The 72,089-nt window shown below is 38.0% G+C and overlaps 1 protein-coding gene across 1 annotated transcript; it reads right to left on the bottom strand.

Annotated features, from left to right (window-relative positions):
* Nucleotides 1–31,299: 31,299 nt before the first annotated feature.
* On the bottom strand, nt 31,300–64,797 carry LOC128858196 (dynein axonemal heavy chain 2). Its single transcript, XM_054094253.1, has 16 exons — nt 64,709–64,797; nt 63,924–64,634; nt 63,099–63,858; nt 59,581–60,670; nt 55,283–55,453; nt 54,655–55,165; nt 51,043–51,427; nt 50,461–50,904; nt 44,360–47,539; nt 39,141–39,339; nt 36,538–39,059; nt 33,759–35,119; nt 33,585–33,689; nt 32,590–33,532; nt 32,039–32,529; nt 31,300–31,972 (listed from the first exon to the last, which is right to left on the bottom strand). The coding sequence occupies exons 1-16, from the start codon at nt 64,770–64,772 to the stop codon at nt 31,425–31,427; spliced, it is 13,485 nt and encodes a 4,494-aa protein (XP_053950228.1). The 5' UTR covers nt 64,773–64,797; the 3' UTR covers nt 31,300–31,424.
* Between the last annotated feature and the right edge of the window lie 7,292 nt (nt 64,798–72,089).

The following is a 72,089-nucleotide window of genomic DNA, read 5'->3' as shown; positions in this document are numbered from 1 at the left end:
CTGCTACGCATTGAACTAATGTTTTGTTTAGGCGAAATTAATTTTTCTCTTAACTGTTTTGTATCATAGGAAAATAATTGATTTTTAGGTCAATAAAAATTACCCAAACGAAATCGATTACAAATTAGTAAAGAGAACCAAAGTCCAATGCAGTGGCGCCACTCGAGCATTTCGCATAATTAACCAATGCGGAGAAAATAAAAGCCAATCATCGACGAATTTAAACTCAATAGTGATGCAACAACAGCTACAACAAAAAAGGAGAAATGTAGCAACAACATCATTTCAAATCAAAAATGCGGCAAAGAACAAAGCCGAAAGCGGACAACCGTGGCGACCACGACGACGCCACTAGACAGCCAAGAGTAGAGCACAAGTCCAATTCGTACGCTTGTAGGGAAACTGTAACGAAAGCGAGGCGACGGGCATCATAACAACGGTTCCACCTACATACTCGTACACGTATGAGAATTTTAGCCGAGGTACTCTTATACAAGTATTTCCCTAGCTGAGCCGGAGGTGAGGGCTCAAGTGCGGAAGGTTATGCTGATGCGATGGTTTCCTTGCTGTTGGCTTGTATGCTGCTGTCGGGCAAAAGATGAAGGTGATGGCTGATGGTTTGATGGTTGTTGGTTTTTGGTTGCTGGTTGCTGGTGGAAGGCGAGGGCGTAAAAAGAGCAAATTTTGATCTTGAAAATACAAACGCCAACATTCACACAACAAAAGCACCTACATGCATATGTACGAGTAGTTGTTATTGTTGCGTCGTCATGTAGCAAATGCGCATCGTTAAGGATGATTAAAAAGGCGAGAGAAAGGATAAAAAGTTATATGCTGCATGTACGTGCATACGTACATACATATGCAGATATACGAGTATGTGTATGTATACACGTGAAGATGTTAAAAATGTGGCAGTGAATTAATTTCTATTTTTCGGTTTTACTTTTTAGATTTTAGGTTGTTGGTTCAAGTCGGCCGTTTCACCTTTTTGGTTAGTTTCGAAAAAGAAAAATGATTTTAGGCTTCACCATAGTGTGGGAATTTGTAAATTTTTCTCTTTCAAATTCAAATTTAACTGGCCGCTTAAAAGTGGGAGTGATTGGACCGAGTGTGCGTACAATATTGTAGATGTTGAAGTGTTTTTGAGTGGGCGTTATTTATGCGATAGCATTAAGCATAAAATACATATGTACCTATGTATGTACGGATATATATATATAACCATGCACAGTAGTATGTATACGAGGCAGCGCCGGCATGGGAAGTTACTGGTGCTTTATGTCGGAACAAATTAATTGTCAAAATATTTTTTTTTAATTAAAAAATTTATTTTAAAAGTTAGAAATGCTAAATTTTTTATTTCTTTGCTATGTAAGTATGATTTGGGGTAGGGGTATTTTTTTGGGGTTGTTTTCATACCCAAGGTAGGGAGGAGGGGCCACGTTTCGGCCAAGGACTTTAGGCCTATAAGTCTTACCTCATTTATCCTAAAGGTGTTTGAAAGATTGATTGATTATCATATCCGAGAGCACATCGATTCCAAATTATCTCCAGCGCAACATACTTACCTGAAAGGGAAATCCACGGAAATCCACAGAGGTCGTTCGGACTGTGGAAAAATCTCTAGAAGGCAAACAAATCACTTGGCGGCCTTCATAGATATAAAGGGTGCTTTGAATAACATCAAGGCGAAGTCAATTGTCACTGCGTTAGATAGACAGGGGCTAAAGTCACTAGATTCGTTCAGCCGCAGGGTGCTGTCCTTTCGCCCCTACTTTGGCTAGTTGTTTTTCACGAAGTTCCGATAATGTTAAATAAAGGTGGGGTTAAGGTATTAGCAAACGCCGATGACTTGGTCCTAATGAGATCGGGACCGTTTCCCTCAGTTATGGCTGAGATATTGGAAAGGTCACTGGCTGTACTCAGTTGCTGGGCTACCATTTGTGGTCTCCGAGTCAACTCTGAAGTTAGGTATCTTGGAGTGATACTTGACTCCAAACTCCATTGGAAGCTACACATTGAAAATCGGATAAAGAAGGCCAGTATACCCTTCTACTTCTGCAAATCTATGTTCGGTAAAAAATGGGGACTCAAGCCACCAGTCGTGCTGTGGATGTACAACGCAGTGGCTTTGCCAATTTTAGCGTATGCATGCCTGGTTTGATGGGAAGCTGTTTGAAAGGGCTATAATATCACAAAACTGGGGAGGGTGCAAAAGACTGCATGCATTAGCATCACCAGAGCATGTAAAACTTGCCCCAGTGCTGAATGTCCTTTTGCACTTATTTCCCATCGACTTTTCCGTTATTGTCATCGCAGCTCAAAGTGCAATCAGGTTAAAGGAGGTTGGCCTTTGGAGGCAATCTCTCAAGGGACATGGTAGCATTTTCGGGCAGTTAACATCGTATTTCTCTAAACTTCGAACAGATCTCCCTATCCGGAAACTAGAGTTTGAGGGTTGTGCTAGGGCAATCTTTCCAAAAAGGCAGGATTGGATCGATTGGAAAATCTACACCGAAGCTTGCACCTCTGTCTTCACTGACGGTTCCAAGATGGAATCGGGAGTCGGAGCAGGGGCTTATCTATCTCCTTTAAACTGCCGAATACTGCTAGTGCTTTAAGCAGAAGTCTTTGCGATCTTGCAGGCAAGCAAAATGCTTAGGGAACGCGGGAGCGAAGGAAATATTAACATTTTCTTCGATAGTCAGGCCGCGATCAAGACTCTGACGACGCCATGGTGCAGAACGAAATTAGTAAACTCCTCTAAAGAGGAGATCAAATCTCTTGTGTGCGCATGTAACATTCCTCTGATCTGGGTTCCAGGACATAGGAACATAGAGGGCAATGAAATTGCTGATGAGCTTGGCAGGAAGGGGACTGAATTGGCATCACAGACCTCTTACCCGGTCATCGGCATAACCCTGACAGTTGTTAAAGGGGAACTGTACAAAAGTAGTATGACAAAAGTCTACATACTTCTATCTGACTTGGAAAAAGTAGCTGTAAAGTACCGTCATTCGAAAATTTCAGTTGATAAATCGTCATTACTGTTACATAAATGCATGTGATTGTTTATTTCGTGATTTTTCGCTGGTCTTTTCATGTGGATAAAATAATGAGCCCGTGAAAAGAAATATTTTCTGAATTGAGAAAATTGTTGGCTAAGCACAGAAAAGTAAAGAAAGGCACGGCGAAATTGAAAAAATATCAAATTCTAGTCGAGCAACGATACAAACGATGGTTGAAAACTACGAAGAGACTAATTCGTATGAAAATAAAAAGCAAACCGGCCGCCCAAAGAAGCTGTCCATAAGAGATGTAAGCTCCATTTTAACAGAAGTCGACAAGTCGAGAACTAGTGCACCGAAATTGGTCCAACAAATCGCCGAGACATCCGGAAAGAGTATTCATCCAAAATATATTAAAAGATATCTTCATAATAGCGGATATTTCAGCAGGGCACCATGTAAAAAGCCTCTGATTTTAGAAAAAAACGTCGCCTTCGGCATGTGTTTACACTCTCACATATTGTCAAGGGATGGATTTCTGGTTTAAAGTTTTATTTACTGACGAATCGAAGCTCAATATATTCGGAAGTGATAGCCGGGCTAAAATATGGAGGAGAAGAAATGCGGATATGGGAATGAGATATGTGATACCTACTATCAAGCGCGGTGGTGGTAGCGGAGAACCAATTCTAGATAAAATTGTTGCACTCGTTCAAAGCAGTTTGTTTGAATTTTTTTATTAGGCCTCGAAATAAATGCTTCATACTTCTTACTTCGGTGTTGACCTAACCAATTGACAATGCGGAGATTTATGTACATATGAAGGGCCTATAAACGCCTGACAGTTTCTGTAGATAAAAGCTAACATCAAATGTGAGCGCGAAGGAATATAATCGACATGACTATTATACAAGTATGTCAGTTTGGAATCAAATACAATATATTACACTGCGTTACAAAAACGAACTTTGTTTCTGTCCTATGAACCAAATATACTTTTTCGGAAAGGGAAGAAAAAATAAAAATACACGTGTATCGGCGATTTTCATGTACACGTCAGAATTTTTTTTTTATGTATAAAGTATAGAGCTCGTAGTCCGCCTGTGTGAAAAACATTGGAACAATTTTTCACCCTTTTTCCGTGATCCAATCGCGCTGAATTTCTGCAGGCAGACTCGTGGAAATGTTTTTATTATGTAAAATTAAAAAAAAAAAAAAAAGATTATCAATTCTCAGATTTTCTTTTTCTAAAAAAAAAATTTTTCTAAATTTTCGGTATAACTTGAAGGGACTCCAAATTTTTAAACAACTTATTAACCTTTAATTTATTGTTTCATACAACACACTCTGTGCCGTTTGTGTGTTTGTTACAGTTATCGGTAACAAACATCCAGCTGTCCCGATCGCATATGCCACCAACCTCAAAGAAACATACGAAGGCATGGAATTAATATTACAGCTGATAAACCACCAAGAGCATAATTGGAAAATATGCTGCGATCTAAAAGTGGTCGGATTACTCATAGGTGTTAAGCGTGGATTTCCAAACCACCAGGGTTTTTTGTGTACATGGGAAGGTCGCAAAAGAGATCAGCATTACACTGAATTTAAGTGGAAGCCGCGAACATGCTACAAAGTAGGCGTAGAAAGTATAGAAAATCTACCATTAGTGCAGCCACCTCAAATCATTTTGCCATCACTACACATTAAGCTCGGTGTCGTACCAAATTTTGTTGAAAAACTGGATCGTGAGGGCGAGGCGATTGCAAGTTTGCGCAATATTTTTCCGAAACTGAGCGGCGCAAAGATTCATGCAGGTATTTTCTTTTTTTTGCGAAGGCTTTTAGTAACTTTATTTTTTTAATGATGTGTATAATTTAAGGTGTTCTCAGTGGTCCGCAGATAAAGAAATAGTTGCAAGTTATGAATTTTCATCAAAATTGAATGCTATCGAACAACGTGCATGGAAAGGCACAGTTGCCGTTATTGAGCAGTTTCTTGGCAACAAACGAGCTGACAATTATAAAAATATTGTTGCAGAAATGATTTCGGCAAATGACGAAATGGTCATATTAATATCGGTAAAGATCCATTTCCTTCACAATCATTTAGATTGTTTCCCTGGTGATTTAGGAGCTTGTAGCGATGAACATGACGAAAGGTTCCATCAGGACATTGCGGCTATTGAAAAGCGCTTTAAAGGACAAGACATTACGCATATGCTTGGCGAATACTGTTGGTCTATTTGTCGCGATACTGACACAAATGCTTACAAACGCAAAAATAAAAGGCCTAAGTTTCTTTAAAAGTATTAAAATTTGTAATGTAACAATTTTTAATTTTAATATAATAAAATTAATAAACAAATTCGGGGTTTTATATCTCTATTGTAATGCGGAGTGAAATACTTTTCTTTTGATACACATCGGCATATCTCATGCAATTTTTTTTTTAATTTCGAACAGGTGGCAACCCTGTGAAACATTGTCAGTGGCAACACCTAGGTGAAAAGTCTAGAAATGTGATACACTATCTGTGTGCCCAATTTCATTCAAATCCGTTAAGCTAATCCTGAGATCGTGTGGCTATACAGATATGCATACAAGAATTGCTCGTTTAAAGTTATGTAATACAAAAAAAAATTGTGACTTGTACATGAAAATCGCCGATATACGTGTATTTTTATTTTTTATCCCCTTTCCGAAAAAGTATATTTGGTTCATAGGACAGAATGTGTGTAACGCGGTGTTATATACCGTATCTGACTTAACTTTATTAGATTTCTGGTTGGAGCTTAGTTCACCTATTGAATTTTGTGCAGTTTCCGTCTTAGTTGGTCGTTAGTTGTGCGAAGTATAGTCCCTTTTGAATGCAATGTAGAGTTCATGCGCAACGTACTCGTACTAACCACACCTGAAGGTATGAATAAGCGATATTCATTTATATGAATTAAAGTGGACTGACATAAATAAATGAATAGGGATCTTTTAAAAATGTTTTATATTTTTTTGTAGGTCAAAACTTAAAGATGCGTAATTATAGGTTTGCGATGTAAACAAAAATAAAAAAATATTAGAAAGTGAAGCAATGGTCAGAGAACAGTGAATTGAAGTAAAGATTGGGCAAAGTAGAGCAGTGCAAAGCAAAAATGCCGACATCTAATAATGAACCCAAAAAAAAAAAGTAAAACAAAAAATTTAAAGCAAAGTTTTCGTTCAATAGTTTGTGCTCGCAGTTCTCATTCTTGCAATTTGACGTTACGAGTAGGTACGTGTAGCAATTGCTGCTGCTGCTGCTGCTGCCACTGCCATCTTGATAGATGGTGAATGATGGATGAATTGTAGACAGAGGCATTTCAGACATGAGGCGGGCGTAAAAATGCAACGGATCAAAGCAAACAGGTGTCAAAAAAGGCAACACTTACGGGTGCCTTGGGTCAGATCCTGCCCACAGCATGCAATGAATGCAACACGCAATATGTGTGCACAAACTATTATACATACGCATAGATATGTGTGAGCATAGACAAGAAAATATGTAGGTTTATTTGCTTGCTTTTTGTTTAGAATTTCATTTTTCTTTCAATACACAATTCTATTTCGCTTGTGTGTGCTCGCTCGTTCGCCCATTTGCGAGCAGCGCATACTCTGACCATTTAATTGGATATAAAAGATTTTTAGATGCCCATAGAATTCACTGCGCATGGAGCGAGGAATAGGAGGCAACTACACGTGTAGCAAACTAGAGCACTGAAACATACGCACACATAAACACATTATCATCTACATATCTGTACACATGCGTGTGTCGATCCTTGCGAAGTTCCGAGTTAGTGACGCCTTTTGTTTGCTACTGCAATTAATTTCATTAGAAAAGGAAGCAGGAATTGACCGATGATATCGCCTGCAGGTAAGCTGAAAGTGGCTGATTTTGTTACGAATAATTGTGAATTCCAGTAGTGTAAGCTGCATTGTTGCATCTTATGCGTGCGCACCAGTTGCGACAAGCAAATTACTGTTCGACAAAATGTACAATTTGTCAAATTGTACACTTTTAAGAGTACAGCCATACACGAAATATGTATTGTATGTACTTATGTACAGGGCACAAAAATTTCGGCAAATTACCAAAGGATGCAAAAAAGTATGGCAAAAGTGATAAATGATTGTTTATAGGCCTTGCCAGCAAGTGCATAGGATGTGAGGCATTGTAAAACACGGATGTTGCACCTAACTGCAGTGATGAATAAACAGAGTAATTGATGGAATTTCGAATTGCAAATGATAAGAGACCCAAAGAAGGGGTCGGAAATGTGAATGCTAATTTTGAAACTTCAAAGCGAACAGGAAAATGTTAATGACAAGAGGAGGGCGACTTCTGTTTTTAGCTGGATTTAATGAGGGGCTCCTGCTGATTCCTTATGAATAGACAGACTGGTTTTTAATGTTAAAATTTCAATCATTAGTCAACTTAACTCATATATATCTTATAAAGGATGTAGCGCTCTATATAGTAGTTTTTTATTAAAAAAAAAAAAATTAGAAAATCGTTACATTATTGGTTTATTCGAAAGAGCAAACAATTCCACAATTTCTAGAACACGATTCCATTCATGTGGCTGTCTTCGCAATCCCGCTTTCTGGCCCGTTTTCCAACTAGAAATTTTGGTAAAGCGGTGATTAGGTGCAAATAAGGCAGACCGCATTCCAAATTTGCGCCTCATAAGGCAGCCAAACTAGGCCCAAGTCCAGAAAAGTATCGCCACACATCTGCCTCATTAGGCGCATGTTCGAAAAACCGAACTTCGGCAATACTCCGGATGCCCTTCTACGAATCAGTTAGGGATTCCAATTTATGCTTAAGTGAGACACTGTCACAGATTTTCGAGACCACAACCAAATTTGGTATTGTTCTGGCATGCCAATCTTTGCCTTGCCTAACGTGGGCCTGGTAAGGTAATAGTGAGGCGTGCTTCAGTAAGGCCTGCCTAATTCGGGCCTAACTGATTTTTCGGCATGTCTCACTGTAATTCTAGTCGGGTTGGTGACGGTTTCTGGCTCTATCTCTCGAATTGCCAGTCCGATATTCGCTTTAAGAACCTGAATCGTCAATGAATTGTTCGCATAGCGTCGACGCTTCACGGTATCCAATCAAAAAATTGACATTGACAAAAAACAGTTACCAAATTTGGCACAAAAAAGATCGATTGTGACATGGGATGTGTGCATCACCCTGCTGAAATCAAGGATCGTCCAAGTCCATGTCTTCTATTTTTGGTCACAAAAAGTCATTTATCATGCCTCTGTAGCGCCCTCCATTGACGGAAATAACGTTTCCAGTAGGATTTTCGAAGAAAAATGCACCAATGGAGCCACCACTCCAAAATCCAAACCAAACTGTCACTCTTTGCAGATGTATTGGATTCTCGACGAACACGTGCGTATTTTCCGATCCCCAAATGCGGCAGTTTTGCTTGTGAAGATGAAAATGCACTCCGTCAGAAATTATGATTTTTCGAACTAAATCGTTTTCCAATTGTAAATTTTCCAACGTTGTTCAAGCGTAAGGCAATTCATTTTGTTCCGCGGAGGTATGATATTGATTTTCTGTCAAGACATTTTTGTTAGAATTAGTACAGTTTTTATTAGTATAACAAAATGCAAGTTAGAATTGGAAGTTATGCGACGTTTGAGAGAGAATGTGCGGCCGAAATTGTGGAAAGAAAACTTATGGATTTTGCACTATGATAACTCACCGTCTTACAAGGCTCATATTGTGAACACTTTTTTGACCAAAAACTCGACACATATCATCGAACAACCACTGTATTCACCGGATTTAGCCGCCTGTACCTCTTTTCTTTTCCCAAAACTGAAATTGCCAGTCCGCGGACACCGTTTTGAGTCGATAGAGGTCATTAAGAAGATTTCGCGGAAGGAGCTGAAGAAGATCTCTTTAAACGCGTGTAGAAGGTGCCTTAATGACTGGACTAATCGCTGGCATATGTGTATTGCTTCGAATGGAGCCTATTTTGAAGGCGGCAAGGTACATTTTCATAATTAAATAATTGAATTATGTTTTATTGAACAATTCGCGGTACTTTTTTGACAGAATGTATGTGTTCTGAGCGTATGTAGTTATTGCGAGAGCAAACCTGTTTCGATGTGAATCATATAATTCGGAGTATTTGGCGGCAAAAAAAAAATAATTTTTTAATAAATAAACGTAGAAGTCTCTCTATTGAGGTTGCGCTATATGGATTTTGTGATAGTATCAACGATATTTTAATTTAAAATAGTGGCGGGCTTATGATCTTGTAACGGGGTGTAAATTAATTAATAGTATTACTATTGGAATTCATATTGCATTGTTATTATAAATAATAGTACATTTATATATGAATAGTATAACCAAATAATATTCAAAAAATACTCAAGGTGTATAAAGTTCGTTTTCGTAAGAACTTGGGCACCCCTTTACTTGCTGGCATTTATTTTAATAAAAGCAGAAAAGTATAATACTAAAGTAATATAGTCATATACAAAACTTGGCAATGAGTTTTCGTAGGTGGTTGTTTAACCGGAAAAATGCAATGTTTCATTTCTAAATATTTCATTGGCTGATCCTTTTAGGCTCGATAGTTAGTAATGTTGAATTTGCCATCTTCTTCGTAGTGATTTTTGCAACTCTAATTCCTTTTTCTGTTTCTCCCTACTTTCCAAATTGACAACCTCGCTCCACTACATTCATTCACGTACGTTAACCAACTGCGCTTTCTATTTAACATTTTAATGCTATTTCACAGTTTTCTGTTGGCGCATCAAATTTGGTTACAGCAATTTAATTTGCATTCGTTGAATGGAAAATGCAGACATCAAAGAAGAGTTGCCGCCATTGAAAAGACAGTGAATTACAATGCAATCGAGTTGAAGGTTTTTTTATTGCTTTTATGCAAAAATATTCATTCATAGAATGTTGGGGAAAAGGCAGTTGAATCGTTGCAAAATGGCACTGTGTCTATAAATAAGTATGTTTCTGAAATGAAACAAGTAGTGCACTTTACAATAAATATATAAGAGATGACACAAAATGTATCAATTTTAATTAATTAATTTTGGTTTTGAATAACTTTTTTGCAAAAACCAAAAAAAAAAAAAAAAATTTTTTGCGTGTGGTGAAAATCTTTATTTTGAATTTTGCGCGCTCCATTGCCTGCCTGTCTGTATACTAGAGAAGTTTAGTTCAAAAGTGTCAAATGTGATTGACATTTGATTTGATTTGTGATTTTTTAAGATAAAAATATATTTTTTAAATATATTTCTTATTAATAATTTCTATTGGATATCTTTTCTGGGCTACTTTTGCATCATTGAAGCAAGCAAAAAATTCTATAAAAATTGTTCTCTGCGAGGTCCAACATATATACACTATACAGCCACTTTATTTATTTTTTATTGGGTATGGGAATAAGTGTCGTAAAAGAGGTGAAGCTGTTGATAATATTTTAGTGTTCGCTCTAATAATAAACTGGTGATTTGAAGGTGTATATGTGAGGTTTCGATCGCAGTAGTTGACATTCGATTGAGGCGCAAATATCCTTTTTTATATGACGTCAAAAATGTCTACGTTCGTCCCGATAAAACTGCATTTGCAGGAAGTTACGCTTCATTATTACCTTTTAAAGAAAAATGCAGCTGAGACGTGCAGCTGAAACGTGTCGTATATTGATCAATATTTACGGTAATTACGCTCTATCAAATACAACTTTAAAGTGATAATTTCGACGTGAGTGATATAGATCGCAAAGAGGCACCGAAAAAATTCGAAGATACTCAGCTACAACAATTATTAGATGAAGACGTCATTAAACGTTTGCACGCGATGGGAATGGTCCAGAAAGCAGGAACTGGTAACTGGGAGCAACATCAATTGAAGGAGAGGGATATCGAGAAACGTTTGGTGATGCGTGAGATACCTCTTGAACGGCAGAAAAGAAAATTTTTTCTGCATTGCATCGTCACTGGCGATGAAAAATTGATCTATTATGATAACTCTTAGCGTTGAAAAAGTTGGATCCTACCAGGTTGACCAGGTTCATCGACAGCGAAAAAAAATATTCAGGCTTCAAAAGTTATGTTGTGCATCAGAAGGGCGTCACCTATTACGAACTCCTTAAACCATCTGAAACCATCACTGGCGATCGTTACCGACTGCAGCTAATGCGTTTGATTCGAGCTTTCAAAGACAAGTGGCCGGAATGGGGCGATAGGCATGACAAACTGACTTTGCTGTATGACAACGCCAGGCGTCAGGCCGCACATTGCTGTTTTAAAAGTGTGTTAGGATTTTGCAGTGGCGAAAATGCAGCGATCGTTGGAGCAACGTTACTCGATCAAATTTTGCGTAAAGCTAAACAAAACGAGTACCGAAACCATTGGGCTACTCAAGGAGGCTTACGGGGACCAATCCCTGTCCAGTGCCCAGGTAAAACGGTGGCACAAGTCGTTCAAGGAAGGCCGGGAGGACGTCGAAGATGAACAGCGATCTGGAAGGCCTTCATCACGACACACCGTCGCACACCCCCTTCCTCTGCACTTCTGCATTGTCCAAGATTGGGGTTCCGGTGCTTCCCCACCCTCCCTACAGCTCAGACCTATCCCCTCCGGACTTCTTCTTGTTCCTGCGCCTGACAAGAAAGCTGAAGGGGAGGCGTTTCGACTTCATCGAGGCGATCCAAAAAACTGTGACAGCCGAATTGAACGCGATTCCGGCGAATGAGTTTAAAAAATGTTTCCTGCAGTGGAAGGACCACTACCAGCGGTGTATTGACACTCAAGGGTCCTATTTTGAAGAATATTAGTTGTATAAGCCAAAAGGTTTAATAAAACTGCTTAAGGCTCATTACATTTCAATCAAACCCTGTATGGGCGCGCAAGTGTACTTTATTTAATTTTAATTGTATTTGTGATTTATTTGTATGATTTGCTTAAAATTTTCACGCAAACGGAAGCGTGAAGCTTTTTTAAATATGCAGAAAATACGGTTAAAATAAAAAATCGGTCAAATGAGCCCAAATTCTCAATAGTACCAAATTGCCCTTGCTAAATTCTTACAATGAAGAAGTCAATATATTTTTTTCAAAATTGGCATACAGTTTATTTATAAATTAAAATAATAAAAATTTTTTTTTTATTTTAATCATTTAAAATGGCAGATGTACACTCAATTCTTCCAGGAAGGTCGCAGCGGGGCTTCTCAATCGGTGGGCATTGTAGCATCGGCATCAGTGACCTGAACACAAAAAACCCAAATTTTTTTTGTTTATTAATGTCATAATTTCCACATATATGAATTAAACAAAAATTCGCGGAGTAAAATGCTTCAAAAAAAATTAATTTTGGGGCGAATTTTTCTACTATTTTGCTTCGAAAAAATTATTTTTCCGAAAATTGTTAATAACTTTAAATTCACATAGAAAGTAATATCATAAAAAAGATGTTTGCAAAATTTCACTAAGATCGGTCAATAACTTTTCGAGTTATCGTGTACGCCAATTCGAAAAATATAGTTTTGAGAAAAACGCGTCTAAAGTTTGAATACATGAAAATTCCTCTCCCAGCGCGCGAACGCAAAGAATAGAGTCGTCACGGTTGACGATCTATAATATAAGAAATACTTAAATTTACATTCTAAATTTTTTTTGACATATTCTTAAAGGATTATATTAACATTTTATGAAACAACGAAATTTTACAGGTATCTGTCCCCTGAAGCTTTTTTAAATATGCAGAAAATATAAAAATCGGATTTAAGAAAATCAGCCAAATGAGCTTAAATCCTCACTACTACTAAGTTGCCTTTGCTAAATAAATTCTTTCAGTCAAAGTTCCATAACTCCCTCAGTTTTCCACTGATTTGCTTGACATTTTGTTACAAAATTACGGAAGCGTTAAGCTTTCTTAAATACGCAGAAAACAAAAAAATCGGATTTAAAAAAATCAGCCAAATGAGCCTAAGTCCTCATTACTACGAAGTTGCCTTTGCTAAATTTTTTCAGTCTAAATTTTCCTATGCTATGCATATTTTTTTTGAAAATTTGATTTCATCTTCGATTTAATTTCTCCATTATCATGTTTATTATTCACTAATAAGAAGAATTGAACAACTTTCATTTATATTCTGTCTGCTTATAGCTAAACATACTTAAGCACAAGCATGTACAGGGTGGGCCAAATAAGCCCTACTAATGTTAAGCACAAATAACTTTTAACTTATTTTTTGACATATTTATTTTTCTCTTTTTGTAGGTTATAACTGAATTGTTGGAAATTTATTATGGAACCCTACAGAACAACACAACGCTATTCGAGTTTTTCTATTCTTATCAACGATCAATTGTTTTAACGCAGCGTAAATATCGGCAACATTTTAATTCCAGATCAGCTCCCACTGCCTTCATGATTAGGAATTTGGTCGGTCGTTTTGAGGAACTGGGTTCAGTTGCCGACCGTCCTCGACGAGGTGCCCATCAAATTATTCGCACTGAAGACAACGTGGAAACTGTGCGGCAGAGTGGGCAGATGATCCATCTGTCTCAACTCGCCGTCGTTTTAGACAATTGGGCATTCCAGACCGACATTGCGTAGTATTTTAAAGTTGGATCTTAAGATGTACCCATACAAAATTCAAATTGGGCAAGCACTGCTACCGCAAGACCACCAACAACGGCTACAATACGCTATTTGTTTTACACAATTAGCCACACAAATTGATTTTTTAAATAACGTTTTGATGTCGGATGAAGCGCATTTCCATTTAAATGGTTATGCCAACAAACAAAACTGTAGATTAAGGGGCTCTGAAAATCCAAGGGCAACACACCAACATCAGTTGCACTCATCTAAATGAACTGTTTGTTGCGGTGTTATGACCACTAGAGTTATCGATTCATATTTCTTTGAAAATGAGACTGAACCGCCAGAATCGATTTCAGGAGCTTCTTACAGAACATTGATTGTAAACTTTTTGCGGCCAATGGCGGAGCAGTATCCTAATTTGTGGTTTCAGCAAGATGGAGCAACTGCGCATACTGCTAGGCAAACTATGGACCTGCTGCGTCAAATTTTTGGCGAACGTCTGATTTCTAAAAATTCAGATTTCCCTTGGCCCCCTCGTTCGCCAGATTTGACTGCGCCCGACTTCTTTTTATGGGGATATTTGAAAGACAAAGTGTATCTTAATAAACCAGAGACTATTATACAGCTGAAGCAAATTATTCGAGATGAAATACTGAGCCTTCAACCAGAAACATTATGTGGTGTAATGGAAAAAGCGTTAAAAAGAGTCAATCTTTGTATCGAGAAAAATGGTGGACATTGATCTGATGTAATATTTTATACATAATTTCCATAAAATATATTCAATGTATAAAAACAATTAACCAAAATAAATGATTATTGCAAAAGTTATTTGTGTTTAACATTAGAAGGTCTTATTTGGCCCACCCTGTACTTGCATGCCTTCCATGTTTGAGGTCACGCCTTTTGCTATGCTTTTATGTAGCTTTGTGTCTTAATAGTCTGCCGTTTTCACCTGGCATTAATATTTTTAATCGCAATCTCATTTTAATCGCGAGTTCTTACCAAACGACATTAGGGTTAAGTTTAGTTTTGTTGTTGCATATACATGCCTTCATGGCATAACAAACAACATGGCACACACTCGACTTGCAAATCCAGACACTCCACTTTACCCAACCTCGCACATTGCGTTCCAATGCACATTTGTTACCAATGGCTTCAGTGCGCCATTACCACGAATTGAAACTTGCCACAACATGGCGGAATTTTTAATTTACCATTCGAACTGCTCCACTACCAAGAATTTAATAAGTAAGAAATTGAAGCGTGGATAGAAGGTTATAATGGAAAAAGAGGGAGAAAATGTATAGAAAAAAGCGAAATTGTACTCGTATATTTGATTTGCTACGTCGCGCGTTAAGCCGTTCTGTATTGTTTTTAGCGTTTGTGTGTATATTTTTAATGAATATTAATGCATAACTAATTAAATTGTTAGTTAAGTTGCTGATTAAAAGTGGCAGATAATAGTTATGCCAATGCGAACGGTGTACGCGGGCGAGAATTGACTTCACCAGTTCAATTTAGAAATATTTTTTTAATGATAATTGGCAACAATTACAGTACTCTATTTAAAATCTGCAATTGGAGTAGAAATTCATATTGCAAGGGTGGCAAAGCAGTGGCATTACAAAACAGCTAAAAGTAGGAGCGGCAGCCGGATAATCAGTGACGTCAGTTTTATGTTTCTCTTGTGTTTGAACTGCTTAGATATAACAAAAAACGACACAATAGGATTAAATAATCTCACTAATAAACTCAGCAAAGTGAATGAATTTCTGCGTTTTCATAAAAGTATAAAAGGCGTTTTAGGTCGAATTTATACTCAAATTTGTTGTAGGCGTCTCTGGCAAGCCCGCAGACTTCGCCTCTCTTACAAGCGGAAAGCGAATGCTCAGAGTTAAACGCGCTCGTGGCGGTACATCTTCCGAGAAAAACGAAAACATTTTTGCCTAAAATTTATTAAAATATTTGAAATTTTATTACTTTTCTCGTCGCATATGTACACGCAGGTAGTATTCGTTTTAATTATATAATAAGTTTTAAACTGTTCGAGTTTTTTATATGTGGCCTATTAGTCAATTAAAATGCGAACTGGTTTTATCACCATAAATAGATGTTTAGTAGAAAAAACCGATGAAGGAATACAAATATAAATTTGCCTAATTAAATTAGCAACCAACAATTAATATTGTCAATCTTTCAACACGTCAGGAGGCGTTGATTTAAAACACCGCGGTGTGGCATGGCGTGGTCGAGTGTCCAACTGTGAAGTCATATATCAAAAAACGCATGTATATAAGTACAGGGTACGTCTAAGTATATGTATGTGTATATGTATGCATGTAGGCATGCATATCTAAATTTCTAATTGATGTTGTATTAAAATGTTTTGGTTTTTTTTTGTATACCACAAGCCATTATTAGCAGCCATCACATTGACAGTTGAAATCACTTTGACATGAAGCTGTTGAGCTGAACTTTAAAAAGCGAGAGAAATCTCATAGTTATAATTAAAAACATATAAAATATCGTATTTATAGTCCAATTTATTCATCTCTTTTAAAATATCTGTTGTATTGACAGTGCGCTTGTTTATTTACGCTAAAATATTATTAAAGTCACGATCATGACAAGCATTTCGCACATTAAATATAAAAGAGTCACGCTTAAAAAATCACAAATATTCTGAAGAGACAAACAATTATTTTTGTAAAAATTATTGCATGTAAATTATACTCCATTTAATTTTAACAGCGAGGAAAACCTCCGCGCCTAAGTTTTGTTAATTTTATTGTCTAATTTTTTTTTTGGTAAATAACTGATTTCTAACTGCTTTTACTTTTCCTTTGATAGTAATAATTACAGTCTATACAGATGGCAGTAAAATGGATTGTGGTGTTGGAGCTGGTATATATTCTCATAGACTTAAAATTGAAAGATCTGAGCGTCTCCCTAATGCTTGTAGAGTATTTCAGGCGGAAGTACTGGCAAAGCCAAGCTGCAGTCCAGGCACTGGGTTCGGCTATAACAACCTCTAAAGTGGTGGAACAAAGCAGGACTAACCTTGCCACCTTGAGCGAAAACCATAAAGTTACCTTAATCTGGGTCCCGGGACATCGGAGCATCGAGGGTAATGAAAAAGCGGATGAACTGGCAAGAAGGGGATCTGCCATGAATAACAGTCTTGCAGAATCGGTATTCACACCATTAGGTGTAGTCAAGAGTGCAATTTCCCTAAAATACCTCCGAATCGCAGATTGTAGATGGAGAGACCAGACGAAATGCAAAATTAGCAGAACATTATGGCTCACCTACAACCTTAAGCAATCGTCAACATTGATAAACCTGAAACGACGGGACGCCTGAAGTCTAACGGCAGTCATAACTGGCTTTTGGTCTGTGGGAGAACAAGCAGCAAAAATGGGCATCCCTCACAACACATACTGTCACAGATGTAAACAACCGGAGAAAAAGCAAACAATCTTCCATTTCCTCTGTGAATGCCCTGCCCTATGGAAGGACAGAATGTTAACCCTGGGCAAACTGCTGTTCGAGAATCTTGAACAGCTGTCTAGCTTAGATGTCAGCAACCTGATAAGGTTCCTGAACCACACAGACTGGATATAGTAAATAACTGGTAAACAAGTTGGTAACGAGGATGTGGTAACAAAATGGTGCGGAAGCGCTAGTTGAATTCTGGAAGAATCACCACTTAAACCAACCAATCAATAGTAATAATAATAATAATACGAGATAAACAAGTAAGAGATAATTTTGAATTTTGACTTTTTAAATGAAGCAAAGGAATTCCTAAAAATATGGTGAAAGTTTTAAAGGAATCTACTCTTTTATTTTCAACTGCACGTCGATGGGTTTCAGAATTTATTTTATTTATTTACTAGTAATATAAAGTAAAAACAAAGTAAACGCTCCTCATAAAAATCCATCTACCGCATAAAACTGTAGAGCCTCTAATATGTGAAATATCTTGATGTTTTCCCACAAGTGATGAAGCGTCCCAAAAATAGGATGAGGAGGTGGGCCAAACACCCTGGGAAGGGTGTACCATAAGTAAAGGGTTTTCCAATAACAGGTGTAGGTAGGGACTATCTTGTACTTTGTTTCTTTGTTGGTTTCAATGTCAATATTTCAATAAAAATATAATAAAAAGCAAGGTAACAACAAAGAGGCAAGGTACGTTAACATTCAAGCCACCAAATCGCAAGAAAAAAAAAATGGGTTCTCGTTAAAACATTATGTGTATACCGTCCACGATTAACATTTGTTTTACTTCGGTGGTTAGGTATATAAAAAACAGGTATGTACAAATTAAGTCCAGCGTCTTTAAAATACCTATTGTTCTTCTATTTTCTGCATCTATGTTTAGAACGTCTTTTCTTCCTACGAAATATTTGTAAGCCAGTTTCTTTAGAAAAACTTTCCGAGAAGCGACCTCTAATTGCTCCGGACAGACAGAAAGCTTTGTACAAATATAAACCTTCCGATAGGGTGATTAATTTTGCGCCACTTTGTATACCTGGACATGTTAGACTCAGTTTGTGTGTTAAGATTTTTCATTCTACTCCTTATGTTTTAGGCACACAATTTTCAACAATAAAAAATTTAATGAATAGTAAAAGCAATGAAAGGTTTCCCAAAAAAATCTGTTTAAAATACAACTGTGTACAAGAATAGAAATAGGTGTGGTATCACAAACAGAAATGTTTCACTTTCGAATATGAATTTGAAAAACATCGATTTTTTGTGCTTTCGATATTTCTTAAGTATAGTATCTTAAGAACATACCGTGAAATTTTCATGCGGAAATTCCCAATATTATAGCTTCTATAGCCAATTACCTAGGTAGAGAGCGGTCCGCGCGGTCCTGTACTTCAAACTTTAAACTCATTTATCTCGAAACGACTTTTTCGGCCTGTTGTTGTCAAAAAACAAAACAAAAACTAGTCAACTGAATCGTCTGAACTTTTAATATGTTGTTGGCTATCGGCCGACCTAGAATCATAGTACTAGTATTATTCCAATTATTTCGTTTTTTTTATTCAAGAAAAAAATTCCTGAAAGTACCCTAAATTTTCGAGCTCTAGACCACCGGGACCCTTGGATTTTGAAAGGCGAACGATGTAATGCCAACGTTTTAATTTTTTCCTTTTCATGGAAAACCAATATAAAAATAGCTAACTCAATGCATTTAGTTTCCTTTTGGGAGTAAATCTAACAACAGAGTTCAAAGCGATATCCTTTAAGTGAGATGCTGAAATCTTGGCATTGGTCGTGACTTTGTAAGGGAAAATAGGGAGAACGTCTCAGAGTTTTGAAAATAGTTGGCATTAGAACTGAATATCAGTTAAAAAATACCCCCGAAAGGGTAAAGGTATTATTTATAAAGGGTATTTCAAAAGACGCGCCTAGATGTTGTTTTAAACTAAAGCATCTAAAAATTTAGATTCTTTCAGGCTCTTATCAATTATATATGAAAAATTATATCACTTAAATGTCCACCATGAGCACTTCTACAAGCTGCCAGAGAATTAAAATTTCCAAGCACTCGTTCACACATTGTCGCATAGAGTTCAGCAATCTCGATCCGAATGTTGTGTTTCAGCTGTGGTATCTTGTTGGCTTATTCACATAGACTTTGCTTTAAAAAAATCTTATAAAAAGAAGGTTATTGGAGTCAGAAACAGAAAATCTTTCCACCAATCTGTGAGTTGTCGACTCATGCGGACGATTATTTCCACACAAAAAATCAGGATAGTTTCAATAATTTTAACGTGTTATTCTATTGTGTAAACATGTCTACTTGAAAAGTGTCAAAGATTATATAAAAATAGGTCCCGTATAGAGAATATTAATTACTGACATCTAGGCGTCACTTTATAAAGTTCCTTTATTAGTTAGATATGGCGTGGATTAACTAAATATAATTACACAACATTCGTCCGATTTGGCTGTTCGCATACCGAAAAAATGCTCCCCAGTAAGAAATTTCGTTTGGGTGAAGAGATTATCGCTGAAACTGAGGCATATTTTGAGGTGAAAGATAATTCGTTCTACAAAAGTGGTATTGAAATGTTAGATTGGCGCTAGAATTATTGTGTAGTTCTTGCTGGAAATTACGTTGAAGAATAAATCTAATTGTGAACAAAAAAAACGTGTTCTCTTTGTTAGGCCCGGGACATTTCAGCCCGTGTGTTACATTATGCGCGTAAGCGCTCGAGTTGCTGGTCGCGGAAATGGCTTCGAGTGCAAAGAGTTAACCCTCACAGACTAACACAAAGAGTTTTAGAAAAATTCGCTGAAAACAAGGGACAAGTCAAAATTAAATTATGATTTTTTTTTACTTCCATGCATCTAAATGTCTTTATTTGTTTCATTGAGACTTGAACTTAAATTTTTTGATAAAAAAAAACGTTTTTTTTTCACTTATTATTATGTTTTTAGTACATTGAAAGAATTTTATACAAACGATTTTCAAATCGATCTGAACATCGGCTAAGGTTATAACCGTCATCTTGCGCTCTAAGGCTAATAAGTAGGTATGAAACTATATCTATAGATATATTGAATTTGTAAATAAGACTTCCAAACATCTGCTAATTATTTGTTTCCATTCGTATGCTTTTATGTACGCATACAGCGATATACATATTTACTTATCCGCACATTTAATAGATAAAATTGACTTCAGGAATTCAGCAGGTTTTCCTTGCATTTCATTTGGCTTAATTTTTACGTCTACCATTTATTTTATTTTAATTTTTTTATTTTTTTCTTTATTTTTTTGTTTGACGTGTCATAATTTATAACATTTTTTTTTTCTTAAATACGATGCAGTTGTTGCAATGTTTAGCCGAAATAGTTGAACGATTGGTTGTAGCGAGCACAAAACGACAAACGGCAGGCTCAATTAATAATTATGCTGCTGAATGTGGCGAACGATTGAGCCAAATGAACGAAATGTCTGCGCTGCGAGTATTCGTGCACAAAACCCATAATTATCCTTCGATACCAAATCGAGAGACACACAATTTATTATTGCGAATTAATAAATTTCTTACACAATATATTGCATTGCCACTGTTACCACGAACGATTCTTTTTTGTATGCGACTATGTAGTTAATGGGAGGGTGTGTGTGTATGTGTATGGAAGTGTTTTAATGTTTTCACTTACCATGCCCGCTTTCTTGAATGTGCGCCACGTCTTTGCGAGGTCTCCCATACAGGGTGATACAAATATAGAAATATTTTTGAACCACTTGTTACTTTGACACTGACAGCAATTTCGCTTTAAATGTTAACTTGCAGTCACTAATCTGGCACGCTTTACATTTGTAATCTGTTGGAAAATATGGCAAACTTATTTCCGAAGTGAGTGTTACATATGGCGTCTGTGCCACATGTTTCTCAGAAACTATTTTTGCGCACATTTTTGCCTCTAAGGATAAGTTAAAAAGTAAGAATGTCACATTAAGAATCGGAAAGCCAGCACGTGTTGGTCGAGAGTCCAATACCTGGGCAGAGAGTGACAGTTCTACAATCTACATGTGGCTTGTGGCAACATAAGTCCATTCTTCTTGAAAACGTAGACAAGAAGACTTTAGGTAAAATAGTCATGAATATCGGCCTTTTCTTGGCTGCAAGTGCGAGGTTTGCTTTGCTGGTTGAAAATGTTGCTATTATTTTTTAAAATTGTTTTTTAAGATACCCTCCATTATAATCAATACACTTTTGAGTAGGTTTGAACCAATTTTCGACGCAGTTTGTCTTGACACGTTTCCAAGGCGTTTTTTTTTAATTGTGTGTAATCCAAGGCGAACACACCTTTTACCACAAAAAAATCATGTAAAGTATATACTTGCCATACCAATGCCGAGGATGCCTTAATTTTACAGTATGTAACCTGACTATCTTACTCAATCATTTCACGCACAGCTTCACTATTTTCTGGTACAACAACTGATTTTGGACAAACTTCTCGCAATTCTACGGTGGGCGAACAGTGACCTCGGGAAAATCTATTCTACCAGTTTTTTACGGTAATAAAAGATTGTGCTTGCTCGCTGTATTATAATTTAAGTTCATTGATGCATTCTTGCCTCGTTAATTCACGTCAAAATTTGTGAAAAATAGTGGCATAAAATGTTCTGGATCGAATTCCATTTTTTTGTCCAGATGCATTTTTTTCTAACGCTACTGTTAACCACATTAATATGGTTCATTCATCCAAACGTTCTGAGTGCGTTTATGATACAATATGTCAGATTTTCCAGTGGAAACATAAGGTGACGTCTAATAATACTAGAAGTGCTCGGGGCTAGAAATGTTAATAACATCCCTTGCATGGTTTTAGACGATCTTTGGTTTCTGCGCCCTATAAAGAATCGATCTTTTACGCCTCAAGTCCATTATTCCAATTATCAGCTGCCTTGGCGATGCCAACTGGCGGCCGTAGAGCTGTACTTAAGCCCACATACATTTTCTTTTGTATAATATCGTAAGAAAGCTATGCAGCAAGGATATTCCAGAACAAACCAAACGAAAATCAGCCGAATCCTTCTTGCTAGAGCTAGAGCTAGAAACCTTCAACTGGCTCTTCGAAAATTCGGTTGATGCGAAAATAGGAAGCCAGAAATATGCATGAAATCCTCCTCCATGCATAATGAAGATGTTGTTTTGGTTTCAATAAATCGATAATATAACAAAATAAATTTTGCTGCAACAAGGTTATTTAATTTCTTAAAAATATGCTTGCATTTGGGCCAGCTTGTATTTGTGCGTTTGAGCAGAAGTTCATATAATTTATTTATATATGTAACATACAAAGGTATGCATGTATGTATAAATATCTTCTCCTTTTCACAGTGCTACATAAAATGGAATTGTTGTAAAGAAATGTTGCACGTGTGCATGTTGGATGTGTGCATTTAGTATGTCTGGATATACTCGTAGCCCAACGATTTCGCATAAATTTGTTGCAGCTTTGAAACTTTTCACGATAACATCTCTCCGCGTATTCCTCTTTTTCTTCTTCTTCTTATTATTATTTATATTTGAGTTATTTACCCGTTTGCTGGAGGAAAGAGTAATGGCACCAGTTCCACAGTGGCACGTTTGCTAGCATGGATGCCACAATGAAGGATGCCCACTTTGGCATGATCGCGTATTTCAAACGATTATTATTGTTGTTGTTCTATGCTGTCTGCAACAACGATTAATGCCTGCCATCCTCAAGGTGGAAGATTAAGTTATAGGGTTTTAATATGCCTCGCCACCGCTTAGCCGCTTAGTCGCTGACTGCTATGAGTCACTGATAAGACTGGATTAGTCAGCACTAAATTGCGGTCTTGCTGGGCCATTTTGTAGTGACTTGACGTGGATTTGGTGGGAAAGGATAGTTTATTATAGCATATTGTATATTTGAATGAGTTGCGAATAGTTAAATTAACTTGCAAAAAAACACTTTTTTAAAAAGGAAAACAAAAAACGTGTACACAGCTCCTTTAAGTGCTGGGAATAGAAATAATAACTTGTTTTATTTTATTTTCCATAATACTTGAGAAGTGATTGCAGTAATTAATTAGTGAAATTAATGGGTGGCCTACATTCTTATTATTATTATTATGAGAGGAATTAGCACTATGCACGGACAAATTTACTTAGCACCTTTCACGGATTCAGTAAGCCCAATGTCCTCAATAAATTTTAGTAATTATCCTATTTTGGCATGAAGGCCTTATCAACAAATTGAAGTCATGCCTGCCACTTCAATACAGTGCATTTATGAAATCGTATATAACTGAACGGTATTTTCGCGTAAAACAAGGGAATGGGTATTCCAAATTGCAGAAAATAAACGCTGGCGTGCCGCAAGGAAGTATCCTTGGACCCCTTCTTTACCTTATACATATATACGAAAGATATACCAATACCTCCAAGCACTATGATCGCCACCTTTGCTGACGACACAGCAATCCTTGCAACAGGAAAAACCGCCGAAGTAGCTGCAACTAAACTTCAAATCGCTATAGACGCAGTAGAAAAATGGACGAAAATTTGGCGAATAAAATTAAATAGTAACAAATCAATTCATATGACCTTTACCAATAAAAAAGTAAACCATCACCCAATAATGCTACTAGGCGCTCCAATTCCATACGCAAATACTGCCAAATATCTTGGTATAACCCTCGATGCTAAGCTACGTTGGAAGGAGCATATAAAAATAAAACGAAACGGAATTAATTTGAAAATATTAAAAATGAACTGGCTCATTGGACCGAATTCAAAACTCTCCATATATAACAAAATAATGATATACGATCAAATTATCAAACCCGTGTGGTCTTATGGCGCTCAAATTTGGGGCTGTGCCAGTCAAAATAATATTAACATAATTCAACGATTTCAAAATAAAATTATCAAAAATATTGTCAACGCACCTTGGTACGTTCGCAATGCAGATATTCATCATGACCTCTGCATTCCTACGGTCGCTGAAGTTATTAAAATACAAGCAGAAGCCCACTCTATGAGGCTCCAGAGGCACATTAACGAGGAAGCCAGCGGGCCTAACCCGACGACTCCAGCGAAAAAAGTTAAAGTCGGTAGTTAATGTAAAGAAGAGATTTTAAAATTCTCTTCATAAAAACCCCACAAAATTGTTAAAATCATACTGCTTGTTAGTTTCCCTTAAACTAGTTGTAGTGTCAACAAACATTGTATACCTATATATAGTTAAATGTTTATAATAAAAAAAAATAAAAAAAAATTGAGTTTTATTTCCACCTCCGGCAAAATCTGTTTAAACTGCTTGTACAAGGTTGTTCAATAAATTTTTCGGTTTGCTAAGAAAAACACAATTTTGTGGTTTGGAACACACTTTATTATTCAGTCTCCCTGAGCATCAGTGCACTTGCTCCAAAGAGATTCAAATTTATTGAAATATGAAAAACTCTTTCAACGCAAGCATTTTTAGGTCTAGAATGGTCTAGGTCTGGTTAATACGGTGGATGATCCAACAATCCGAGCTTTAGTTAATGGATTCTAAACAATGTCAAATGCTCTTGTGATACGTGAAAACGAATTGTATGCTTTTGCAACCTGGGTTTTTTGGTTTAGGGTTTTTCACGAACTTTTCCTTCAGCTGGTCTGAAGGGTTACAATACTATTCAGAATTTATTATTTGACCAGTTTGCAAGTAAACCACAAGCAAGCTTTCCTTCGCATCCCAAAAAAAACTGGTGTTAACACCTTCTTGGCCGGTTTCTGGCTCTTAGGCTATTATTTTGATTTAGAATCATGGTGATAGACCCAGGTCTCATCCATAGCGATGATTTAACGCACAAAATTCGTTCGGAAACCATCTAAATGTTGCTGCGAAAATCGCATTCGAATGTGTTTTTTTTTATTGCTAGCAAATGTGGCTCCCATTTTGCACACCCAATGGTTCAGTCAAAATATTGCTGACATGAGATGCCTAGGGCTTCTACTAAATCTCTTTCAGTCACACGTCGATTTTCCAAAACGATATCCTGTATTTTTTCTACGATTTCTGGTATTGTTGTTGTTTTTGGATATCCTTGATAATTGATTTTTTCCATTGTGAAAAAACTATGACACGTAAACAAAGAATGAATTGTCAGACTGTAATGAAACTTCACATACTTTTATTTGAAGAGTGTACGAACATAACAACAAATTTAGGAAAGTAGCAATGCACTCTCTTTCGAATCGCAAAACTTATTGAACAACCCAATATTTGCCACGCTTATGTATCAGTGCAAGGCACGATACCAGTACAGGTATAGGGGTTTCACCTTACGAGTTGCCTCAACTCCTCGAGCTCACTATCAACGTCGCCGATTCACTCACATTCGTAAAATCGCTTCCGGCAGCTTTTCCAGCTTTGCCGCTATGTCATCTAGTATTTTGATACCAGAGTCAACGCCAGCCTGATTGAAGTCTGCTTCTTTAACTGAGTCTACCTTAACTTTTGCAGATATTTTAAATGTTCTTTGTTGTTCTTTACATAAAATACAGGGTGGCTGATGAATTTTGCTACATTAAGAAACTCAAATAACTTTTTTTTTAGTGTATGGAATTCATTTTTTTTTTTCAAGTTGAAGGTCATTAAATTTTATTAAATGCCCCCCATGCTCGTTGACACAAGTGCGGCATTTTAGTAAAAAGTTGTTCATTGCTGCTTTGAGAGTTGCGACAGGAATAGCCGCAATTGTTGCCCGAATGGATTGTTTTAGTTCATCCAAATTTGTTGGCTTTGTTTTATAAACTTCTTGTTTACATAAACCCCACAAGAAAAAGTCAGGTGCAGTAAGGTCAGGCGACCTGGGGGGCCAACGAAATTCGGAGTTTCTTGAAATCAGTTTATTGGAAAATTTTCGTCGCAACTCTGTCACAACAGTCTGGGCTATGTGAGACGTTGCCCCATCTTGTTGAAACCACACAGAGTTGAAAGGAATTCTCTTTCGGCGTAGTTCTGGATAGAAAAATTCTTTCAGCATTTTCAAGCAACGGTCTCCAGTAAACGTAACGGTGTGACCATTTTCTTCAAAAAAATAAGGCCCGACAATACAGTGTGAAGAAACCGCACACCACACTGTCACGCGAAGAGGATGCAATTCCGTCTCGTGGAGTATCTGTGGGTTAGATGTACTCCATATTCGACAATTTTGTTTGTTCACATTGCCGTTTAAATCGAAATGGGCCTCATCAGACATGAAAAGGCAGTTTAACATGTTTTGGTCTTCTTCCACCATTTGCAGGATCTTCTGGCAGAATTCCAAGCGAATCGGCAAGTCTGCTGCATTCAGTTTGTTAACCATTTGAATTTTGTAGGGAAATAAGTCTAAATCTTTGTGCATTATTGTTTGCAAAGACTGTCGGCTGACACCAAGTTGAGCAGATAAGCTTCCTGTTGAAACCCTTGGATTGCTTTGTATAGCTGCAGCTACAGCAGCGATCGTTTCCTCCGTCCGAACTGGTGGGTTTCGATGATAAGGCCTTCTTGCGACTGTTCCTTGCTCAGCAAAATTATTCACCAGTCTCATTATGGTCCATCTGCTCGGGTGATCGCCGCCAAACATCCGCCTGTACTCTCTCTGTACCAAAACTACGGACTCCAGTGCGTGATAGCGGCGGACTATCCAAATTCTTGTTTGCGTGTCCCAGTTATCCATTTTAATAAATTTTAAAGATCAGTCTGCAAATTAAAATAAAAATGGAACAGATAACTTAAAAAGAAAAAAAGTTATTCAATTTTTTTTTGGTAGCGGCTTTCATCAGCCACCCTGTATAATACTATATAAAGTTTCGGTTGCACAGTGTAATTAGACGATTCAAAATACAGTTAAAAATATCATTACATTGGATTTTGTGTCTTCTAAATTTTAATAAGTTACCACTTCGCCACTGCAAAAATTTGTTGGCGCCCAATAATCTCTCAGCAGAGTAGAAAATGCAATTTTGTATTTATATTACAATAAGAAATTCAAAAATTCTCACAACCAGGTCAATCCCACCTAATTCCCTAACTCATATTTCATAACATTAAATATAATCTTAAAATGGAAAATTTCTCATCTGAATGGAAAAGAAGTCCCACACCAGCGCTTAATGTAGGTTTTAATGCGTTTATCACTGCAAAGTGTTTTTACGATCCTAACGCACTGCCATATCCACAGGCATTTTGCTTCAGAATACATTTACATGTATTTAGCTAGCACCAGCCACGTATACTACAGAGTCGTTTCCACGACAGTCGGTTCTACGTTAGCGAAACGACCCGGATTTATATCCGGCCACGGACTGTCACTCCAGCAGCATTCCCCGTATGTGAGGGGAATGTTTATGCTGCTACAACAACAACAGCTACAGAGCCTCGTGCGTCGAATACTTCTGAGTGGTCCCTTCGTAGGTCGTTTCCCCACGTTAGCTCGCTCTCAACTGAGTGTTATGTTGTCACTCAGTGGTTGCGTGAGGGAATTCGGGATTCGTAAGATGTCTATTTTGCTTATTTACACATTGTTATGTTTTGATTTAAATTTAAAATCATTTAAAGATATTTCCTACTTCACAAGACTCGTGGATTGAGGTGATCTACCATTATGTATTCTACCGCATATTTTCGCGCCAAAATCTGTACAACTCTTTGCATATAAAAATACAATTTTTCCCGCACAACCAATTGATTCAAATTTGCTTATAAATTGATTGATACCTTCGAAAATAGATGCAATTTTTTCTGGTTATTTTCGCACTTATTAAATAAATTTCTTCATAGAGTGATAGCAGAAAAGTTAGTGAGGCCATAACACTACTCGTTTTGAGCAAAATTTCAGCAAAGGTTTATGATTTCTGTCACTACACAATTCACCAACCCACCCACCCACTCACCCACCAGCACAGTAAAGCCGAAAGACGCTGAAATCACTTAAAAAACCCAATACATTCAACCACAAGAATCGTCCCCAGCCAAAACTAACAAATGGTCAACCGGTGTGTACTGTTGATGGGCTGAGTAGCAAGAACAGAATGGCTCAGCAATTTCATCACCGCATTAACGCAGAAAAGGCGTGGCACACGGCGGCGACAACAACGACAACGGTGACAATGACGGTTTTGTGCGATACAAGTCGTCACTAACGCAATGTTTACAATATGTGGGTGATGCCACCCAACTGAATGGATTGGGACTTACTATTGGAGGAAGCGAGTTTTGGCTGCGTGTAACCGTTGTACAACAACAACAACACAAAATCCATACCACTGTAAACAATTGCAAACAAAAACAACATTAATATTTTGTACTATGCGTGCCCCATGCCACTATCAGGCGGACGCGCCATATGGCTCAAGTTGATGACTACAATGTTGGCTGATGTTGCACGCAAAACTCAGCTGTCACTTGTACTCGTGCTGGTGCAGTGGCTGTTGCTGTTGGTGTTGCTGCTCTTGCCTTTCTTGTTTTGATTGCTGTTGTGTTGTCAAGTTTTATTGCGTTGTCAGCAAAGCGATGCAATATCATCACTTTACCCGCCCCACGCACATGACAACAGTAATGAAAGGGGGAAAATAAAAGCGGGGGATAAGGAAATCATAAAAAATATGCAGCCATTCTTTTCAACGAACCAAAGAAGGGTTTGTCACTGGAACACATATTTGATATGTTAATTTGAAATCGGTTAAGTTATGTGGCCAATAAAAGTGTCACTGAGATTTCTGGTTTGACAATTTGCTACGGTGCTGGTTTCTATTTTTGCAAAAATAAATTTTTGCAAAGTACCGGGTGTGGCAAGTGGGGACCTACATTTCAAAAAGCATTGAAAGAGACTGTCCATCGTATGGAGTATGTATGAACATGGAAGTGATTGCCTCAGTGAACTATAAAACTGCTAATAGGCAAAATTTTTATCCTAACAATCATACCCTATGATCATCAAGTACAGGGAATGCTTAATTTAACCAAAAACCGCGCACGTGGGGTTCCCACCATCCACGTGGGAATGTTCCATCGGCTCAGACAGTCAATAACGAATATTATTTATCTGTTTTGAAGCGTTTGAGAGATGTTGTACGTTGAAAACGGCCGGCAATGTGAGCAAACAATTCTTCTATTTTGCATGATAACGCGGCATCGCACCGAGCCTACATTGTGCTGGATCATTTGATCAAACAGCAAGTATATTAAATACCATCGTGCAAATATTCACCTGATAGCACCGTATTCACCTGATATGGCCCCGTGCGACTTCTTTTTGTTTCCCAAGTTGAAGTTACCACTTCGTGGAAGGAGATTTCAGTCGATAGAGGAGATCAGAGAGAATGCGGCGAAAGAGCTGAGGGCCATCCCTTCGTCGGCCTTCCAGAGGTGCATGGAGGACTGGATTAACCGTTGGCACATGTGTGTAGTCCCAGACGGGTCATATTTTGAAGGAGATAAAATAAATTTGCCTGAAATTTTACTCTGTTTTGTTTTATGTAAACATTCCCGGTACTTTTTGATCATAGGGTATGTGACACTTGTGAACAGAAAGTAGACAAGTTCTTCAAACACAAAATTGACTACCATAAATTCTATGACAAATTTTACAATGCATATGACGAGAGCAAATTTGCAGAAAAAAGTTCCATTATTTTTACTTTTGTTACTCATAAATTATACTCAGTTTTGTAGCAAATTTCGCTTGTTAAGAATGGAGCACTTTCGCAGAAATTCCCTGAGAAAGCAGGAAATCAAGTCCAGGGAAATGAATGGATCGATCAGATTCATGTCAAGACTAATCAGAGATGATCTCCACATGAACGCCTGCCGTCGCTCAACTGGTCATATTTTGATAAAGCGCTTGAAGAAAAGTATACTCTAAAGATGCAAGCAGCTTCTACGGTGGTACGCGGTCAACGGCCCTGAAAATATTCTTTTCACAGATGAGAAAATTGTCACTGTTGAATACATTTTTAATAAATAAGACGACCAAATCTATGCTAAAACTTTTTTAGACGCAAAAAATGTTGTGCCAAGGGTTTAGGGGGACCACCAATCAGCTTCCGTGATGGTGGGGAGCGTCTTGTAAAGGCGTTAGATCTCTTCATATCTGCGAAAAAGTGGCTAAGACCGGGGCAAAAGTGTACCAGGTGGATGTCTTAGAAGGTGTGGTGAAGCAGTTGAGTAGTGCTCTCTTCGATGGAAGCGTTGGATCTTCCAGCAAGATTCCGCTCCAGCCCATAAGGCAAAAACCAACCACCGGTGGCTTCATAACTGCAAGGTTGACCGTTTGGAAGCTCAGATCTAAATCCATTGGACTACAGTTTGTGATCAGAATTGGAGAACATGACCTGTCGAAGACCTCACAGAAATTTGGAGAGTCTCAAACAATCTTTGGTTCGAGCAGCGACGTTAATTTCCATGAAAGAGAAATAGGTTGAGAAATGAAATAAAACAAAATAAATAAGAAGTATGCCTATTCTGTTTTCCTATTTTCGCAAAATATTATGAAATATAGAACACTTTACAAAAAAATCGTATCTGTACCAAATAAGTTGAGAGTGACTGTATCTGTACAATTAATATTTGCGTTGAGTGAAAAAAATTTCAAGTCTTATCAACTTTATCACCACTAGTTTTGATCCGCCACTATTGGAATCAATCCATTTTCTTGTGATGCACCGGTTTGGTTATTTTTCGAATCGGTTCTAACTTCTTAACAATTTGAGTGCGTGTAATTTATTTTTTTGCTTAATTACGATTAAAGCTAAAATGGAATGGAATTAAGCAATCTTAATCATCGCTCTATTTTAAATTCAAAGCGACATTAACCAATTTTTCACAATGATTTCTCAATAGTTTTTATGCAGCCGCTGGAAATTACTCCTGTTTGCTCCACTTCGAATTTTGCGGCGCGCCAAAAAAGTCAACGCCGTTTAATTCAATTAATTACTGTCGTATTGTGGTTCATGTACTCGATAATTACTTCCAATTATGTGTAATTGCATAGCTACAGTTGGCGCAGTGGAGCCGCCGCGCTTTGTGCAAGCATGAGCGACGCGTGTTAGTCGCTTAGCGCACTTAAACTAAAGCCAACATAAAATAGAGTTTAAAGCTCGAAAAAAAACTGCATTTGTTCGCAATAAGAGCTCGAATAGATAATTACAGAACAAACCGTAAAATTAATAAATTACAAAGCACCGATAAATAAAAGAGGAAAAGGCAACAATGATGCGGTATTATCCAACGCTTAAACGCTCAAACTGAGTAACAAAGCAGTGCCACGCTTAATCCAATAGTCCGCGTTTTCAATGCCCGACTTCAAGTCTACCGCTATGATGAAGGAGCCGGCACGCTGTGGATAATAATATGCTGGGCATTGGTACATGCCACGAGTCTTCTTCTTTAGATTGTCCACCGGTTTGAAATGTATCACAGGCATAGGGCAAATCAACTCCATGGGTTGAGGATCTTGCAAGTATTGCATTTTACGCAACCAACCGGCCCCTTCCAAAAATAAACTACGCACATAAACGCCGCCACCTTCACGGGTAATACGCGCTGCAGCCGCATCCTCTTCGATGAAAACAAAAAACTCCCATGACAATTCGTCGATGGGTGTGCGGCTGGCACGTGCCGATGTCTGTAGCACTGCTGTGAGAAAACCGGTGGGAAAAGTGTATGCGGCCAACCAGAAGAGCTGTGGTTGTTTCAAAGTTTTAGCCCATTGAGCGAAATGCTCTATGCGTAGAATGAGATCTCGCGACCAAGCAGCTAGTGGTTTCAGTGAAGGATAGGCTGGAAGTATTGGTAAAAATGATGATTCGAAGAGTTCTAAGGAGAGTAGGGAAGGTAGATACTTACCTTTGAGCCATGCTCCGGGCACGCGACCTTCATAAACTGATTGATAAATTTCCTCCAACTCGGTACTCATCACCACAAGTCCTTTTATGCCACGCTGTAAATCACGCATATGTACTTTCATTCTGCTTAGTAAATAATTGTAGCGTTCAATCTCCTGCAGCAGTACCACTTCGAGAGGCGAACGATTGATGCCGATCAGTTTGGCGGTCTGCTCATAATTGATTTCGTCTGGCGTTTTTGCGTATATGTCCTTAGCTAAACGCAAGACTTTAGTCTCCATACTCTCACCCACCGAAGTAGTGGTTTGCACCTGCATTGACATGAGCGTCTCGAAGAGCAGACGAGTTTCGCCTATCAGTGAGGCAATGTCGGCATTGGGATGTTGGCCGAACGCTTCTGGTTTGTCGAAATTGGGGAATTGTTGAATTTGATCTATGTAGGATTGGAGATCGCCATCACTAGGTATGAAGTAATTAATCAGTGAAGACAAGCTGTAAATATTAAACCCGTTACGTTATAGCTCAAAGGTAGTAGTAAATCTTCACACTTGCCGAAATTTATTTGTAGTCAAAGCACTATCGCTGTAAAATTGATTTATATAAGTTGTTAGTAAGCGTCGATCCCAATCGTCGGTCACATGTCCACCATAATTGATACCGGCAATAAGATATTTGAGTGCACCCCAAGGCGTCTCTTCATACTCGTTTAAATACAAAGCTAGCAAGATGTCTGAGACCTCAAAATCAGAATCATTGAAGCTGTAGATGACATTCCAACCGAGTTGCAAAAATTTCTTGCGTTCCAGCAAAACCGTGTGGAAGAAGCATAGTGCAAACAATAGTTTCTTGTACTTGCCCGTTTCGTCAATCGTTTCGAAATTCTGTTCGTTAATATTATTATACAGACGTCGCATATTGGCCTTTATACCGCGTGGTGGTTCTGTGGTCATTTTAATGCTTGATTGGAGTATGGAAATCGGAAATTCAGGATTCGGACTCGAACTCAACCATAAACGAAAACGTTTATGCAATTTCATTGTTTGCATTGTTGCAATAATTTTATCTAAATTTGGCATCCAACTCAACGAAAGATGACAATTGGCTAGAAATACCCAATTACCATCGCGTACACCATCCATGATCATTTTCGTAGCAACCGGCGCTTGACCTTGACCCAAACTGAGTGAGAACATGCGTGAGGACATTTTACATTGCTCAGCCAACGTGATGAGTGATTGTGTTGGATCCACACCGGGCGAAAGCACGAAGATGAGTGGTGTTTGCGATAAGGACTCGTCAAAGGCGGCCTTCAAATCCAATACGGGTGGTTCAACAAAACGTGGGCCAAGTGTATTGATAATGAATTGAGTGAGACAGAACGAGATGCGATCGGGACGTAAACACCGAACTATACATATTTTCTCGAAGTCTGTCAACTTGTCATTCCACTCACCGATAAGGTCCTCGGTCTCCGGCATTGTAGTGGCATACCACGCTGTTAAATGTAGGTTAATCGAAACGAAGAGGAAATACGTTTAAGTACTTACCTTGCCACGCTTTTGCGTTCTCCTCAAAGGAGTCGACTATGCCATGGAAGCCTGGCACTTTGTCTAGTTCCGTTATGTTATCCCAAGCTTGTTCGCTAATCCACACTACACAAGAAAAATATAACGTACACTGCGCGTATAGCAACGAGCAAAGTTTTCAATATTTCTACCCACCTGGACTTGGATTTGGCGCCTGATTCTGCTTGTCCAGTACAATGCCACCCTTTAGAATGAAATCATACTCTTCTACTACCAGCTTTCCAGCAATTTCTAGAATTTTGGCTGTCATGTGTATGGAGAAGAGCAGTTTGTGCATTTCGAACAGACCTCGGCAAGTGTTCTTGTACACCGAATATGTGTGATAATCGTTGATGTTCTGTATACGCTCAAAGACGATCTGATGCTTCGGGCTACGCTCAATAGATTGCATGAAGAGTAAAATGTAAGCAGCGAGTGAAAATTCGTACATCGGGTCGATTTTCGACATATCCATGAGCACAAAGAAGAGTATGGCTGCTCGTTCGGCAGCTGGTTGGTATTCTTGGCGTGCAGAGTCGATCTCGATCTCCGTTACTTCGGCAGTGGCCAAGGATTCCTTCACTAAAACTGAAGTCTGGCGCGACTTTTGTAATGTAGCGAAAAGTTCGTCGTCCTCGAGCAGTGAGCCACGACTTTCATTCAACAATCGCAAGATCTCGTTGTCCAAGTCGATGAGTGTGCGTTTATTGCGCGCGATCGTCAAGACTAACTCATCTTTTTGCTCCTCGAGTGCTGGTTTTTCCTTGCGCACAATTATGCCCAAAAGTTGCGCTTGCAAGCCATCTTGTTTTACAGCGAAATTAACTATTGTCGTCTTTGATGAAATTTCCGGAGGATAGTGTGGGTTTGTTATTTTTGTAGTTATGTACAGCTTAAAGTTATCATTGTAGGATATGTATTTGTCATTGAACTTAATCAGCTTTTGGCCTCCTTGCATAGTATAGCTTTTACGTAAAATGGGATTTATAGCTTGGTCCAAGGCTTCGCCAACATTTTGCAATAGTACCGGGTTACCAGCTGACATTGCTCGCTCCAGTGAACGGAGGTAATCAATTTGGGAAAAATCAATTACTTTTAAATCGTTATTTGCCTCGTAATTTTTGATCCAAGTATTCGCTTGTGATTGTGGATCTATGATTAGTGGCCATCGTTGTCCGCGCATTACAATAACACCATTTTCAGTGCTGAAGTCATCGGCGGGTAGACCCTGTATATTCCATTCGCGGATAGTTACGGCATCGCTGAGGAAAAGTGTTATTTTCATTTCGTCCGTGGCAGGAATTTGATTCGACGTAATTAATGCTACCCATTGCTCAATCAGAATCTCACGATACTTGGTGTCGAACGGACCGAGGTAAGATGTGAATGCAGTAGCTAGTAGACAATCGCCGGGTAACTTTTCGAATGATAGATCCAACGAGGCCACAGTCTCAATCCAACGCTCTCGCTCTCCAGACAGAGATTCCACTAGAATGATGGCGCGTTCAAGTTGTTTTCTAAAATGGAAATAATTAAGAAAGTTGAGCGAGACGTTGGTGGCAAATGATAGGTCGGTAAAATATAAGTCGGAAATTGTTGTATCGATGGATATCTAAGCTGAAGTTCGTTGAAAAATGAAGAATATGTTTCACTATGAATTGGTATGTTTTAAAGTAGGACCTCTCGAATCAAAGCTTTAATATTTGTTATCATTTTTGGAGGTATTTTATTCCACGAAGTTACGTGTCTTGAGATGCTCCCATAAATGGAGAAACGTATCTTTTTATTTGAGTGTCAAGTAATGTTCATACTTTGACAAAGCTTTTTTCACATTAAATATTTCATGCCCACAATGGACATGGATATCGAAACTGGAACAAAGTCGGTTGTAATCACGCATAAACCTATATGGCTAAGTTGGCCAAAAGAGGTAAGATCTGTAGCGATCTTACTGCTTAATACGTAGTTCCTCAGGCCTATTTCTGTCTTACATCTTTGATGGTAAAAATGGCAACGTAACACTTTCAAGGCCATTGTTGAGTAGTTACATAAAGCAATCTTTGGTGTTACTAGAAATTCATACCGACCGTGTGCTCTACCACACCTAAGGAAGATTTTCTTCGACTTTCGATGGGTTGGTATAGAACTAACCGTGCGAAAACTGTGCTAAGCTAACACTAGTTCTAGTAAGGTAGAAAATTGTTGATAATCTTGAATGGAGCGTGACACTTTCGTTAAGTAAACATTTGGGTCGACTATGACTAGACTAAGATATAAATACCTTTGTTTATACTTGCAAAATACCTCTGAAAATTTATGCTTAAGTCATCACCTTTCTTTGAATCGAAAATTAATTCATTTTAAGGTATATCAGATGGTGAACTGCTTTCTAAAAACGTGCCTCTTAGAAGTACCGTGAATTCTTTCCAGGGCTCGAATATGCTAGCACAGAAAAACGTCATTTAACCTCGCACTAATCTAGGAATCGCATTGGGTTTTCCTCAATAATATTTATGAGTTTGTGAGAGAGGAAGCAGATATCATCGGCGAAGCACTGGCGCTTAAGATGGACTTCAAAGATTACTTTGAGAAGGTCGATGTTGCGCGAGACGGCGACATCCCATGAGACGGCGCAAAAACAACAGTCCAGAACTATGGACGATGGACGAGTCTTGCCGAGGCCCTATGCTCCCGAGCGGAGTGAATAAGGATATGAAAAAACAAAAAATGTAGCAAACTGTTCTTAGAGACGTTAAATTAATTATACAAGAAAAGCTTCTTCCCTTAATCGTGGTCACACAATAGAGGTGAAAATCGAAACAATTTTAGTTCAGCTCCTTAATTGGACTCTTAAGTCTGCTCTTGATCTGTGTCAGTGTGGTGTGAATGTAGTAAATGAAGAGTGAAGTACATATATAACTTTCTCTAAAACTACCTCAATTTCTCTTCTTTCAACCGCAGTTCGTTTAGCAGCTCTGTCTTTTCATTTAATTGTCGATACAGTTCCGCAATCGCGGCATTAAGTTCCTCTAACTTCTTCATAGCAGCCGCCAACATCGCTTGCTTCTCGGCCAGCGATCGCATAGCATTGTCCAACTTCTCCTGCTTCGGCGCCACAATGCGATATACTTTGGCGTAATTCTCAATAGCCATAATCCACTGCATAAGTGACTTGCAGGCCACCGATACTATTGCGACCTTATCGGGTTCCAGCTCTGGATTTTTCGTATATAATCCAATGCGCTTTAAAGTTTTGTCGGTGACATGATCGCGCTCGAAGTTTTTCAAGTCATTCAAAAAATTAACATCACCGAGCACCCTTTTTGCATTTTCCCAAGTTGGCTCTTTTCCCAGTAGTATCAGTACTGCCTCCATGACTTTCTCGATTTTCATTGGTGGCCGCCCGTAAGACTTGACTTCAGCCACATCTTTCTTGCTTAACGCATCCAATGCTTTGATAGCCGCATCGATCATCGGCATAACAACGTCCAAGTCAGCTTGTGCCGTTGCGGCCAAATCTAAGCAAACCACCTCTTCTTGTCGTATAATTATTGCCTCTGCGTCGACTTTTTCCTTTTGTTCTGTGGCCTCTGCCTTTTGGATCTCAATGATTGCAATGAACTCTTCACATTCTTTGGCTAAGATTTTCACTTGTTCTGAGCTGATTTTAAGTTCTTCGGTCATTACTGAAACTTTGTCTTGTGTCTCTTGAATTTTTGAGAGTCCATTTCTTAATTTATTGGCGCTGGAAGATACTTCGAAACGCTTATTTTCGAGTAACAATTTGAATCCGCTAACCAATTCTAAATAATTTGGTGATGTAACGTAATTGTGACGCTTCACTTCAGCTAACATCTGAATTGATATCTCGGCGACGCTCGAGTGAATAACCGAGAAAACATAGGCAACGGCCTTCTGTAACTTATCTTCTGTCGTAATAATTAAGCTCTCTCTGTTTTTGTCATCCTCTTTTCCGGGAACTGGCACATTTATTTGAAAGCCCTTTAGAAACTTTTGCGCTACCTCCAACAGGGCTTCCTGCGGCCAAAGACGAAACCAATCCGGTGAAGTGTTGTTAATCAAGGCCGGATACTGTCGTATATAACTACGGAAGTCCTCACCAATCGGACTCATCGCTAGTACAATGTGCATATTTTCGCGCACATTTTGCATAAAGAAATTATACAGCGATTCTGTGGTGAACTGAATGCCTGCCTTTTTGGCTGGTCGCTCCAGTTCAGTTTTCAACTCTTCGAATTCGTCCGCCTTAAAAAGATTCGCTTCTCCAGTGCTCAACATGTTGTTAAGTATTTCAAGGAATGTGCTCTCCGCCACTTGCTCATTACTGAAAAGGAAGACAGTGCCACGTTGTTTAATGCCAGTGACTTTGTAAAGATTTTTCAGATCCTCTTTGAATTCGTTGGTTTTGTATTTTTTTGTTACTTCAATTGCAAAGGTGCCGAATTCACAAATGAAAGCGGCCAAACGAACAAGTGATTGCCGTCCCGAACCGCCGATACCTATATTTAGCAAGTGGCCACGAGGTTGTGAGATGACACGTACAGCACGCGTTACATGTTCAATCGCCTCCTTGAAGAATACCAAATTCATGCGTGCCATGCCCGGGAAATCATTATATTCCTCCATCTGGCGATTGATATACTTTCGAAGGTCGTCGAAATTTAGATCTTCATAATAACCTTGATTGCTCATAAAATCACCAAATATAGGTACGATTTTGTTGGGACACAAACTGTGAAAGGTGATTTCCATATATTTGCCTAATACGGTATTCACCTCATTCATGAACCAGCCCTGATCTAAATCGTCGATCAAGCGATCGCTAAATACACGGAAGGCTTCATGCACCCAGAGACGCAAAAAGCTCGCTCGTTTCGTCTGCGCCTCATGATGTCCGCGCAGTAGCCCTTGGAATATTTTCGATATGTCGCGCAAATTAAACAAATAATGCGATTTGGCTGGTGTGGGCAGCATACGAGCAACCACAGCGTTATATAAATCAATAGTGCTAGAGGTGGTTTTCAAAGCGATCTCTCGTATATCATTGGCAAATGGTATCAATTTCTGTTGAAGCATGCTGCCGAAAATACGCATAATGGTTGCCTCGGTGGGGAACGTCATATTGATGACGACGAAGCGGCTTTGTGTGCGTGGCGATATCACTTGGCGACCACCACCGGGCGGGCCCATAGCAGCCATGAGCAACGTATTCTGCACATAGATCTTCTGTTGATTGCGACGATTAAACCAGTACTTATAATCTATCCACTGTCGGATAAGTTCGAGAGGAGGCTGCGATCCGTAAGTATCCTTGGCAGGCATATTGAAGTCATCCATGAAGCAAATCATACGTTTGCCGCCAATCGGGACGTAAAAGGTTTTGGTACGTTTCTCAGTGCGATTCTCTATTGATTCTTGTAACCCGGCGGCTGTTGTCTATGATCGATAAAAGGAAAGAGATTAGCAGAAATTTTGTGAGGCGAGCTAACTTTAGCTGTGTCAATAGTACTGAATTACCTGCGCGGATATATTGATCGAAAGCACTGTGTACTTGGTTTTATCGCAGGAATCCATTACGCTGACTGCAGTGGAGGTCTTACCGGTGCCCACATTACCAACCAACATGACCGGATGCTCTTCTTGCAGCAGTTTGGATACAAGATATTCATAGCGCACAGTGTCCACGGTGGGGACAATAATTTTATAAAATGGAACACTGTAATAGGAAAAAATGGAAAGAATTTGAATCAGTGTTGCTAGCTTTAACGTTAAATTGTAAAAATTAACTAAAAAGCGTATATTTTGCTGGTTGCATATTTAAATAAACGAAGGCGTACGTCGTTTGCAGATGATGTACAGTGTGATGTTTCGACAAGGTAGCAGGAAAAAATTATTCTCTCAGGTTTTTGGTCATTGAATGTAAGCAAATAAATAACGTAAACTTTTGTTAAATGCTTTTTAGAAAAATATTCACATTCAAAGCCTTTCAGTTTAATGAAAAAATATTCTAAATGCGAAGAAAGTTTAGTACCAACTTATTAAAAGGTTATTTTTCTTCAAGTTGCTTCAAGTAAATACAGTTCAAAATGTGTGATAAAATACGAACAATTTTTTTAGTATTATGGCACAAAAAAAAAAAAATAAAAAAAATTAAAAGGTAAACGCTAATCACTTTCAGAAGCATTTTTAGTTTTACTGAATAATTCGTGGCGATTTCGTCCTTTTGAGCTGTTTATTTGCCATTTTCCTAATAAATTCAGTACTTCAGGAGTAATTTTGTGTCGTTTGGTCTTGGGGCAAAATGAGTAGTATATGGAATAAGTCGGCGTTGATATGAATTCTGAATGTTTTTTGCGTAAATAATTATCGGTACTGTTATCAACAGGGTTTTGCAATCTACCTCGACCTCTATTTGGCGGGAAAGGTTGTGAGTGCTTGGGCCACAGTGACCTTGAACATGAAGCGATCACAAATCGGCACGTTACACTTGGCTGGATACAAGGCAAAAGGTTCCAATACTTACTTCCATTGAGTTATTTACTATTTCTAAAAAGAACTTGGGGGTCTTAACCATTATATCAAATAAAGTCTGTTGTAGAGCCATTTCCATTTTAGCACGAATATTTCCAAAGCATGAAAATAAACGCCAGGCTTTTCTGTCGAGTTGTATAGTGGACGAATCCAGATTTTTGCCGAATCTTTATGATATTTGTTAGGCTGCCGTACCGAATGGATTGGTGCGTGACTACTATTGGGTAGTGCCCAGAAAAAAAATATATATAGGGTGGGCCATGTAAAATTTTCTTTTTGAATCGGCTATAAAAAAAGCTAATCAATATTTTTTCAAACTTTTTTTTTTATTTTGAACATTGTTATTTATGAATAAAAAATAATATCGCACATTTAAGCACATTTTCGATTGTTTCGGCTCCAATTTTATGAATGACAACTTCGATTTCGTGTTTTAAAACATCAATCGTCTCTTGATGGTTCGCATAGCATTTGTCCTTAACGGCTCCCCACCAAAAAAATTCCAACGGGCTTAAATCACAGCGCCGAGGCGGCCAATTGATATCGGAATTCCGGCTGATTATTCGGTTTTCAAAAACGGTAGCCAAAAGTTCGAGTGTAACTTTGGCAGTGTGACAAGTTGCACCGTCCTGTTGAAACCAAATGTCGTCCATGTCATCCTCTTCAATTTTTGGAAACAAAAACTCTTTGAGCATGTCACGGTAACGCTCGCCATATACTGTAACCGCGGAAGAAGAAGAAGACTCACCACTTTGGAAATAGATTTTCAATATTTTCCAATTTTATTCAAGCTTAAGCGCCCCATTTCGTAAATGTCAGACCTTTAAGTAAATTATGAACACATTTGACCTGTCATTTCTGTTACCACTCTCAAAAAAATAGGTGGTTCAAAAAGCGAACGCTATATGGCCCACCCGTATAAAAGAAAATATTTAGTTAGAAAAGGTTTTTTCTAATATCTGTCACCCCTCGGCAAGCAAATGTTAGCCTCCGATTATATTTCTGCCATGAGAAAGCTTCGCCGTTATATGTACTGTGTACTCTCTTTTAAACGGACACCCAAGGGACTGAACAATTTGCCCTCTAATGGAAAGTGTCCGTTTATGAGAAAGGCTTAAAAAAAGTTAAAATAATTACTTAGTTAGTTTTATTTCCCAAAATCAGAACAGATATACACATAAATATTTGACAAATTAATGAGAAATTTCATTACTGTTCAGAAATATGAGAAATGTAAAAAAGTTTGCTATGCAAGACATTCAAACTCATTTAAAAAGGTCAGGAATTTTAACTCCCCGAGTTTTTCCTTTAATTTCAATATTTTTGAGGTGTACGAGTACTTGAAGATCAGTAAGCAATTCAAGGTCTTTGAAGCCACTGTGATATACGCAATATAAGGAAATAACGTTTAGTTTGCTCGTTGCTAAATAAGCCTCTTTATAACAAGTTAACTGGCCGGGTATCTCATTTTCTAGTTCATCTTCCGAAGAGTTGACCAGCGAGAGTTGCCACTTCAATATTAATATTTTTTGCCTCTTCATCATTTACAAATACTTGATAACATAAATTAAGACAGTGATTTGGGAAATTTGCGCTCTCAAAATCAGCTTTCCCTAAACTATTTTTCACTGTCTGTAGGCTCAGTTGCCCCCACGCTTTGTGAATGAAATAACAAAATTTTTTGACTTGGACAACTTCAAGGCAGAGTTTGGAAGCTGTCCGCTTATGAGAGATCTAAAATATAATATGTTGGTGAGGGGAAAAAATGTCTGCGTTTTTTTATGGAGGGTTGTCCGTTCAAAAAAGTAAACATTTTAGAAATCCCTAAGGAGTTTTGCGGTACTGAAGAAAGTGGCCGCTTATGGGAGGGGTCCGCTTAAGACAGGTGTTCGTTAGAAGAGAGTACACTGTATATAAAATGAATATTTATATTTTCAGAATTTCCACCAAGAACAATGTTTTATGCGATGACGAAATACTCTCTTATCAGATGTTATCGAGAATAAACTACATCGCTTTTCAAAGAAAATGATGAAGTAATTTTTTCAATATTTGATCAATAATGATCACATGGCTGCCTCAAAAAAGTACGTGGATATGAATTTGAAATTTACAAAAAGCTAATCGAAATACACTAACAATTCTCATATAAAACATTGTATTTTAATTGTATACATTGTATACAAAAAAATCGAAAAACATTTTTCTAATATAATAGCGGTCGCCCCTCTGCAGGCAATGGCAAACCTCGGAGTGTATTTCTGCCATGAAAAAGCTCCTCATAAAAAATATCTGCCATTCGGAGTCGGCTTGAAACCGTAGGTCCCTCCATTTGTGGAACAACATCAAGACGCACACCACAAATAGGAGGAGAAGCTCGGCCAAACACCCAAAAAGGGTGGACGCGCCAATTATTTATTTTATTTATTTATATGAAAAAAATCATTTAGGAAATATTTTTTCATGTTATTTTGTCCACCTAGTTTGTTGAAATATTCCACTGTGCACTGCATTGCCCTCCTTCGTATGTAAAGCGTATCCGGTGGCAGAATTAGGAATTAAAAGCTAAATAAAAAAATAATTACTAATTATAAGCGTATCAATAAAGTTTCAATAACTATTACAGAGAAGGCAAGTGCGGATTTTATTTTGTTTTTAATTATTTCCTCTAATTGTTGATCGTTACATGTAATCAGATACATTCTTGGAATCAGGCCTCCGCACTCCGCGCCACTCGCTGAAGATATGATATCGGAATGCCATTAATCTCTCAAACAATACTTTCTTTTAGTGCTGAGATGCTTGTAGGGGTTTGTTTCACGGACTTTACTTTTTGTTACCTCGTGCTATGGACGGCACGATTTAGCATCCTGTTAAGCCTGGATATGTTATCGAAACGGCCTATCAGTTTATTAGGGAAGAAATTTCGCAGTATCGCCATACTCTCTCTGGTCGTACAAACATGTGGCGACGAGCTCAATATTTTCATTTGTTCTCGATGTCCGGCTGGGCCCCGGCCGTGGGCTGTTTGCATCCATGAAAGACTCAAATCTTCGCTTGAGGCATCACATGAACAACGAATATTGTAACTTGAACAAAATTTACGACGAGCAGTTGCACAAGTAACATTGGCTTTGAAATATGCTTCAATTGCGAACCCGCGCACTGCAACATCGTGACCTAAATAATCCGAATAACGCAGCTAATGTGGTCTCCTCCCCACTCATAGCTCAGCGATTAGGGAGAAATTTTAAATTTAAAACCTAATTCTGCCACCGGACACCCTGCACATTAGGCCGGGTCGATTTGTGGGGAGGCAAAAAAATCGCCCATTGCTCTGTGAAAATCATATTCTAGGGATCAAACAAAGAAACTTTGCCGAAGGAACCATACCTCTAAAACGAATTCTGATGTCCCCCAATTTGGGTCGAACTTTTAGTGTCTTTTGTGGGGAGGCAAAAAAATCGCCCATTGCTTTGTGAAAATCATATTCTAGGGATCAAACAAAGAAACTTTGCCGAAGGAACCATACTTCTAAAACGAATTCTGGCGTTCCCCAATTTGGGTCGAACTTTTTAGTTTCTTTTCTCTTGCAAAGGTCAAAAATTGTGATATTTTGAAATGATTGTATGGGGAACCCCCCAGTGGAGTTCCAGGGGGTGTACCACTGACATGGGTGGATCGGCCGTCCAAAATTAGTGGGGGTCGGTCATACATTTGGACTCGATTGGAGCACTCTAAATGGGTCAAAGTGGGATTTTTCGTTCGACCCAAATTGGGGGACATCAGAATTCGTTTTAGAGGTATAGTTCCTTCGGCAAAGTTTCTTATTTTGATCCCTAGAATACGATTTTCAAAGAGCAATGAGCGATTTTTAAATCGACCCGCCCTACTGTACATGCATACTTATGTATTCACAATCAAGCTGATCGCTCAGTAGGGCGAAGCCAGCGCACAAAATTTATCATTTTAATGAAACAATTGAATTTTATTTGCGTTGAAAACGAAAAGATAATTATTTTGATGTCTGTCTGAACGATAATTAGCCTCTGTAGCAGAAAGAGTTACCGTTTAGAGACAACTTTAAATGGTAGTGCTCTCTGTTTGCTGAGAAACAAAATGGCAGAGAAGTTTGTTCTAATTTATAACTCTAATACCTAAACTTTGTTCTAATTCTTATTAAGATATTATATATTGGCACTTACTTCTCGTCATACTTCCAAGAGTCCGAAAGCAAGCTCTCCCATGGCATTAGAGTTCCTTGTGCCGGATCAACGTAATAGTCGTAAACAGTATCTTTGATGGGGAAGGAACTGTCAATCTCTCTTATGTAGGAATCAATGCGCAAGCGACTATCTTCATCAACCGATGCGCACACAGACCAAATGAGCGAGAAAAGAAACCACAATTTACTCATTGTCTCCAATTGTTCAAGATTTCCAGGAACGATACCATTCTGTTTTGTGGAAAAGGCCTCGAGCAATTTGCACATTGACATAACCACATTCAATTGATTTGTCTTAACGATTTCCTTACAACGCTGTCGTTTGAATTCCAATACCTTATCCAAATAGTAGTCGAAATATTCGCGTAATAGTTTCACATGTTCCGGTAATTTTTGGCGAGCCACCCACGAGTTCACATATGGGCGCCAACCCCAGTCGTTGTAATCATTGTAGACCATACCGCAGCGCGAGACTGTCGCCGGTGAGGCTACTGCCAGGTCGGCAACTTCGAATAACAGCGAAACTTGCGCTGGCATAGTTATGCGTTCGCTATTCACCAATGTTAAAATTTTGTTATCATCCATAACTGAATTCATGTTCTCAATCCAAACTGCGTCAACGGGTCCATCGAAGAGCAGCCACTTCTGCGTAGGGTCTTCATCGGCGCATATCACACGCATAATCGCGCTGAGTACACCATCTAACCACTCGCCGGTCGCTAAATTGTATTCGCCGTATAGTTCGGCTAAATTAAGAGCTTTTGGATTGACTGGATGCACAATGACCGCCTCCCAGCCAGGATGTTTATTCGCGTTCATACGTCCAAAGGCACCTTGTAGGCATTTCCATGTTACCGATTTTGCGGTGCCCGTATTGCCGATGATCATTGAGGAATGCCGAGAGTTTTTCGTCTCATATAATTCTATTATTTTTTTAATGGCGATCGGTATGAGCTGTAAGCCGTTACTACGTAGCTCATCCTCAATTGCGGTCTTGAAATCGCTATAGTCAATAACTGGAAGTGTAACGCCTGGAAAGATATCGGACATGATGCCATTGAATAGTGGCAAATCGTTGGCGGTTAAACGGGCCACATTCATATCGCGCATAGCCAAGTATACAATTTCCTCTTCATTGGTATTTGGCAGCTGGCGTCGTTTGCGTCCGGCATAACGCAACAAGGCCACCATGGAGCGCAGTCCAAAATCATAGTGATATTGCTTCGACAATTGCTGTTTGGCCAGTTCGTAGAGCGTAAATACTTTGCGCGCCAGACTACGCGTGTTTGTGAAGCCATCGGAGAAGAGCAGGTTCTCGGCTATGATTGCGTTGTCCGGCACCATCATTGCTATCGGTCGAAACATGGATTTTAGGTTGTCGGGCAGTTCTGTGCGGCCAGCATAGCCAGGATTCATGGTAATAAAGAGCCCCACAGTATGCTTAAGCTTGATTACACAACCTTCGAAGTTGAACTCGGTGAGTTTGGCGGAGAGCGCCGCCATGATGGACATAATTTGTTGTGCAACTACGGATAACACTTCGATATTAATGCGGTTGAACTCATCGAAACAGCCCCAAGCGCCAGTTTGCGCCAAGCCAGAAAAATTTTTGCCAATGCTCTTGTAGTCCAAACCCTCAGAGCAATTCGTTACGATCACCCACATACCCAATGCTTTACCTAAGTCTTTAACAGTCTCAGTTTTGCCAGTACCAGCTGGTCCTTTGGGACTGCCACCACGATGCAAATTTAGTGCCGTTGTTAAAGTTATATAGCAACGATCAGTGAGCGGAGTGATCACAAGTCGGCCAGAGTTGCCTGTGTACTCATACGCATACCAATGCTCCGTGTTGGTTTGCCGTATGACGCAGAGCTCGGACTCGCGATGCCAATAGAAGCGTAGCTGCGAGAACCACTCAAAGTGATTGACATCTTTGCAGTTAACCTTGTACATTCGTTCTATAACATCACGCCCATGTATCTCAATGGTGATCAGGGTATTTACCTTGAGGCGCATGATTTTCGCAAGATCTTTGCGACTCAGTTCGGATAATTTGGCCAAAACCTTGTTCTGTTTGCGCTTTAGTTTGCGCAGCGGTTTCTTCTGATCGATCATTTTGCAATGGATGAGACTGCGTGTGCATTCGGTTGTCCATTGGATTTGACATGTAGTAAGTAACATTTGGCCTGGCCATAGCGAGAGCCATTGTTCGCGATTGCCAATAAGCTTCTTGAGTGAGGCACGCGTTAGCTTAAGTTTTTCCTTCATAACGGCTAACATAAAACTCTCGACTACATTTAACCACTTTTCAGAAGGACCTTCAATGTAAAGCACATTGAGAAATTCCACATACTCGCCATCGTCCGAGTACATGCCCATTGCCTGAAAACGACTCATCGTCTTTCCAACACGTTTTAATTCTAACTTGTACAAGTTATCAAATAATTTCTTCAGATGAGGCTGTACTAAGTCAGGGCGTTTGGCATTGCCCAAAATCTCCAGCAAATCATCGTTCGAAATGAAATAAAAGCGTGGAAACAATTGTCGCTTGGACTCCAAATAGATTTCTAGTGCACGTTGTATAAGCTCCAAACGTTCGTCCATTTTATTGAAACGCTCAAGCAGAAACGGTGCCTTACGTAGATGTGTCGCGCGCACAGCGGACTTAGCATTAAACATTTTTGAACTAATCATACGAAATTCGTCGGTGAGTTCGGTAAAGCGATTCGCCTCATTCGGCAATTGCTTACGTATATCTTCGCCGGTAAAGATATTCTCCAAATATAACCACTGACGTTGGACGTTCAACGCCATTTCTAGAGTCTCTGCAATATACGAGAGGGTCTTCTCCCAGTAGTCGACAACTTCGCTGAAAGGCTCCACAAAACGAGTAGACTTCATTGCCGATATTTGAACCATATGTTCTTCGAGCAACTGCATGCAATCTTCCACGTTCTTTATTCGATATATACCATCTCTATAGAATGCCATTTCGAATGATTGTTTACGCCAAATACTTGCAATATTCTTGATACCGTTTTCGATTTGCAATTCCATTGTGGCGGCATTTGAAGTATCCTGAATCTCTTCGGAATAAGCTTGAAAGTCCAAATTAATAATCAGTTCCAAAGTAAACTTTTTAGAGTTCTCATCAAAGTCTCTAAATTGGAAGAAATGTTTTACAGTAGAGTTTTCCAGAGAGGAATTAGAGGGTAAATCATATTGAAGATTTCGAAGTAATCGCATGGCTACGGAATATGTTCTCTATTTTCTAGTCGTCTAAGGTAATTTCTAACAATTACGCTACACAAAGTGAGTTGGTGGTATAGTTTCAAAATCCAGCGAGTAGCATCCGAAATGGGTGCAGAGTGGAGTAGATGAAAATGAAAAAATCTTGCAATAAAGTTCTCGTTTTTGGCACGATATATTGACAAGATTAAAAAGTTTCAAACTTTGTGCAAGATTCGTGAAAGTTCGATAAATTTTCATAAAAATTTCAAAGTTTGTAATCAAAATTTTTTAAATAAATTTGGGTATGCAGTTTTATAGCCCATTGAATTTTAGTGCAGTTTCAAAGCACTCAAAACTATCGATGAGTTTTGATAAACTTTTTCCCTGCCGATGTTTCGCATTTGGCCCGTATAACAAAATGTCGTGTATTCGATATATGGAGAAATTGCATCAAGTAAAAAATTGTCAGAAATTACAAGGAATTGTGAGCCACTTCTAATTTGCACTTTATTATGGCAGAATTAAATAGGTAATAAGGTTACAGAGCTGCATACCCAGAATATACTGGGTATGGGTATAAGTGAGGTGTCTCTGCTGATACTATTTTTGTGTTCGCTCTAGTAATATACTGGTGATTTGAAGGGGTATATGTGAGATCTCGACGGTAATATGATAGTTGACATTCGTTTGAAGCGTAAAGATCCCTTTTTATCTGACGTCAAAAATGTCTATGTTCGTTCCGAAAAAACAGTATTTGCGGGAAGTCATACTTTAGCATTACCTTTAAAAAAAAAGTACAGTTGAAACGTGTCGTATATTGATCAATATTTACGGTAAGCACGCTCCGTAAAGAGTGGTTTCGACGCTTCCAAAGTGGCAAGTGACAATTTCGACGTGAGTGATATAGATCGCGAAGGGGCACCGAAAAAATTCGAAGATACTCAACTACAACAATTATTGAATGAAAACGCATGTCGAACCTTTGATGATATGTCCAAAGAGATGGGAATGAGCCAGAGAGCAGCTAAGTGTGTGCCACATCAATTGATAGAGACGGATAACGAGAGACGTTTGTTGACGTGTGAGATGCTTCTTGAACGGCGGAAAAGAAAAGGTTTCCTGCATCGCATCGTCACTGGCGATGAGGCGATGAAAAATAGATATATTATAATAACCTTAAGCGTCGAAAATGTTGGAGCCTGCCAGGTGAACCAGGTCCATCGACAGTGAAAAAAAATATTCATGCTTCAAAGGTTATGCTGTGCATCTGATGGGATCAGAGGGCAGAGTGCAAGAGTCTTTCCAATCAGAAACGTTTTTTTGGTAAAAATTTATGCGATGAAATCTGTAGGTAAAAGATGGGTCGTAAAACCACGCATTGTACACTGGTGGTACACTGCGGTTATGAGGCCCATCCTCTCTCTCTACGGTACCTTTGGTGACCCACATTAGAAAATATTACAGGGGCACTGCCTTCTACCCCAAACAAAGACTCTTGCAATTCTATTAGACCTCCTCCCCATAGTTATCTACCTAAAATGTTAAGCTAATTGCAACATAATCATAGTGAATGCGTGCCTACCTAAGAAATATTTCGGATTTGGGCGTTCAAAAGTTCCCGGAACTCTTCCGGGTACTTATAGGGAGCTATACTACACTGCTGCATAATTCATGATGTGAATGGGATAAAGTTAAGGATCTTGACCCACCCAGTACCTATATTCACTGACTCAAGACTAAATAGTAAGATCGGGAGTGTGACTTTCGCTCTGAAGTGCTAGAACTGAACTTAAGTCTACGGCTACCTGACTACCTGACTACTGCAGAGTATTTTAAGTTGATTTAATAGCTATAAAGGAGGCTGCGTTGTGGGTCAAGAACTTGCAGTACAACCGATCACTATTTACACTGAGAGTCAAGCTACCATATAATCTCTACATTTCAATAATACTTCTTCCGAAGCAATAGTTGAATTTAGAGATTTTCTTAATGAGCTGGTTAAGCGGTGTACCACGAACGCTGGTTGGATGCTTGGACACAGAGACCTTCCTGAAAATTGCATCGCTAGGAGGGGAACTGTTCTCAAATCAGTCAATTCTGCCCTATACGCAGGGCATCCTTTTATGCTTTAAACCGGATCTGGATCAGGTCGGTCTACATCACGAAATCCAAGAGTAGATGGGCGACGGAGTTCGCTTGTGAGGTAACTAGACAGGTTTAATCTAGAAGGAATTCGTCCCTCATCAATCTAGACTGGCCTGTAATTAGTGCAGTAATTGGTATAATCACTGGACTCTGCTTAATGGGTACACGTAAGAAACGCAAATGACTTCTGTTGCAGTTGCAAGAACGAGGTGGAGAGTATTGAATACATCCTTTGCCACTACCCCATTCTTGCTTCGAATCGGCAACTATCGACAATATTTTATCCTTTCTTCGAGGAATAAAATGGTTTCTGAATTAGAAGGGAAACAGGGAAACTTGAGTCCAAACTAGTGGTATCGCCATGGGATCCCAGGCCTAAATGAGAGCCGCAACCACGATAATCTAACCTAATTTATGCGATGAAATACCCACGTAAAAAAATATGTGCAATAATATTTCCGCATGCGATGAAATTGACAGTTCGTATGTGTTAGCTCAGCGCAAATGGAGATGTGAGGTACTGTGGAACTATACTTTTCATACGCTTTTGTACGACGCGGTATCCCGCAAAGTTTTATATATCGTACAATAACGCGCTATATGGCACTTAATGTGTTAAACAAGTCATAATTGGATAACCGTAGAAGAATTTTCTCCTTCAATATGATTCCACTCTTAAATATAATGCCCTTGTCGATTATTTACACGCCAACAGTTCCTCGCACGGCATCCCAGTGCCGTTTCCTCATGCATGGATTCTTGAGTGCCGTTATTAAGGGTAACGTACGCCGAAAACTATCCACATTTTTCGTGGTCACCTGCAACATATCCCAATTGCGCTCCATATAACGTTTATTTAATATATTGAATTCCTTATACAAATTGATGGCCGTATCTTCCATTTCGTCAATGTTGGTTTGCCAAAAGTTGGAGGCACGCCATTCATCCCATGCCGTTTGCCACTCCATTATAAGCTCCCAAATACCTCTAATTACTTCTAATTCATTCTGTAATTTTTTCAAATCCATATTTTCGGGTTGATTGATATGAAAGGTACCTAAATCGTCAATTAAACTCTTCTGGAATTTGAAGCAATCTTGTACTTTATTATCAATAATTCTCAAATATTTGAGTGCAGTTTTTGGTTTGCTATGGAGAAATGTGAGAAGGGAGAAAAGGAAATGGAAATGGAATGAAAGGGAATAAATAATGTCTAAAAGCTACATAAGATTGGCATATTAGAGAAAAACCCTAGAAATTAAAAATTAAGTAAATTAAAAATTTTACGTTTGCGAAGAGGTCGGTAGTTTGACCAAGAAATCGGCTAGAAACTCCTTCATGACTGTCTTGAATTTGTCAGCTTGTCGCAGTAATACCTTCTTAAATTCTTCTCGTGTCGTATCTAGCATATCGCCGGAATCTAACAAAATTTTCAAATATGCATCCCACTCAGCTTCAAATTTATTCACCAGCTTGCGTGTTGTATTGGGTATTTCAACCAAGAAACGATCGAGCAATTTGAAAAGATCGAACATTGCAGGGAATTCCGCTTGTTTGCGTGGGGCATCATTGAAGAGGAATTCATAAAGTTCCATGGCTTCACGGGCCTCTTTTAGATTACGTGGTACTATTTGAATGCGCTCGCCATTTTTCCGCATGTAACGGTATACACCTTGAAATAGAAAAATAAATGAAAAAAATACGGTCAAAATTGGTATTGAATAGTATTTGCAAATGTTTAATTGTGGCTTAAAGCCTAAAGACAAAAGTCAAATACAGTTAGTAACAGAAGTGAATATACACCGAATACGTTTTCACTTTTCCCCTAATCGATGCCTTTAAACAACCTAAGTTATAACAAAATTGTGTTTTATTTACATGAATGAAATACAAAAATCATATTTAATCCAAATAATGACAACATTTTAAAAAGGAACAAAATTATAGCTTTTTATATTAAACTTTATAAAAATTCATGTCTCAAAAGTAAGTATACAGTTCATCATATTATTAATTTGTGAAATCAAAAACATAATTAAAATCAAATTTTAGTCTTTGGTAGGATAACCATTAGACTTTACAATCGCTTTAAGTCGTGATGGCATTAATTTCACCAAGTTTTCAGTTATAGCTGGTGGTATTTTGGGCATAGGCCCTATGAAAATTAGATTGTAGGGTTTCTGATGTAAAAAATTATTTACGTCTGCCTTGTACGCATGATATTCTGGGTTTCGGTAATGCATAGAGCATTAACTCAAAAGTAGAAATTTGCAAATTCATAATTCCATCTTAAAGAGGATGATATGATATACAGTTAGTAACAAAAATAAGTATACAGGAGCCTGATTTATGGAATTGTTTAGCGCTAACGCGTTCCTTAATATGTCATCAAAATATTTTACACATGGTAATTGAGTACTGGGATAAGCTTTCATATGCGCTTTAATTAAGCTGTAAATTTTAGGTACCGTTATCCACGCTTTGCTTTGTCTTTGATGCCAGCGAAATTTATGTCACAAAAGTTAGTATACAGCAAACGATTGTTCAGTTAGCATAACATTTATTTTTACGTATTGATTAAAAAAGTTAAACCTATTAAAATGAAATAATTAAAGTGAGTATAAAAATTTAGGGAAGTACGTTTTGTATTAATTTTTTTATTTTTATCTAAAAAATAATCGACCGAATGAGTCGACTTGATGAAAATGAATGAATGATGAAAAAGTCAGTGATGATACTGGTTCTATTCCGGATAGAAAAAGGACGGGCTTTAAAACAATATCTAGGCCCATCCTTTGAAGAGTAGAGCCGGTGCAAAAAGAATTTTTCCAATATTGCTTATCGTAAATTAAATTTGATTTCAAGAGGCAAACTCTTCAAAACAAAGTAATTATCTCATTTATTTGATTCATTGTCATTTAGTATTGGAATTAATAAAAGTTAAAGTACCCGATAAAAAATCTGCGGTGACTCAATATATGTTTCATTGACACCTATGAAACCAATTATATCCTGAATGGGTCTATCACATGGACTCTCATTGAATGTAATAACTATGGGTGATTTTTTAAGATCTATAGGAAAGTTTTTCAAAAAAACACAGGCAAAATTCAGAAAAATGCATGAATTTTTTTTTAAATCGATAGTACAGAGCATATAATTCAAAGCTTGAAGATTATTTCATGCAAATGTTGACCGCGACTGCGCTTTAAATGGTCCATCCGCTTAGTCTAATTTTGGCATACTCTTTCCAATGTTTCGGCCGGTATCTCACATATAAATGCTTTAATGTTGTCTTGCAATGCGTTAATTGAAGCAGGCTTATCTGAATAGATATGAGCTTTAACATAGCCCCACAAAAGATAATCTAAGGGCGTTATATCGCACGATCTGGGTGGCCAATTGACAGGTCCCGAACGTGAAATAAAATGTTCACCGAACTCGCCTCTCAACAAGTCCATTGTTACGCGTGCTGTGTGGCATGTGGCACCGTCTTGCTGAAACCACATCTCATGCAAGTCAAGCTCTTGCATTTTGAACAAAAAAAAGTTGGATATCATTTCACGGTAGCGCTCACCAGTCACAGTTACGTTACGATTCGCAGCATCTTTGAAGAAGTACGGTCCAATGATACCTCCAGCCCATAAACCGCACCAAACTGTGACCTTTTCTGGATACATTAGTAGCTCTTGCAATTCTTCTGGCTGATCTTCACTCCAAAATCGAGAATTCTGCTTATTTACGTACCCATGGATCCAAAAATGAGCTTCGTTGCTGAACACAACTTTTCGACTTTAAACTTTCTTAACAGAACACGAAGTTTTTATAATAAAATTCAATGATTTGCAAGAGTTGTTCGTTTGTAAGACGATTCATGGTTAAATTATAGACCAAACTGAAGATGTTTGACAGTGAAACAAAACTCGAAACATGCGTTAGCTGTTTAAACCAACTGTTTAAAAAGATAATAACTAAAAAATCACCCGTTATAATAACTGTGATAAACAAATTGACCAAATAAATTTATATTCAAACGCAAATTAAAATCTATGTAATTTTTAAATGGCTCAAAGCTGGTGTTGATTTTTGATAGTTTTTGAAGTGAACACTTCTTTAGAATCGTTGGGAGTGATTTGAGACTCGATGAAACGAAAAAGCGACACTACGAAGCGTTATATGTTGATATACGTACATGTGTGGTTGCGTACTGCTGAGCCACGCTAGTATAGTGAGTATTGTAGTATGTATACTACACTGCCTATTACTTGCTTTGGTATTTAGACCAAGCGTTCTACGAATGTTTGTATGTATGTTAGTACGTCTGTGTAATATACGCGTTACGACGCTCATAATAGCAACCGCGTGTGCTGTATTGCGTCCGTATTTTTATATTCGTAAATATTTTCATTTTTAAATATTTACCGCAATTATGCCGAAAAATAATGCAGAAAAGTGTCGTGAATATCGACAGAAAAAAAACAAAAGACTGAATCGACAACACGATCAAAAAGTATTTCAAAGATATGTTGACAACATCGAAACCAAAGCATTTGTATCATATTTTAGCTATTATAAGCCACTCGTATCATTTTTTGAAATTGAAAACAATGAGGATGAATAATAATAAAATGAAGAAAATAAAATATGAGCTTTATAGCAATGTTATAAAGAACCTATAATTATCCCGCTCCTAATGCTGCTTTCGTCTCATTCTCTCTCAGTTTGTTTTACGAAAGGTTTCACTTCTATCGTGTCTAACCGTTAGACTGGTAGTTTTTTTTATTCACGGTGTTATGCATTTTCATGCGTATAAAAAATGTTCCAAATTCGGGCTGATATTATACTGACCGTCACTATGTACATGTATGTGTGCATATCTTATGAGTGAACACCACTTACCATTTATTTTGGTGGTTGCACGTCGTAGCAACAATTTAACATTCAACATTTGCCATTTCTCTATATAGTCCATTACAGTGTTCTTAAGAAAGTTCTGATTCACCAAGATAAAGTACACATTTACTATGGAGTCCTTAATACCAATTTCATCAGCCAAAACGCTATAATATTCAATACTCTGTTCGAAAACACGAGCGCTTTGATTCGTTGCCAGTATGGACTTTGTAAATTCAACATCCGTTTTCTCCCAGACATCGTGATAATAACGCCAGCCTTTCAAAAACGTTTCGATCTCTTCTTCATTGTATTTCGATTCATATTCCAGTGAAGATTGTATTTCTTTCGATTCCGTATCATTTGCAAAAGTTATGGAAAACAATGGTTGTTGATACTCTTTTGGCAATTTAAGTTTCGCTGTTAGCCTAGGGAAAATCGCCAAACTTGTGCTAACGCGCTCGGACATTTCCGAAAAGAGTTTAATGATATCTTTAATGGGTGGATACAGATGTATCTAAGCAAAAAGAAAGCATGAGTGAACATAATTGCGGTATTAAAAATATATTAAGTTTAAGCACATATGTACTCGTATGTATGTATTCACGTATGCACAGCATTTGTTAACTTTTACCTTGCCATCCACAATATCGACCTTTACAATGAGTATGGGCGATGGAAGTATATCACCTTGAGAGCATACTAGATTGTATACGTTTATCAAAGAGTTGCGGGCACTGCACAATAGTGCCGCATTCAGCATATTATCGAATTGGGTGACATATCCATACCACTCAGTTTCCATCTTAGAAGAATAACGAAAAGAAAGTTCAGGATGTGATAAATGGAATAACAATGTTTTAAAAGCATACACTAATAAAATGGTCGAATAAACAAAAATGAAATTCTCCACTGGCTAAAATTACTATAGCATAGGGACTTACTGATAAGATTCAAAAATAATTTTTTTTTAAGAAAATATAGGTCATTTCCATAAAAAACTATGTAAATCTAAGTTTCAAACTTTGTAAAACTAAACAAAAAAAAATCAAAATATTCGAAAATTTTTAAGCAGAATATTTATAGAAAACTTTGGATATGCAGTTTTATAAAAAAAAAAAAACAAAAAAAAAAAAACACTTCTACGTACATTTCTATTATGTGTTTTGCCGAGCTCCTCCTCATATTTGTGGGGTGCGTCTTGATGTGGAGACACCTACAGTTTTAAGCCGACTCCGACGGCAAATGGTTTTTTAAGTAGCTTTTTCATGACATAAACGCACTCGGAGGTTTGCCATTGCCCACCGAGGGCTGACCGCTATCAGAAAAAACTTTTTCTATAAAAACTTTTTTTCTATGCTCCCGAATGGTAGTCCGCACCAACCCATTCGGTTACGGCGATCGACGCAGTTTTATAGACCACTGAGTTGTGGTATATGAAGCGTAAATTTCCGGGCACTCAAAACTCGCATTGATATTTGACAATTTTTTTGATGACGATGCTTTGGGTGTTCTCTTTCATATAAAAAAGTGTCGAACAATCGTTATATTGAACAAACGCATAAGACTTCAAACCAATTCGTTACATTGAACAAACGCATAAGACTCTAAAAACCAAAAACAACTAAAAAAAATAATTTTTATAAAAGTATTATAGCTTATTTATTATACCTACTTTACTGTACCAAAATTCAATGGGCTATAAAAATGTATATCCGAAATTTTTCTAAAAAATTCTGATTTAAAGTTTGAAATTTTGATGAACATTTTTTGAGTTTTTTTAATTTTTTCAAGTTCAAAGCTGGGATTTATTTAGTTTTTCTTGGAGAAATAACTGACTTATGTTGTTCATAAAATATTGAAATTACGTATTGTAGAAAATGAATGAATTGCCAATACCTGCCAATATTTTCAAATGAAATAGTTATTTAACGCAGTATAAGTGTAAGTATTTCAGATTCTTTTTTACGAGCTTTTTGTGTACTTCAAATTTATTGTGAATAAAATACTGCCATAGTATTAAGAAGGTAATAATTGCCTTTTTTTAACGTAAGGTTTTTTTTTTTGCAGTGCAACTATTTCGCAGCACAGATGACTAGTCATGGAATCAATAAAAACGCGCTCACTTGTAGGTGTAGATAAGTATAGGGTGGGCCATGTAAAATTTGCTTTTTGAATCGGCTATAAACAAAAAACTTATCAATATTTTTTCAAACTTTTTTTTTTAATTTTGAAGATTGAACATTGCCATTTATGAATGAAAAACAATATCGTTCAAATGACTGCCACGACTGGCTTTACAGTAGGCCATTCGATCAACCCAATATTTAAGCACATTTTCGATTGTTTGGGCTCCAATTTCATGAATGGCAACTTCGATTTCGTGTTTTAAAGCATCAATCGTCTCTGGATGGTTCGCATAGCATTTGTCCTTAACGATTATTGGTTTTCAAAAACGGTAGCCAAAAGTTCGAGTGTAACTTTGGCAGTGTGACAAGTTGCACCGTCCTGTTGAAACCAATTGTCGTTCATGTCATCGTCTTCAATTTTTGGAAACAAAAACTCGTTGAGCATGTCACGGTAACGCTCGCCATTTACTGTAACCGCGGCTCCTCGCTCATTTTCGAAAAAAATGGCCCGATGATGCCGCCAGACCAAAAACCGCACCAAACAGTGACTCGTTGTGGATGCATTTGGTTTCTACAGTAACGTGTGGATTTTCTGAGCCCCAAATCCGACAATTTTACTTATTGAAATAGCCACCGATGTGAAAATCAGAAAAGAAGAAGAAGACTCACCACTTTGGAAATAGGTTTTCAATATTTCTCAATTTTGTTCAATCGTATAGCGTCCCATTTCGTAAATGTCAGACCTTTAAGTAAATTATGAACATATTCGACATGTCATTTGTGTTACCATTCTCAAAAAAATAGGTGGTTCAAAAAGCAAACGCTATATGGCCCACCCTGTAGATAGCATAACAAATGTAGATACTCCTCAAGAGATATAGAACCATATCGGTCCTAAAAACAGCCGTGAAGAAGGTAAATTTTAGAATATATTAGTTTGGGGAGAAAGAAATCCATTATTTTTGCGTAAAATGTTTGCGCAGATGGCTTAAAACTGTTTATGGTCAATTTTTAGCTCCTGGGCGATGCTACGAGTTCGCTCAACTTCGATTATTTCTGTGATTTTATGGACATTTTGTTTAACATCAAAAAAAGCTTAAACGGAATAGGTGGATTAGGTATCACACTATCGGCACTACAAACACCATACACAATTTCAGCGGCCTGACTGGCCTTTATCAAAGGATAACTTTAAAATGTACGGACTTTTCTCTTTGCTGACTATATTTTAAAAATAATCATTGTACGCAGACTTCGGCTGTTGGGTATATGCAAGTCCATATACGCTATGAGTCTTGCTTCTGAGTCAAGGATTCTTATGAATATCTTTTTTCTATGTGAATTCAAACTCTGCTGAATTCAAACAAAACACATCATTTACACAAAAATATGATTCTGAGCTAAATCATACTTTTTAAGCACAATATCCAATTATTTAACTCTCTTAAAAATCATAATTTCAAATTATAATAAATAAAAATTATAATTCAACAAGCAAATTTCAGACATAATTAACATATTAAGTTGGGGAATAAGTTCGTAGCGTTTTTACCGAAGACTTTTATTTAAACAAAAACAACAATTATATCAATAATTTAACCAATTATATATTTGCCGTTGGTGTTTACAACCTTCTCCCACCTCTCGACCAATTTGTTGATGCCGTTCCGCCAAAACCGCCTGGTCTGGTGTTAAAGAAGTTGTTGAGCCAGTTTTTAAGGACCTCTTTGTTATCATATGGTTTGACAGGGAGCGGAAAAGATGATAATCGGTCGGTGCAAGGTCCGGAGTATATGGCGAATGCTGAGGGACATCCCATTCGAGCTTTTGGAGTGCGGCTTTGACGACTTGTGCAAAATGGGACCTGGCGTTGTCGTGAAGTAGTATGGTTTGACCCTGTCGATCAGGTTTTTTCAGTCGAATAGTCTCATTCACGCAGTGTAGCATTCTGTTTGAGCATTTTCCAGTGGACCATGCCCTCCTATTTCCACCAAAAACATATAATGATCTTCTTTAGATGACGACCCGACTTGACTATCGGCTTTGGCATATCTTTTTTCCCACTCCCACTCCTTTCTTTGCTTCACATTGATGTGTAGGCACCATTTCTCATCTCTCGTGACGATTTGGTACAAAAAGCGCTGTTTATCACCGCGTGTTGCTCGATGGCGTGCGAGATGTTGAGAAGCATTTTGAAGGCGACTTTCTTTGTTTTGTTCGTTGAGTTTGTGAGGCCCCCAGGCTCTAAATTTTTCGGTAAATCCCATTGAATGAAGGTGATTGAGAATCGTTTTATGATCGCAGCTCATTTTTGCCGTCTATTCACGACCGTTTTCCCTCAAAAGTGACTTCAGACGTTCTTCATCGAATTCAGAAGGCCTTCCGCTGCGGGACGTGTCATCGATGTCAAAGTCGCCATTTTTGAGCTTTGGAAACTGTTTTCATGCTGTAGACTCGTCTATGACACCTTCTCCATAGACGTCGCAAATGTAACGGTCGCAAATTTTGACCTCGATGAAAAGCAAAGAAGTCGATAATGTTGATTTTTGCTTCCTGGGCATTTCATTTCTAACCCTTAAAGCTAATAAAAAATTAAATATGTATCTCAAAAATATAATTAACATAGTTTTTTAAGGCAGAAAGAGTTCTATCGAATTAATACTTATCCTTTGTCAAACAGCAAACAAATCATCGTAAAATAAAAGAAAATATAAAAACGCTATGAACTTATTCCCCAACCCAATATATAAATACTTAGAAAACTCTAGGATTTATTTGCAAAAAAAAAAAAACATGTACTCACCTCATCTAAAACCGGTTGAAATTCAGTGAATACGGCAAAGAGTAGATCCACAATTGTATCGTAGTGGTCCATAATAGCGTTCGTCGCTTTACGAATAGCAGACTCCAGTGTTAACTCGAATACTGGCAATTCCAGCGCTCCGCTTAAAGCTATCTTTATCAAGGGTGTGTCACAGATTTTCTCACATGTCTTCGCAATTTGGCGATTGGCACGTTTGTAAATGTCCAATGAGTCCTGTAGTTTCTTCGTATGCTTTGCACAGTCCGCTATATAAGCATCGCTCAATTCACCACTCCAAGTGAGCTTAAATAGGCCGGGTGATATTTTCCGATCGCATGCATGTATTAGTGCACGAAATAGATTTCTCTCTTCTTCCGAAAGAGCGGCCAGTATGCGATTGTAGTCCAAACACACCGTAACGACACTATTATAGACAAATTGTAATGTGTTGTAGCGATCGTAAACTTTACGAATTAGCGCTGGTATTTGAAAGCCAAGCTTATCGAAATGTCGCGCTTGTTCACATATGCTCAACACCGTACGATCCATATTACATTCGAGTAGGCCACGTTTTACCTTGCTGCGCACGAGCAGCGTACGTTCCAAACGATTTTCTAGGGTGCTACTACTGCAATTTGTTACCCATTCATCGAATGCTTTTCGGATTTCTTTCGTAAAGTCCTTTTTGAGATTTTCAAATTTTTCGAGCACAATTTTCGCCTCGGGCACCACCGGCAGCCAGTCAGAAGTGTTGAGTCGATCGCGTAGCCATTGAAGACGCTCGAGATTAACGCGATAGCCAATGGCACGGGAAACATAATATGGGATCCAAGATTCGTGCACCTTTATACGTTCTATTAACATTTTCGTTGTGTCTGACATTTCTTTGTCGAACATTAGCCAGACATCACTCACTTGACGTAGGTAAGTTTTGCGTATACTGGCGCGATAGGAGTAAAAGAGTGTTACATTGAGTACCTCGAGACCCTCCTCGATATTGCAGATACGTTGAAAAACATTCGACATGAGGCGTTGTATGGTCTCTTCAAAGCTTAATACAGTGCGGCGATATTTTAAGACCTCTTCATACCTGTCAGGAAGTGAGAAAAACATTAATGTGTTGAGAATTTTATTTAATAAAAATAAAAAAATAAGGTAATGCAAGGCGGCCGCCATAGCCGAATGGGTTGGTGTATGACTACGATTCGGAAGTGCGTAGGTTCGAATCTCTGTGCATGAACATCACAAAGAAAATGTTTTTTCTAATACCGGTCGCCCCTCGGTAGGCAATGGCAAACCTCCAAATGTATTTCTGCCATGAAAAAGCTTCTCATAAAAAAACATTTGCCGTTCGGAGTCGGCTTAAAACTGTAGGCCCCTCTATTTGTCAAACAACACTAAGCCGCAGAAGGAGGAGCTCGGTCAAACACATAACAGAAGTGTACGCGTCAGTTATTTATGCCTTAGTATCGCATGAAATGTTTTTACGAAATTTTGTGAACCGTTCGTTATGAAATCTTCTGTTCAGACTAGGTTTTGAAGTAATATTTGTGTCTTTCAGATACATTGCTCTGAAACTTCTGAGGACGACACAATGACCTGGGTTGTTTTGTTCATTGCACTTTAACATACAAAAACTCCTCCTTTGTTATACATATGTATCTAAACGGGGTCCCAAATCCTGATATCTGCCACTAGATCTATACATCAGTCATAAGGTGTATTCTCGTGTATGGAATAACTTTATAACTCGAGTAAGACAGTAAACGGTATTTATTCACCAAAGTGCAAAGGTTTGCGGGATTGTAGATTATATGATAAGTGAAGGGAGGCTTTTAATGTTATTTTGTAAATCTTTTTTGACGATAGACCTGACACAGCCCGTGTACCTCTCTTTGAGAGAGACTTTGCCTTGGAAACCTGAAACTTCCGAGCACTTTGCTTATTCAAAAAGTTTGCCTTTCTTCAGAGCAGCATAGCTCATTGTACTCTTATCTCGTTTCCAGAAAGCTACACAAGAATGTCAATCAGCGAAATGTAGAGGGGAATTTAAACACTTCATCTGGTAGCGTAGCTCTTTATACAAACAGATCAAAACTTGATAATTATATAGGAGATGGTATCTTCTCGTAAATTCCATCTTGAAGTCTCTCATTCCTATTGCTTGATTACTGCAGTATATTCCAGTCTAATGAAATTGAGATTATAGATCATCTCTGAACTGGGCCATTAGGAGCAAATGTTTTATTCCTTAGCTTTATTTGGAGCTCCCCTCTTTAGAGATTTTTCAAACTTATTTAGATCGCAGACTTATTTAGATTTAAGATTAGTTCTAAGCTTGCGCGAGACCACTCAAGATGGCTAAACAGAACATGCTCCACACCATTTATAAAGCAGGTCTTAGAAAACTGTCAGCCAAATAAGCCTATAAGGTTCTTGGTTATCCAAGTTTATCTTTCTGGAAAATAATTCATTGGTAAACTGTTTCTTAGAGAATTCTATATAGACAAGCTGGTGAGTGATGGAATCAATGTACGACTTGTAAGCTGAAATTGTGCACGAAGCGTGTACTCTCTGAGAAGGTTAACTACTCTGTTGTTGCAGTGCTAATATGGAATGTTTAAAGAAAACTATTCTTCATCTTTTATGTAACTAAAAGGTATTGTACAAAAGCCGGCGATCATCGTAACCGAATAGGTTTGTACGTCACTACCATTTGGTAGGCCCCTGCTTTGGAAACCTTCTATGGGCATGAAACACATGAATGATGGAAAGGTTTTTCCTAATAACGGCTGAACTCTATTTGTGGAACAACATCGAGACGCACGCCACAAATAGGAGGAGGAGCTCGGCCAAACACCCAAAAAGGGTGTACGAGCCAATTATATATATATATGCCACCCTAATAGAACATTGTTGAAAATAAACTATTCCTCATTTACTATGCAACTGTATAGTACGGTGCGAAAGCAGGCTACGGTATTTGGAGACACCTTTTCTGCCCACGGTGTCACTTTAAAATGCTTGATTAGATTCATCAGGCACTCAGCTTAGTTCAGAACGAAGGAAGAAATAATCTATCTCTCACTATGATCTCAGTATAGATCTTTATTTTTGGTCCTAGGTATGCTGCCGTAGCCGAATGGGTTGGTGCGTGATTACCACTCGGAATTCACCGAGAGAACGTTGGTTCGAATCTCGGTGAAACACCAAAATTAAGAAAAACATTTTTCTAATAGCGGTCGCCCCTCGGTAGGCAATGGCAAACCTCCGAGTGTATTTCTGCCATGAAAAAGCTCTTCATAAAAATATCTGCCGTTCGGAATCGGCTTGAAACTGTAGGGCCCTTCATTTGTGGAACGGGTGTGCGCAACAATAATATATATTATATAATATAAATATATACATATGCTGCTTATCCCAGCTTTAATCACTTTCATATACCTACCTATATCAACCTTCGTCTATAGTGTGGTGTAAATACATTTTTATCTCATATGAGTTCGGTTTTCACTTACCACTCATTTTTGTTGACATTCAATATTAGCTCTTTGGAATCGTGTTCCAAAGCATCCAGTAATATCTTAAACTGCTTCTCAACACCTTCCGCAGTTCTTTCAAACTCCTCGCCGTTCGTTCCGCCAAACGTTGGTTTTGGTATTGCCTCGGTTTCATCCAAACGTCCAAACACAATCATCGATTCACAGATGTCAATTAGATCATTGAGACGTTCAATAAAGGCGTCGACATGATTGAAGATCATAGCGTTTTCTAAATCCCAACCAATTGCGGGTTCTCGCGCAGCATGCTTCTTGGACATTAACTCATAAATGGCTTTATATGACAGACAACAATCGATTGCCATATTTGCCATACGTATGCCAAAACGTGAATTGCCTTGCAACACCAGATCAACATTGACTTGATCGAGACAAAACTTAACAATCTGATTGCTGAGATTCCGAAAAAGGTCAGTAATGAGATCGCGACGCTGGTAGAATTCAGAGTTCAACCAAATATAGCGAATGATATTTACAATGCGTGGTATTAGTGCCGGTACGGCAGCAGGTGATTCGGCTTTGTCAATAAGTGAGCAAGGCTCTATGAGCAAATAGAGATATTTAATATTTGATTTAGCTTCTTCCATTTCATTGTGGCATTCTTGAATAAGCTCATCCACTTGTTTAATATAAACAGAATGAGAAATACGTAGCACTTGAATGATTTGTTGTACGTCTTCGTGTTGTAGCTGATTGTCCAACCCTTGAAGTACTTCAACTGCAGATAAAAAATACAAAAAAATTATATATACAAATGAGTGTAAAACGTTTTCATTTGCTCACATCGATACAGCCAAAACTCGTACTCCTCCGGTGGCACTACGAAATCATGCTGAGCCACAAGTGTCTTATCATTCAATAATGTGCGTATCTGTGTCGTCCAATAAACCACAATCGATTCCAGATTTTTGACGAACTCGCGATCATGTTGCACGCCTGGACGTGAGACTTGCTTCACCACATAAGGCACATACAAAACTGTCAAACCCGCCATTTTGTAATGCAAGCTGGTGAGGTAGCAGAGAAATTTATCCATTGCTCTACAAAAGCGACTCTTAATATTGTCGTTCCAGTCTTTATAATTCCGAAATATTGGCTGATATACATATTGCATAATCTTCAACAAACAGCCGTCAACGTCCTCTTGCAAGGAACCAAAATAAATCTCATCGTGGAAACCATCTACAGTGAAGATTTGGTTAGGCTTGCGCACATAGTAATTAATATCGGCCACCGGTGCCAGCGGAAATCCCAAACACACACTAATTACATTGCGATCGTAGAAGATCGTCATTAGCGGGTGATTCACCTCCATAAACCAACGTTTGATGCCATTGAGCGTTTCCTCAGTCCAATCGCGATGATCCAAACCGAACAGCATTGTCATGCGTTTCACATACATGACGAGCTTATTCAGGTCCTCTTCGCTATATTCTGGCACTGGGATGACGGGCGCAGTTGGCAGTAGGTCCTTTTTCTTTTTATCGGCAGCCTCTGTATCGAATAAAATAATTGGATGGCGTGTGAAAAACATAAAATTGGTGAACGTTCCGCAAATTGCAAAATACCTTGTTCATCCATCGAGGAACTACTGGACATGCTAAGTGCATCTCCTGCGGCACCTTTGTCCATATCCTTATTCGCAGATTTGTCTTTCGTGGACATTTTGTTGATTGTAAGTAACGTCTGTTCGCCTCAAAAGTTCATTTAGATATGTGAAAATTTTTGAAAGTTATCTGGCACATATGCAACAGTTTCCATGAGGCCATGATTTTGTTGTTAAAGCAAAGTTATGTTGCTATTGTCAAATCGAAAGGAGAGTTTGTTTATTCAGGTTGCTTAGCAGCGCTATTTGAGGGTAATTTGTTTGTAAACAATATATGGTAAATAAACATTGTAAATTCTGTTTCCAAGAGCAACACACACAGCTGATATAGTTTTTGCTTTGATTTTGAATTTCTAAACAAAATTTCAAAATAATTATTTTCATCTATTCAACTTTATTTGAAAATATGTTTTATTTTTGAATTCATAACTAAATTTTATAAACTGCTTGCCATTGTTTAAAAACTGTTATCAATGTTTTATCGTAAGTTTTTCTGTTTGTAAAAATGTATTTGGTTCTTCTTTGGTGTATTTTTATTTTTTAAATGTTCCGAAATCTTCGTTTCATAATCCACGAAAGTAAGTTAAGTAGAAGTGGCAGTCGGTCTTTAAGCTAACTCACTTAGACCATTGTCGCTCCATTATGATACCACAGTAGCACTTTATCTGCTACTCCTCGTTAAACCATTTTGTTTTAAATGCAAACCCATTGATCGGGCTGACACGTATGTCCCTAAGGTCATCGGTATCATTCAAGAACGATGAGCCAAAGTATCTAAACCTTCTGGCATACCACGCAGAATACTGATAAGGAAGATGTCTGACATACTCTTGCTCCTCCGCATTCTCGATGCATCTGCAATAGTCGAAATGAGGTATGTTTAATTTTGAACATATCGATCCAGGAGGCCGTGGCTTGCGATCAAAGCAACTAACATAGAGACGTTTTTCTTTGGCCGATTCTTGACATCACATTCTGCCTAAATTCTTTTTGTAGCGTTACATGTCAGACTATTAACCAATTTCGTGCTGGCTGAAGTGCCAATGCTACACTACGCAGTTTGAAGGTTGAGAAGGATATTGTCACATAATCCAATAAGGGTCAAAAGGGTTTCTTATGGAAAATAATGAATAAATTAAAAAATATACTTATAATTTCGCTTACACGCACGTTAGGTGAGATTAAGCGAGGTTCTACTCCACGTTAATTTTGTCCTACAAATGAGGGGGCCTGAAGGTACCAAATAGTTTCTTTTGAGTAGCTCGTAAACCACTGCTTACATCAAACATCAAATTACAGAAAAATGAAGGATTATAGTGACGTCACACTGGTGTAGTTGCATGAGAAAAATGTGATAATGAGAATAAGAACGTTAGAAGAAAAAGAATAAATTACAAAAGCAACGCTGAGCCAAGTGAGACGAATAAATACACAAAAGAGACGTCACACACACACCAATTCTGTCAAATTTCACTGAGAGCGGATTAATGGAACGAGATGTACATACATACATACTCAGTTCTTACATAAGTTCTGTTATAAGTTAAGTCTGTTATAGAGATGAAATTATAAGACTTTTTTATTAAGTAAATATAAAAAAAATGTTTAATTTTCATTCGAAATGATCACCATTTGCTTTTACACAAACCTTCAAACGATTAGGTAATGCAGCATTGTAGCACTCACGGTTTCTATGCATATCGACGTCGCTGCTCCAACTAAAGATTGTTCGAGACTCTCCAAATTTCTGTGAGGCTGTCGAAGACTTCATGTTCTCCAATTCTGACCACAAACTGTAGTCCAATGGATTCAGATCTGGAATTTTAGAAGTCCAACCGTCTACGGCTATGAACACAGGAATACTGTTTTTAGCCACTACTGGGTGGTTTTTGCATCACGAGGTGGAGCTGAATCTTCCTGGAAGATCCAACGCTTCCATTGAAGAGAGCACTATTCAACTGCTTCACCACACCTTCTAAGACATCCTCCTGGTACACTTTTGCCCCGGTCTTAGCCACTTTTTCGCAGATATGAAGAGATCTAACGCCTTTACAAGACGCTCCCCACCATCACGGAAGCTGATTGGTGGCCCCCTTAAACCCTTGGAACAACATTTTTTGCGTCTAAAAAAGTTTTAGCATAGATTTTGTAATTTTGTTTATTAAAAATGTGTTCAAAAGTGAAAATTTTCTCATCTGTGAAAATAATATTTTCAGGGCTGTTGGCCGCGTGCCACCGAAGAAGCTGCTTGCATCTTTCGAGCCTACTTTTCTTCAAGCGCTTTATCAAAACATGACCAGTTGAATGACGGAAGGAGTTCATGTGGAGATCATCTCTGATTAGTCTTAACATAAATCTGGTCGATACATTCATTTCCCTGGACATGATTTTCTGCTTTCTAAGGGGATTTCAGCGAATTCTTTCTTGAACGACTTTTATGCCTATACTGGTTCGAACCACTCGAGGACTACCACTTCGTTTTCTGCCTGCCACTTCAGACGTTTGGGAAAAACGATTGATCGTTCGGTAAACCATGTTATCGAAAATATTAAGTTTTTTCAGCAATTCGAAAGTCTGACTTACACTTTTACCAGACTTTTGTAATGCAATCACTGCAATGAGTATAATTTATGATTAGACAATGCAAAGGACAAAATCAAAAATAACGGTACTTTTTTCTGCGAATTTGTTCTCGCCGTATACATTTGTAACAGAATTTGTGGCAGGACTAAATATGTAGTGAAAAAAAGTGTTTCCTGTTATTATTGCTGTAATGCCAAAAAACATTCATGTTGTTGTTGTAGCGGCACGAACATTTCTCGTAAATGTACGGGGAATGCTGCTAGAGTGACAGTCCTTGGTCGGAGATAAATCCGGGTCGTTCCGGTAATGTAGCACCGACTGCCGTGAATGTCTTCGTTCATTCTTATGAAAGGCTGCTGTTGCCTCGATAAAATTTCTCATAAAAACAACGTGCCATTCAGAAGTGGCAGTAAATTGAGGGTTCCTTCATTTGTGTAAGAAAGAATGCTCCACGAATTGAAGGAGAAATTCAGTTAAAACACTTAACAAAGACTTTATGCGCGATTTACATATTAGGTGAAGTAAAAAGCTCTAAACATTTGTTCGTCTTATTTCGACAAGGAAATGTACGTGGTTAGAATTATTCTTATGCAGTAATCAATGGAGTATATGTAGATTCTGCTTGACGATTTCTATAATTTTGTCAATATTTCGATAGTTGGCCTACCAGTACTCAATTGCTGGAATCACCTCTTTGCTGTCGCTTTCGCTACTGAATGGGGAGAATAAACTGTACAAATATAGTTGGCCGTTTAACCAGATTTTTTACCTTGGGCGTGGTGGTACTGAAGAATGTGTACAATTTTCTCTTCCGCTCATTTTCATGTGGGAACGATGCATCATCAAATAGGAAACTGTCCAAAACCTTTTTGAAATTTAATGCAACAACCTTTAAATTACCTACAAGTATAGAGTGAGCTAATACAACATTCCATACATCGTGAGATATGATTCACTCAAGACATTTGACGCAAAACGTTGAGAACTTTTCACTTAATATTACATAATATAAGGGGTTAGAGGTAGTCAGAATTTTCAAAAAATTTGATTTGTTTTATCTCAAAAATATTGTGAAAAGTGAATCCGGCAAATACGAGTTATTTAACAATTAAAAAAAATGCGCTCAGGCGCTCCGGAAAGTTCGAGATTAAGTAGCTGAATGCTGCACGTATGAAAGTGGCAGATAAGCGCGCTAACGATAACACCGAGAATGTATGTAGAATGCTACGTAGGCCACAGCAAATCGATATTTTGGAAGCTGCTATGAGGGCTGAAGAACTATTATATGGCCCAGGAATAGGTATATGACACAGTGTAAGTAATTAAATAATTCGTATAACTCTAAATAAATCGATAGCAAAACTTTCACTGAGTTTTTCTCAAAACTATGTTTCTTGAACTGGTGGATTTCAATAAAATTTTTGCTGATTTTGAGAAATATAAAAAACTCGTGCCTGATCGAAGCACTTTTTTTAAAAATTTCGATTTTTTTTAAACAATTAATTGTCGGTTTTTGTCTAAAAAATCAGAAAAATATTTCCTCAGGCCGCGATATGTTTAATTTTGAAAAAAAGCTTCGATCAGGCGCAAGATTAGCTATTAATAAAACTAATTTCTCTTGTCCGATTGATTTTAGATGAATTTCCAAGGACATGTGATGATCACCGCAAGGGACTTCTGGAAAAATGAGCTCCACACAAACAGCGATAACTTTTACAATTATAATTTTTTTTTTTTTTGAAATTTTGCAAAAGTCAAGTCGAAACATAATGTTTTAATGCTATGCTTTTATTTTTTTTAAATAAAGCAATTGACTAGCAAAAAAAATTTATTGAAAATCATACTACCCTTAACTCGTTAATAACGTTCAATTTTTCGGCATTTGATGGCCAACGCTGTCTTTGCGCTTCATAAAAATTATGACACCTTTTGATTAGCAAAATCCATAAATATGTAGAATCATATACCGGACAGAAATAGGGAACCTTCTTTTCATCGGATAGATGCTTTGCAGGGGTTTAGAGTCTGTATCTTTAAGGACCTTCTTATCAATGTTGTCTTCGTTTAAGCTTCTGTGCTAAGCAATAAGGACTTGATGAGGGGCTTATAAAGTACGTTTTTTGTTCATCGATAGAGCGCATAATTGCTCACTTACCTCCTTAGTTCAAAGTAGCCCTTGATATAAAGAGAGTTTATCAATTGGATTGGAATTTTTCAGTGGTTGCAAAGCTCTTCTGGTGAAAAATTATGAATATTGAAACCTGCCGAAGTCGTGAGTTACGATATATTGCCATTCGACTGGGTAAATTGCAGTAGTTGACTTGCAAGTATTCACTTGCTTGCTTTGCCATTTTATTGCTAATTTTGCCATTTTGTTGCTATAAAAATTTAAAGACCGAAACTTGAAGATTTCTACTACAAATGGCTTGCTATATTCCTGTAATTTTTCATTCCAAGCGTAATATTTGTTAAAAGCAGTAGTAAAGATTGGTAACATTTAGCCAATAGTTTTGGAAATGATGGCAAATCGTGGCAAAAGGATTGTCGGGAGACAAAAAACTCGCTCTAATTCTGTGCCCGGTGTTAAGAGCAAATGTCGGTTGAAGCAAAATCAAGATCAGACTGATGCGCGAGATGATGTCACAGCAATTATGAGACTCGTGACTAACTCTAGTGGTGTACAGATCGAAACTAATATTCAATTACGCCCAAGGCTCATGCTGTTTATGTTTGATCCGACTATCTGTACGTGACCTCGGCTCGTGATATTCACGTTTGGCCCGACGATCTATGTATTCATTCATGATTGGGCTAAAATTTTCATCACGAGTCAGACTCGTTAAAGCACGCCAAGTGGTTAAACTGTTCATCTCTGTTTACAGATTTTGATATTCTGGAGACGAAAAGCACAAACAAGGTACATTACTCGTATTGCTTTAGCTCTACTGCTGCTATCCGTTTAAGGCAAGTTGATGGGACTACTGTCGTGTGACTTTAGTTAATTCGTTCATGGAATTTTATATGCAAGCGATTTTACATGCAATTCGAGTCATTATTACTCTGATGTATTCATTATTCACGTTTGAGGTTATGTATCACCGCGATTTATATAAAAAATTTATGTAGCATATTAAACTACATATCTTTTTCTTTAGAATTCGTTAACAATTTTCATGGTTGTACTAAAGGGTGATTTTTTAACTATTATCTTTTTAAACAGTTGTTTAAACAGCTGACGCACGTTTCGTGTTTTGTTTCACTGTCAAACGTCTTCAGTTTGGTCTATAATTTAACCATGAATCGTCTCACAAACGAACAACGCTTGCAAATAATTGAATTTTATTATAAATACTTCGTGTTCTGTTAAGAAAGTTTGAAGTCGAAAAATTGTGTTCAGCGACGAAGCTCATTTTTGGATCAATGGGTACGTAAATAAGCAGAATTGTCGATTTTGGAGTGAAGATCAGCCAGGAGAATTGCAAGAGCTACCAATGTATCCAGAAAAGGTCACAGTTTGGTTCGGTTTATGGGCTGGAGGTATCATTGGACCGTACTTCTTCAAAGATGTTGCGAATCTTAACGCAACTGTGAATGGTGAGCGCTACCGTGAAATGATATCGAACTTTTTTTTGCACAAAATGCCAGAGCTTGACTTGCATGACATGTGGTTTCAGCAAGACGGTGCCACATGCCACACAACACGCATTACAATGGACTTGTTGAGAGGCGAGTTCGGTGGACATTTTATTTCACGTTCGGGATCTGTCAATTGGCCACTCAGATCGTGCGATATAACGCCTTTAGATTATTTTTTGTGGGGCTATGTTAAAGCTCATGTCTATTCAGACAAGCCTGCTTCAATTAACGCGGTGAAAGACAACATTAAAGCATTTATATGTGAGATACCGGCCGAAACATTGGAAAGAGTATGCCAAAATTAGACTAAGCGGATGGGCCATTTGAAGCGCAGTCGCGGTCAACATTTGCATGAAATAATCTTCAAACATTAAATTATATGGACTGTACTATCGATTTAAATAAAAATTTCACACATTTTTCTGAATTTTACCTGTTTTTTTTATTAACTTTCCTATAGCTCTTAAAAAATCCTATTTTCTGTGAAGATGCGCGAAGTTAGTAGTCTACACCGATAATCGGAAGCCAATACACCAGCTCGGAACCAACATTGGCCGCATTTTTGCAGAAATATTGTTTTATATGGCCTGTGCTACCCGAAAAAGTGGTCGACTTCCAGGCTGCGTTTGATTGCGAGTGAAATAATTCTCAAGTACTAATGACATAAAATAATGTTTCCAATACAGCCAAAGTCATGGCCGTTAGTAAATATATACCTAAAAAAAAAAAAAAAAAATTTGCTTTTGGATAACTTTTCATTGAAAGATTACTTTGAAGTAGTAAAATAAGATTTTCAAATTTATAAAGGATAATTCGTTTTACTCTCGAGTTGTCTTCAAATATCGTACCCGCCCTATCACTACATATTATAAAACAAAGTCGCTTTTTCTGTCCCTATGTCCCCGTAAACGCTTAAATCTTTAAAACTACGCAACGGATTTTGATGCGGTTTTTTTTAAAGATAGATTGATTGAAGAGGAAGGTTTATATCTATATAATGTGAAGAAATATATAAAGGGGCCGTGGCAATCGGTCAAAATGTGGCAAAAAAACATAATTTTTTTGTTTTCACGGCCATAAATCATAAACGAATCAACCAATTAAAATGAAACTTTCTTAGAGTT

Source organism: Anastrepha ludens, chromosome 3 (assembly GCF_028408465.1).
Source record: "Anastrepha ludens isolate Willacy chromosome 3, idAnaLude1.1, whole genome shotgun sequence".
NCBI lineage: Eukaryota > Metazoa > Arthropoda > Insecta > Diptera > Tephritidae > Anastrepha > Anastrepha ludens.
This window is presented reverse-complemented; position numbering and strand designations above follow the sequence as displayed.

What these genes read in the sequence shown, in the direction of transcription:
- LOC128858196 (XM_054094253.1), bottom strand. Translation starts at nt 64,772, where the DNA reads ATGGACAAAGGTGCCGCAGGAGATGCACTTAGCATGTCCAGTAGTTCC. An exon ending in AATGTCAACAAAAATGAGTG is followed by an intron (nt 60,671 to 63,098) that starts GTAAGTGAAAAC and finishes ACTTCCTGACAG; the next exon opens with GTATGAAGAGGTCTTAAAAT. An exon ending in GGCGCCAAATCCAAGTCCAG is followed by an intron (nt 33,690 to 33,758) that starts GTGGGTAGAAAT and finishes TTTCTTGTGTAG; the next exon opens with TGTGGATTAGCGAACAAGCT.